We start from the raw sequence: 51,451 nt of genomic DNA, 5'->3' as shown, positions 1-51,451 counted from the left end.
GCTAGAAACAGAGTTTACCCCTCATGTGAAAGAGAAAGTAAAAAGTGAGCTGTTAGAGCTACTATCCATGATGCAAAGACCCATCAGGACATCCAAGATGATGGCAAGTGATCAGCTGCTTATTATATAGGCAACAAGAGAAAAAGAGGAAGAGGTTGATCAGGAGCATCATGGAAGGACAAACCTTTGTAGGAAAAAGCCTTGATATCAGCCACTTGAAGAAGTGGCTGTCCTACCAATGGCTGGACAAAGCTGGACCGAAACACAGAGCAGAGGCACTAATCACGGCTTTAACTGGAAGTTTAGTAGAGGTTGGGGTCTGCCACACCAGGCAGGATGCCATGTGCAGGCTTTGCAAAGATGCCCATGAAATAGCACAGCATCTCTCAGCACCGAGTGAGATGTTAGCAGCCCAACTGGTCCCAGCAGATGGCCGCTCCTCCCTGAGCCTGGTTCTGCTTGCTCATAGGGGTTCATATGATTAGTGGGGGTTTCTCTGTTTACTGTGTATTATTGTAGGGTCTTGACCTTGTAATATAAAAAAAAAACACCTTGAGGCAACTATTGTTGTCATTTGGTGCTATATAAAATTCAATTGAATTGAACTGAAAAAACAGCTCATAAATAGTTTGTCTAATGTGCGGTTTGGTGTGCATCGTAATTTCCCTTTCATGTATCTTTCTCTCGCTGCTAAAGTATTCTCTTCACTCAAATGTGAAACCCACCTCTCATGGTTTGTAGACACCCTTCTCTCCTTCTCTGCCGTCTGTCTGTCTTGGCTTCCTGCCTGTCCTCTTACAAACCCTACTTAGGAAATAGGAAATACCTCCCCAGATCTCAAGCAATGCTTCTAAACTCACAACCCACAATAACTAGTTTCAGCTTCACAGCTCCACATAAACTATGCCTCACCCTTTCCACAGACCCTCCCTTACTATAAGTTTTAAGTTTAGTGCCAGGTCAGATTATACTTCTCTGTTGATATATTTCATAATTGTAAATAAACTGAGTGAACACCAGCTCACTGAAGCCGTAGAGAGCAGGCAGACAAGTAATCATGTGGAGTGTAAGAGTCCTTTTACAGGGAAGGTTTTGAGAAAATTGTTTTGAGACATCAACATGAGGTTCCTGGCACACTTAATGAATGAGGTAAATGAGGTATGTACAATTCAATTTTATGTATACAATGCCATATGTTACCTCAATGTGCTATATATTGTCGAGAGAGAGAGAGAGCTCTAACAATCAAATGACCCACTATGGGCAACCGCTTGGCAGTGGGAAGGAAAAACTCTCCTTTTAACAGGAACAAACCTTTGGCAGAACCAGGGAGGTGCAATGACTGTGGCAATACAGAGTGGTGTATTCATGCATCATGGTAGGCCCCCAGCAGCCTAGGCCTATTGTAGCATAACTAAGGGAGGGTTCAGGGTCACCTGATCCAAACCTAACTATGTACTCTATCAAAAAGAAAAGTTTTAAGCTGATATTAAAAGTAGAGAGGATGTCTGTCTCCCAAATCTAAACTGCGATCCAGGAGACAAGGTTCTCTCCAAAGAAAGGTTTTGCTCCAAAGCTGGAGAGGTTATTTCCAGAAAGAGGAACTGGTCGAGTTCAAGAGCAGTGGCAAAAATGTTATCTTCATTAAAATGAATCTTTATTAAAATCACAAATAGTTTTTAAAAACCAGAAGTGACCCTGAAACATAGAATCAAACATGCAAACGCCATGAACGCCAACATTACCTCAAATTTTTACAGGTGTGCAATTGAGAGCTTGCTGACGAGCAGCATCACAGTTTGGTACGGAAGCTGCTCTGCCAGCAGCCGTAAATCACTACAGAGGGTGGTGAAGGCAGCAGAGCACATCACTGGCACGAGGCTTCCTGCCATTCAGGACATTTACCTCCTGCGATGCCTCCGTAAAGCACACAGCATCATCAAGGACCACAGCCACCCAGCACATCAGCTGTTCTCCTTGTTACCATCTGGCAGACGTTACAGGAGTCTGTCTGCTCGGACTACAAGACTTAAAAACAGTTTTTACCACCAAGCCATACGACACCTCAACCACAACACTTCAACACACAACACAGCACTCAGAAGCTACCCTGCAGCTTCACAAGTACTCTGTTTAATCTGCACTGGTCACTTCACTTTATTGTTATTGATATTTATATTTAAAAGTGCAATACTGTAATTTTCTGCTGCTCATTCCTGTGCAATATCCCATCTGCCCTCCCGTCATATTTCTTTTCAAGATTTTCTTATTTAATCACTAGTGTACATATATTTATATTTATAGATACATATATATTTAGTCATCTTTTCTCTTTTACCATGTCTCTCTAATATTTAGCTCCTTACTATTTTTCTATTTTTTTATTTTATTTTATTATATTTTATTATATTTTCTCCTACTGTATCATGCTGCTGAGTGACTGCTGCTCGTCAAACACATTTCATTGCAATGTTGACCCTGTGCTAACTTGCATATGACAAATAAAACTGAAAACTGAAAACAAACTTGACTCAAAGTCAGAAAGGTAAACAAGACAGAGTTGACACACGAGGACAAAAGACTGAGATGAAACTAGGACGGAAAAGACATGAAAGGTGAGTGAGATCGTCTGAAAAAGAAGTGAGAACTAGAAGCAAAGGAAACAAAACTCAAAAGCAGTGGGAAATAAAATAAACTAAAGACCAAAACCAAACGGGAACTAGAATGTAATAGCACTTGAAGTCCAAAAGAAACAAAAAAGACAGAAAGTTCAAAACTCTGTATTAAAGACCAAGGACCATGACTATATTTAAGGTCTGTAGTTTTACACATTATGAAGCAGAAACTTATCTCCATATTGCATATTATAGTTCAATTAAAAGCATTTCATAAAGTTTAAAGAGTTGGCAACAGAACATAACATCACTGCGAAGGTTTCTTTAAAGTTGGAGAATGGCCTAAGGGCTGAACTCTTACCCTGGATGCAAGCCAGTTTCACTATTTTGACAGAGAAACATGTCTATAGCTCTTTATATGAAAATATAAGAACTGGTGGTTGCCTGCTAGACCCTGAGCAGCTGGCTCCTTAGAGCAATGACCCAGCTCCCTCTGAACTCCTAATCCATCCAAATAAGCTGTATGTGTGAAGTAGAAATAAAATGTGCTCAATGTGACCTCACATTGAGGACTTCAAACTTTATGAACAAGCCATTGTTAATAAGGAACCTGATCTGTTTTGCCCAAAGGCAAACTGTGTACATTGCAGTGTCACACTAATGCCTTCATTTGCATAGTTCCAGTAAAAACACATGGATATCAACATCAGTCCAAATGTCTGTCAATCTGTTCTTCTCCCTTTATTATTTTGTTATAGTTGACTGATTTCCATTTATATGCTTATTTCTGCTGTGTTATTGTTAATAGTCAAATTCCATCCATCCATCTTCTTCCGCTTATCCTTTTAAGTGTGTGTGTGTGTGTGTGTGTGTGTGTGTGTGTGTGTGTGTGTGTGTGTGTGTGTGTGTGTGTGTGTGTGAGAACAGTTGTTACGCTACCTATCTTGACCTCTCAAACTGGTTGAAAGATATGCCACCGAATGTATGTCAGAACGTTCTTGTCTGTACCTGCATGTAAAAATAAGAGTCTTAAACCAGCAGTATGCTGATTTTATCTTTTTGCCTAAGGCAAGGCATTAATGAGAAGGACTAGCATTTTTATTTAACACACTATGCATTGACGATAGCGTCACTGTCATTTGACATGATTTATTTATTTTGCTTTATTTTGGAGAACGCCTTAAAGTGCCCAAAGGCAAACTGTGTGCACTGCATTGTCACGCTAACACCGTCATTTGCATAATTCCAGTAAAACTTTATGGATAGCAACATCAGTCTAAATGTTGATCCATGATTGAAGTGGAGTATTTCACTGTGTGTAGGCACCAGTCATTTGATCAAAATACAAGGTTCCACCAATGATATAAGTTCATATGAATTAATTTTCAGATGACTTGCAGATTTACAGATGACTGTCCAACAACAAACTACCGAGATTACAAGACTACAGTATGAAATGGTGACATCATAGGTGCCATGGTCGATGGACTCCAAACCCGTATACCCCTCATCTGATATTGCAGTTTTCTTTTATGAATGTTCTAGATTGATGATTTGGCCACTCACAAAGTCTAAAGTCTCTGTCTCTGATAGTTTTAGTTTTTCAGCCCAGTTATGATCTCCTTTAAATGGTAACAAGTATTTAGTGGAAGGCCAACATCTGGAATAAAACAAGCCTAGCACCCACTTGTGTTCTCAGGATATCAGGGTTGTAAATTGACGGAATTAATTTTCCATAAACTGCACAAAGACAGTCAGGAAAACTCAAAATTCATTTTGCCAGACTCTCTTCCCAAAATCAAAGAACTTATTTAAATTTTACCATGGAAAACACTGAAAAAAGCTAAACTATTTATTCATTTATCTTTTAGAAAAGTAGCCTCTTCTCACGGAATGCCTTTGAAGTGAGCTTTAGGTGTGGATTACCTTTAAAATGATTGTGCTGATAAGACACGCCTTTAACTCTCAAAAGTACATGCTGTACATGCTTGTGTTAAATAAGGACGCTAAATAGAAAGGGCCTGCACATCACAGAGTGTGTTGGCAGCACATTGTGAGGTAACATCATGTTGCCAAGCCCTATAGAGGGACGGACTTAAACGTGATGTGGGTGTATTTTTACATTATTAGATTATTAGGTGACATACAGCCCATCGGTTTGTTCTTTTTTGAAAACCTGACTCAACACATCCCAACGCGTCTCTGCACTCATGGCGGAGTTGAGACTACTGCTTCTATTTTTACTGGCCTTAGTGAGTATTCAGTCTTATACTACTATCACATTAACATGCTAGGGCATCCTTCTTATTTAAAGCGACGAAACAGCACCATTAAGTGGTGCGGTCAGGTATTATTTATTTTACTGCGTAACACAGATTATTATTTATATGCTACAATCAAAGGTGGCGGTTCGCAGATAACACAGTGTAAGGAAAATAAGAAAGCCTCGCCCAGCGTTTTTTTGTGTACTGAGGGATTTAACTGTACTACTGTCATTACAGATGATGAGTTCTGAGGCCAAAGAGAAGAAGGTAAAGAAACTGAGGAGGAATCGGAGAGAGTGGATTCCTCCTCCTACAAAGCTGACGGAGAACATCGACTACACCCATTTGGAACACATTGCAAAGGTCTTCAGCTCATTGAAATCTTTATAGCATTCCTTTAAAAAAGTCCAGTTGTACACACAGTTGAACACTTGAAAACAACCAGAAGTCATAGGTTTGCTAATTATAGTTTAAAAACACACTTTGACCAGTGAAACAGGTGTCAGTGCAGATTTCCTATTAAAAACTAATTGTTAAAGGATTTGCTAATCCAATATGATCACAGTGATAAATTTCAGGTGCAGACATTTGGAAAGTTCTGCATATACTCTTTCTTTTCAATAGTAAAATTAAAAGTTTAGACATCATTTATGTCTGTGCAGTATCTGTTGTACCTGCAGTGCTTGGGCATAGTTTTTGTATCATTACAAAAACAATTCCAGTAGAGAGTGAAAAACAGTTCTTGAACACATTCTTGCTCTTGCTAAAAAGTATAACAAGGAATATTTAAGAAGCACCCCAACCTGACATCACTGTCTGAGACTTAAGTTCAACTTCAATAGTAGAACAATTTTTTACATGTTTACCATCTATTTTACCAAGTCTAAATATGTAATTTACAGTAAATTTCCCCCCTGTTTTATTTCAGATACGCTCTGATAAAGACCAACTTGAGATGGTTCAATATTTCCTTTCTGGAGAAGGGGCAGATAAAAACCCAATAAACCTCTTTGTGGTGAACCGAGAGACTGGTTTTGTACGTATCACTGGTATACTGGATCGGGAAAACTGCCCATCCTACAATGTAAGTTTGTTTTGATGTTTGTTTGTTCATTTTTTCTTTTCTGTTTTTTACTCTGCACAGTTTTCTTTCACCATTTTCTCTATTATGTAACACCAAACAATATCATGGAATTCCATTCCTGGTCTCAGCTCCACTTCTGTGAGATACAGACCTCAGGGAACGTATCCACAGCAATCGCAGAAAAATAGAGTTAGCATTTTTGTATGGTTGAAGGAATGTACATTAGCTGCTAACATTAGCTACTAGCAGCTAAAATATATATTATGAATGTCAAACAGAAGTACAATCATTGCATTTATTTCTGGCCTTTGTATTTCACCAAAACTACTGGAGTCAATCATTGCCATTAGCTGGTGGCCAGGACTGCTGGTCATGCTGCTGTTGGATGACAGGCAGCTCCAACTGATTTATCATTCTTACAATTGTAAGTCAGTCCCTTCTTCATGGCTTATCTTAAGCTTACACAATTTCTGATTGCTAATAGCTGGTGATGGCTCACTGATGCCAATTTGCAAACTTGCTTTGCAGCTTGTTTTATGAAGTAGGCCACAAAACCAACAGTTTCCAGTCCAGTCTTTTATCACAACAAGTCCACATAAATCCAATCTAAAAGCAATCCTCCTTCTGTTAAAATGTAATTATTTTTAAAAGCAAAACTATTCAGGCCAGGTTAAAAGTATTTTCCTTTAAAATGTCCTTTTCTCTCACCGGAGTGTTTAATTTCAACCATCTTCAACCTGCCACAACTGTGTCCAATAGCCTCCTTCCTTCCTGTTTTTCTCCCTAAACTCATTCTTACTCTCCCCTTTATAGAGAAGGGCCCTATCGCACCAGATTAATATTCAATTCAATTCAATTCAATTTTATTTATATAGCGCCAAATCACAACAAAAGTCGCCTCAAGGCGCTTCATAGATACAGAGAAAAACCCAACAATCATATGACCCCCTATGAGCAAGCACTTTGGCGACAGTGGGAAGGAAAAACTCCCTTTTAACAGGAAGAAACCTCCGGCAGAACCAGGCTCAGGGAGGGGCGGCCATCTGCTGCGACCGGTTGGGGTGAGAGAAGGAAGACAGGATAAAAGACATGCTGTGGAAGAGAGACAGAGGTTAATAACAGATATGATTCAACACAGAGAGGTCTGTTAATACATAGAGAGCGAGAAAGGTGACTGGAAAGGAAAAACTCAATGCATCATGGGAATCCCCGGCAGCCTACGTCTATTGCAGCATAACTAAGGGAGGATTCAGGGTCACCTGGTCCAGCCCTAACTATATGCTTTAGCAAAAAGGAAAGTTTTAAGCCTAATCTTAAAAGTAGAGATAGTGTCTGTCTCCCGAATCCAAACTGGAAGCTGGTTCCACAGAAGAGGGGCCTGAAAACTGAAGGCTCTCCCTCCCATTCTACTTTTAAATACTCTAGGAACAACAAGTAAGCCTGCAGAGTGGGAGCGAAGTGCTCTAATAGGGTGATATGGTACTACAAGGTCATTAAGATAAGATGGGGCCTGATTATTTAAGACCTTGTATGTGAGGAGCAGGATTTTGAATTCAATTCTGGATTTAACAGGAAGCCAATGAAGGGAAGCCAAAACAGGAGAAATATGCTCTCTCTTTCTACCAGATTGCAAATTTTACTGAAGAAAAGAAATGACTTTTCTTCAGTAAAAGTTGAACTTTAAAGTTGAACTTGAAGGATCATTTTTAATCTTAGGCCGTAGAACTCCAGGTACAATCTGAAATTCTGAAGTCATTAATATAGTTTCTATATATAATTGTATTACATATTAAAAGTTACATTTTAAAACTATCTCAGTCTGTCATTCACAATTTACACAGCTAACAGGGATCGCTAGATACAGGAATGGGACCACGGCAGAGGATAACATCCCACTGACTATAGCAGTCCAGGACCAAAATGACAATGCTCCTTCTTTTGAGCTGCATACTGGAAACATTAGTGAGGCAAGAGAAAAAGGTAATGATGGATTTTAAACACAGTTTTCTATATGTGATGGGATACAAATTGCATTTTAGCTTTTATGGAGTTCTTGTGAGAAAATCCCTGAAATCTGTCCTCTTCTGAAGATATTTCTTCAGCCTAGTAAGACTAGGAGTAGTGAGATGATATTGCACGAGCAATAGAGAGAGGGGGAGTCATGACAGACAGGGGAAAAGAAGAACAGAAGAACTCTGGGCTAGAAGCTTAACATTTCACAGATGACCTTCGACTTGCTTAGTCACAGCCGCCCGCATCATATTTACATCTTAAAAACTGTTAAAATATGTCTGCGTTCTATGAGATCCAGTTGACATTCATTTTGAGAATCAGTCTCTAACCTTCTTTTTTGTCGCATATAAACACAGTCTGGATATATTATGTATGTGAAAGTTGTTTGTCAAATGATCATGTTGAGCTGTTGTGCTCCACTGCAGGAACCTTTGTCATGCAGCTTGAGGGTAAAGACAAAGATCAAGCTGGAACAATTAATGCAGAGATCTCCTACAGCATCGTCAGTCAGAAGCCAGAAGGCACAGGTCACATGTTCCATTTAGATGAAAAGACTGGAAAACTGTATGTCAAAGAGCCCACGCTGGACAGAGAGGTGAGGCTAGCAGTCACTGCACGTACAGCAAGACACATTTAGGCTTCTGCATTTTTGCACAAATTTCTTTCTTAACTTTCATAATATATTTCTTAAATATATACATTTTGGTTCAGGCAATCTTTGTCCGGTACAATAAAACAATGTTCCTGGACCGAAAATGTAATTCAAATAAAATATTCTTAAGAGAGACATTGTGCAGAAGTCATAATTGGACCATACCTGCTAAACGCGCAAAGGTGATTTTCTCATCGTCGAAGGAAAACAGGACCGACTGGACCGACTCATCTTAGCTTAGTATGATTACAATTCTTCTGAAGTATTTGGATATAAGTCATGCGTTTTCACCTCCTTTTCACAGACTTATGACTTCTACAGCCTGGTTATAAAACTAACTGATATGGGAGGAGCAGCAAGTGGACTAACAGGAACTGGAACTGTAGAGATCAAGATCCTGGACATCAATGATAACATGCCTACTCTGGAAAAATCTGAGGTAATGAATATGGCCTTGACTTGTTCTTAAGGCATCCAAATTTATTCTTATATTATTAATCACTTTCAAAACAACTGTACATAGCTGTGTCTGTCTCATTATTTATGGTTGGCTTAAGTTATGCACTTTACGTTAGTGGTATCAAGTGTGCTTTGGTGGCCCAAGCTGCAGGGAGTTTAGGAATATCCAGTAGCAGTAAAAGGCTGTTACTTCTGCACGCTACTTGTTCCCAGAGTTTTGAGAAGCAGTCGTAGATATTCATTTGAAAAGTAATACAGGAAGAAAGTTACCCTGCATTCTTTCTAATTGCCATGGGGTAAGTCCCTTGGTAGCAAAAAAACAGTTTCAGTTGTTGATTTATTACTTCAGAAAATATTTCTGTCACAGTCTGTCTGAGGTAGCATACTGCATGTATTGTGAAAACGACTCAAATGCAGACCAAAACAGAACGTGAAAAGTGACGTGGACTAACAAAAACAAGCCGTTTATTAAGGCAAAGGGTCTGGGTGAAACGAAACAAAAACCTAAACTGGGTGAACTAAAACATGAAAAACCTTAAACATGGAAAACTGGCATGGATACCTGGAAACACAATGTGGACTAGCAGACAACCTAACAAGGAATGACTGAAAACAAACGGACTAAGTACACACAGGAGGGTAATGAGGGACGTGGGAACACATGGGGAAAAAAGCTGAAAGAAATGAACATAACGACATCACAAGGGGAGAGTAAAACTAAACACAATGAACACAGGAACACAGGACCGCTTCAAAATAAAACCGGAAACATAATGAAATACAGACATGAGAACATGAACTTGACAACAAAAGACATGAAACACATAAAGGACAAGGAAGACTTAACACAGGGGTTGAAAACACAAGGGAATCTAATAAACACATGAACTTAGATAACCTAATGAACTTAAACATCAAAATAAACTCAAGCTCAAAACGCTGGGTCAAAAGACCCAGGATCGTGACAGTTTCTCTCCTGAGCTCAAGTTCAGTATAGTTTTAATGTTTGCTTTGTTGAGCATGGGCCAATTTTCAAAATGGAAGGAGTGCATGTTTTAAAGCATACCTACATTGTCATGTCATGCGAGTTGTTCATGTTGTTCCAGGTTACTGTTATAAACATTTTTTAAGTCAGCTCTACCTTATTACTTATTATCCCTATTACTTACTCGGTATTATAGTGTACTAAATATGTAACGATGTCTGCTGTTCAGTTTTTATAAAGCATGCATCGTGTTTTAACTTTTAACCAAAACTAGCATCCAAGCCAGGAGAAAAACTTCCAAGCAAGACAGTATTAGTGCCTCCTGCTATGGATGAGCACACCATAAGCTCAGAGATTCCAACAAGCCTCTTACAGCCCCATAAACCCTGCTTCTGAGTACAAACTACACTGTGTTCATTAAGGCTTTTGTCTTTAATTCTTTGCTCTAAAAATGCCCTAAAAAAGTCAGTGATCACTGTTTTATTACCACTATTAATCTGCAGCGTGTTTTAAAGCAGACAAAGAGCGATTCAGATAACCCATTTACTTTGTAATAAATCAAGGGTCCAGTGTACACTGTGCGGGGCAGGATTACCTGGGTCCTACCCTGGTGCCAGGCCTGTCAGGCCTGTAGAGTTGGAGAAATACTTTGAGAATCTCATCAATCTCATCGCATGCCTTCTATAATAGAAGCAGAGTCTGAGGATGAGGGGACGGCTCGATTTCATCTTTGTTTTTTGTAGATGATGCAGTTCTGTTAGCTTCATCAGGTGGAGACCTGCAGCTTCCACTGCAGTGGTTCACAGCATGGCATTCTGAAGGATGGATTGATGGATCGCTTAACACTGGGGTTATGATAATTATTGGTGAAAAAACAGAACTGCCTTTTTTCATCTGGTAAATACAAAACATCCTGTTTCAGAATGACACTGAAAAAACGGTTCATGAATTTTTGGCAGGATTTCATTTAATCTAAAATTAACAAGAATGCTAACGGTGAGAGACCACCTTACATAGAAAGCTATAGAAAATTTAAAAAGGAACTATGTACAGTTTATCATTTCATATAATTTCAGTGTTTTTCTAGTCTTTTGTAAGCACAATGATAAAGAAAAAAAAGTACAAAAGTACAAGATGACAATAGGATAAGTTTGAATTACGAAAATAATGTATTATTGCCAGGCACTTAACATCTTATTATTACAAAAACATTTTCATTACGGGGTGTATCTTTATCATGCTTTTCTAATTTCAGTATTCTGGCTCAGTGGATGAAAATGTTGACAATGTCGTGGTGATGAAAATCAAGGCTTTGGACAAAGACCAAGAATACACAGACAACTGGCTGACTCGCTTCACAATTACCAAAGGAAATGAAGATAATCTCTTTTCCATTGAGACAGACAAGGAAACCAACGAGGGCATCTTAAAGTTGATAAAGGTATTTAATACAGCGGGTAAACAACTACTGAACGTGTCACCAAGTTTCAATATTTTCGATATTTCAGTAGCACCTTTATTAGTTTTAAAGGAGCTATAAAAGCATTTTCACCAGATGTCAGTCGCAACCAGTGTTGGTCAAGTTACTTGAAAACAGTAATTAGCTACTAATTACTGATTACTTCTCCAAGAAAGTAATCCTGTTACTTTACTGATTAAATGTTTTCAAAAGTAATTAGTTACTTTATTACTTACTTACAATTAAAAAAAAAACATAATACACAACCAGAATGTGTAATATTAGAGACACTATAACAAACACAATCACGGTTTAGTAGCGCAGTAACGCAGCATGCTTAAGGGAAAGTAACAGTGCTCTTATTACAATTACATGTTTTTGCAATAGTAATGCCTTCAATCGTTACTTGAAAAAAGTAATCAGATTACAATAATGTGTTACTGCCCAACTCTAACCCTGACCCATGCAATTCATACCTGCAAAGAAAACAAACCACAGATGCAGGGACACCACGAAAAAAGTCTTGAGCACATGAAGAAAGGGAGGTGCAAAAAGGAATGGAAAGTCATGACACCAGCTGAAATCTACCGGTGCTTAGAAGCAATCCTGCCCGCTTATCTGATAGCCTGAATGTTTAAGTGAGCACTGCTAGGGCCATAATCAGGGAGTGGAAAGACCATAGACCGGCCATGACCAGGTGCTCCCCCACAAGATTTCAGACAGAGTAAAAAGAATTATCAGCAGAGTTGTCCACTTGTAGAGAGCTACAGAAAGACCTGGAATCAGCAGGTACAATTGTTTTAAAGAAAACAAGTAATGCACTCGACCACTGTGGCCTGTAAGCATGCTCACTGAAGAAAAAACATCTTGAAGTGCATTTAAAGTTTGCTGACCAACATTTAGGCAAGCTCGTGAGATCCTGGGAGAATATCGTCTGGTCTGCCGATGCCATGTTTGGAGGTCAAAAAGCACTGCATATTACCACATATATATGTTATCACTGTAATATTATGGATTTTTATATATTGAGCGGTTTGTATACACTAGAGCTCTTTCTTAGATTTAGTATAATTTAGTTCAGTCTGTCACTGTTCTTATTGTAACCACATTTCTCATTTTTACACATAACTCAATACTTAAAACTTAAAACCATGAACATCTATAGTTTGATTTCTCTACACGTGTGGATTGGTTGTTGTCAACATCTGGTGAGAATTTCATGACAGTAGCACCTTTAGAAATTTGTGACGTGTTCAATGTTTTACACTATGTATTTGTATAAACTCACTTCATTTATAGCATTTTAATTTGCAGCTAGTTCTGGGTTTGTTTCTTGAATGTATTTCATTTTTTTGTGTGTGTCTGTTTTCTCTCAAGTAACTCATTTTATCTTTTATCATTTATTTTGCAGCCTGTGGATTTTGAAGAAGTCCAGAAGCTTGAGCTTGGCCTTTTGATTGAGAATATTGCTCCGTTTGTGATTGGTAGTGCTGTAGAGATGGATGTGGATGTTCATGTTGGAGAGGGTAAACCTCTAGCTACTGGAGCTGGTGCCGGGGCAGGAGCTGGTGCTGGTGCTGGTGCTGGTGCTGGTGCCGGTGCCGGTGTGGGTGCAGAGACAGAGCTGGGAGTAGATGTGGGATTGGATGTAGGCGTGAATGTAGATGTGGGCCTAGATCTGAAAGGCGAGGGGGATATAGGGTTGGATGCAGGACTTAAACCTGAGGTGGAGGCTGGCCCTGGAGTTGGACCTGAAGTGGGCACTGATGTGAAGCTTAAACCAGGACCAGGAACAAAGCTGAAGCCAGATGCACCAAAAAGCTACCCCGTTAAAATATCAGTTAATAATGTACCAGAGGGTCCAGCATTTATACCTGACACCAAGATTGTTCATGTATCCGAGGACCCAAAGGAAGCACCTGAAGATGGCAAGATCGCTGTGTTTGCTGCCACTGATCCAGATACAGGAAAAACAGCTGAAGATGTCAGGTTTGTCAAGTTACAGTAAAATCTGTGAGACTTATGTTTAAGTGGCCATTGTTGTAAGACATGGTCAGTAACTGGACAGTCATCAACTTTTGACCTAGTCATAATGATCCAGTTTTCAGTAATTTCTATTAATGGCAAAGCTACCAATGATCCTAGTGAAGTCAAGAAATAAATTAATGTTTTAGAAAAATGAATAAAATATAGTTTCTGTTGTTACTTGGTGGTATTTGAACAAAAATGAATTGAAAAAATTGAATAGCTGTATTAATCTTAATGAGGGCTCTTTCCTTACTTTTACTCTGGTAACAGCAAAAGTTGTCAATTGGTGTAATAATACATTAACTAATCGTAGCAGGTAGCAGGGGTAGCTGTAAGCTTTGATGGGTCTGTTTAATCCTATCAAGACACACAATTATGTTAATAATATAAAGTCTTTAATGTAAAGCATTACCAGGTATGATTATTATTTATTATAATTAATAAAATAGTTAAAAGCTACTTTGTGCTAGAGGTGTTGTGTTTGTTTTTGAAGGTTTTATCTTTATCATAAAGTTGAGCAGGTGTTTTATGTAAATGGCAACTTTTACTTCACTGCTGCTCGTTTTTACTTTACTGATTTTTTTTTTTCTTATATATGTTTTGCATTCCAGTTATGCCAAAGCTTATGATCCAGATAACCTGTTTACAGTTGATGCAGAAACAGCTGAAATTAAACTCAAAAGGACACCAGACAGGGAGTCACCTTACTTGAAGAATGGTACCTATATCGCCAAGATTCTAGCTATAACCAAAGGTAATTCTCTTGTCAACACTAAGACTTCATTGCTGCTTCCTCCACTTCTTATATTTAGGTTTGAAGGTTATCTTTTTCCCTACTGAAGGATTTCATTTCAGTTAACTACCAATAAAATATTGGTAGCAACAACTTTTCAGATCTTACTTGAAACTTTTCATTGTGGAGGGCCAAGGAGAATCAGGTATTTAACCTGTCAGGTTAACAAGCCCTTAGAATTACTGGGTTGTGCTTGTAGCCAAGATATTTAAGGCAGTCAGTCAAAACAAATGTGTAACCTGCCTTCATATAAAGCCCTTATGTCATCAAACATTTTGGATTTGATCTTAAAAGCTTTTATTATCTTATTTCATATGATCAACATATAAGTGGAATCTAATTAAAATATTAGTTTCACCAGTCTCAAAAATGTGCTTAACTAATTTAAAATCAATAATTTAATTAACAACACAAACCAAAATGAACATATGAATAATTAGTAATGGATTAAAGGTCATCAGGGAATGGAAAACAGGAGGGAGACACAGCTGGGAGCATAACCAAACAGAGTCCACAGAGACAGTTCAGGAGGCCGAAACTGAAACACTAGAATTCAAATCAACAAGAAAATGTTTTAAACCTCTACAAACCGAATTCAAAAAATGTTTAGGTATAGTGCTGATGCATACTCAATCATCCAGGAAAGGAAGTCCCAAAAAGCTGATTCTGTTGATCTGGACACTGAAAATGCTACGTCCAGATGAAAAGAATCAACTTTTCAGGTGCTTATGTATAAAGCATGTATATGTACCCATGACTGAAAATTAGAAAGTAGAAAGCACTTCCTTCAACTTGAGTGGAAAGGTGCTATGTATACCAGTCCAGCAAATGGCAATCACGGCATTTGCTTCAACTTCTTACTGACATATTTACCGTATCTGCTTTTCAGACATGCCATCAAAGACAGCAACAGGAACAATAGCCATTCAAGTCACTGACGGCAATGACCACTGTCCAACCCTGACTACAAACCATGCCAATCTGTGCTCTGATCAAAAATCTGTTTACATTACGGGCATTGATGAAGATGTCAGTCCCAATGCTGCTCCGTTCACGTTCAGAATAATACCTGATGGGACACAAGGCAGCTGGGTTGTAGAAGTCATCAATGGTAAGAAAATCTGGTTTGGGTCAAAAGTAAAAATGGATACGTTTATTTTTGTCTCTGTCAGTGCGCCCCAGGGCGGCTGTGGCTACAATGTAGCTTGCTATCATCAGTGTGTGAATGTGTGTGTGAATGGGTGGATGACCGCTTTGAGGTCCTTAGGGACCAAGTAAAGCCCTATACAAATACAGGCCATTTACCATTTTAATTTAATTAATTTATTTATTTTTTGCATTAGTAATTGTAGTACTAATTTTATTATTATAGTGACTTACCGTAAAGACTTAAGCCTTATCTATACAGTGGGGGAAATGAGTGTTTGATCCCCTGCTGAGAATATGCAAGTTTGCTCACTTACAAAGAAATGAACAGTTTTTCATTTTAATAGAGAGAGAGATCATAAACCAAACATTTAGATTAAGAAAAATTCTATAAAAGTTGATGGGCACAGTAAACGCACCCCTAAACCTTGTGGAAAGCCTTCCCTGAAGAGTTGACACTGCAAAGCGTGGGCTAACATGATATTAAACTCTGTGGATTAAGAATGTAATGCCACTCAAGTTCATATGTGTGTAAAGTGTGAAAGGTTTGGGCAATATAGTGTACATTTTCAGTTACAATACAATAATTAATTAATAATTATTTCCTCTAATCCTATTACAGTGGCATCAATTCACCCTATTCTGATATCATGCAGTAAAATAAACTAGCTGCTAGTTTACAGAAAAGAAATTTTTATATGTTGTTTTTACTAAATGTAATTCAGATGCAGCTGCTGGTTTTCCCTTTCCAAAGTATTTGCTTTGTTTGAGGAGGCAAAATAAATCCTGAAGTAAAGTTAATTCGAAGCTTGAGTTCTAGTGTAGTGGAGGGAAATTGTCTTTGAAAACTCTTTGTGCTTTGTTATCTCCAGAGACAAGCGCTGCTATTCATTCTCATGTGCCACTATGGCCTGGACAACATAATCTCCAGGTAGAGGTGTTGGATGCCCAGGGTCTGTCTTGTCCAACCAAGGAAGTTTTTACGGTGAATGTTTGTACTTGTTCGGAAACAGAGGACTGCAGCCCGAAAACAGCAAGACTAGGAACTACATCATCTAAGCTTGCTGCACCAGCCATTGGCTTGTTGTTACTGGCATTTTGCTTACTACTATGTGAGTTGATTTTAGAACATCCACTAATGATACGTATAACAGGCCTAGTTGGGAAAAACATATGTTTAAGATTTTCAATACATATTCAGGACTATTTTGTGTCTGTACAGCTATTTATTCTATAGTATTATTCAGTTCTATTTAAATCTAATACTAGTTTGTTGTATTTTTACCTACACTGAAAAAGTACTGTGCATAACAGAAAAAAGGTTTAAATACATGAAAAGCCCAAACTTTTATGCTTTAGTTTGAATCTTTACATTTGAATTTGAATGTTTTTATCTATTTTTTATTTGTGCAGTTATCCCATTTCTTCTGGTGAACTGTCAGTATGCAGGGGAAGACAAAATATTTCCTGACCAATTTAATGAGCTACCATTTCTCCCCAAAGAAAACCTCATATCCTATCATACTGAAGGCAGAGGCGAGGATAAGGTGGGCATTCATGTTTGTCTGGGAACATTTAATGTGGATATGTAGAAAACAAACTGATTTTTAAGGAGGAATGTGAAAGCTTGTCAGTCACCCCTGATTCAACTTTGTTTTAAAAACATGATTCTGAAAACTGAAATCAAAGTCGTTTCATACAGAAGTTGTGTTCAAAGATAATTTTTTCTTCTTTTTTTACTTTTAGGAAATGTCACTCCAATGTTTACCTGTTATGCTCCAAAAGGTTAAGATGGGACAGTCGTCAAATTTCAACATGAAAAATTCAAACATAATGGAAATTGATGAGATACAAATCCAAAGCGAGCAGAAATATCAGTCAGCTGTCCAGACTGTAATGGAGGTTGACAATGCCTACACATTTTCAAGGGAATCAGTGAACCTTGGCAAAGGGCGTGCGTCATTGAACAGAAAAGTGATGGGTATACAACACACAGAAGCCTTGTATGAGGACATAGCCCTTCCTGATGCTTTTCTCAATGATTACTACTCTCAGGTACTATGGTATAATAGCTATACATGCAAATTATTTGTCACAGTATCTTCTCTTTGGACTCCTGTGTAATGACGCTTTTGATGTCACTGACTGTTTTGTTTATTTGCCTCAAACAGAAAGCGGCATGTGCTGTTCCTGTGGAGGATTCCCATTTGGAATATGATTTTGAGGGCCAGGGCTCCTCTGCTGGCTCTGTGGGTTGCTGCAGCCTTCTGGAGGATGACAATGACTTAGATTTCCTCACTGAACTTGGGCCAAAATTCAAGACTCTGGCTGAGATCTGTATGTTTCCTACAGTGTCCCCCAAACCCATATTGGCACAAAATGTTGCAGGTGCTTTCAAAAGCACAACTGATTTTGTCGAGCCAGTTTTTAAGAGCAGACAGGAGCACATTGTTGAAACAAAGCATGCAGACATAAAAACAGAAAGAGTAACGTCCAATACAAATATACTACAGTCATCTGTCGGTACTGTAAGTACTGCCCGATCTATGACACTTCCTACCTCTAAGAGTACTAGTGTCAGACGTTCCTCTCATATTAGTCATTATGATAAACTACCCAGTCCAGTTCAGACTGTTTTACTACAACAGGAACCAATTTACTACACCAGCTCGGTATCACAACCCATACAATATGTAGTTCAACCACATCTACAGAACACACTTTTGTTAGTAGATGGCTCCAACGGAACCAATCGATTTTTTATCCAGGACATTGAGAGGTCAAGAAATCCTGCTAGCCACAGTGTTCCAACCAGCCCCATTGCCTTCCTACCCATCAGCCCACCTATGCCCCTGGGCTCTACGGAGGATAGGAAACTAATGCAGCTAAATGGTCATTGTATGCCGAACAAGGATAAAAGTAGTCAAAGTAGGAATTAGGAAGGGCTGGAACCAATCTCATCTCAGGGCATTTTGACAAGAGGTGTTATTCTGGTTAAAGAACCCTTCAGAGTGTGTTAGATTTGGCAGTCCAATATGCATCATAGCCTACAAGGACATCTTCTTGTAGGCTATGGGGAAAAAAAGAGTTGGTGGTGGTTGTTGTTGTTGCAGTATGTAGACACGTGGAGTACACATGGGCAGATGTGGTTAGGACCATTCAATTGATGATCAAATCAGCATAACACTGCTCCAAGAAAATCTTCCATTGGTGTAAACAATGGCTGTCAGTAGCTGTCAACTGTATTCCAAAAACACATGAAGGAGTGGTAGACTGTGTGAAAGTCAGTTTCAAGCTTAATAATTTGGTCATATGATCAACAACAGTATTTAAGCAAAAGAAATGAATAATACTAGTCACATCAAATATAGTGATATAAAAATGTTGCATCACAATTGCATTCATGTGAAAGTTGACACTGGAAGTTGGCTCATAACATCAACCTAAATCTTTTTTTAAAGGCCAATCATGTTCATTGCAATTGTGCTCATGGGAACGAGTGGCCCCCGAGCAGGAATACCATACCAAAACGAGTTCATCATGAATCTGAAGCTTAGTGAAAATGACAGTGAACCCAGTGGAGTGTTGCTGAGCTAAAATCAATAAGCTTGATTGATTTTCCACTCTGTAATGCATGCGCAGGATGAACTGATCCCAAAAATATAAATGCGGGGGGAAAAGGTGTGGTGATTGTTGCATTTAGCATGCAAAGGATAGATGGATGTTTCTTGAACGCAAAAGTATGTTTTCTCATTATGTGATAGTGCTCTCATTTAACAGGGAGTCAATGAATATAGGACAAATATGATCTCTCTTTCTAGTCTCTGTCAGTACTCTCCAGCTTATGAGCTATCTACTTTAAGGTGCGCATTTGAGAGTCAAACCAGGGAGTCAAGTACGTCTGATTTGAGGCTCCCTTTTTTCATAAGAGCTACAGTATCCAGAGTTATAGGCAATGGAGATGTAAAATTATTAACAAAATAATCAACCTCTGTGGATTAGCGTTCAAGTAGCTGCTCTGCACTCTGTTGGCACAAGGCACTGAAGAAGAGCAGACAAATGATATCTTTAAACTTAGTAAACTGACTGCTTCTTATATAGCGCTTTTCTACTCTATCTGAGCACTTTACACAACTTGACTCATTCACCCACTCACGGCAGCACTTTTTTCCTATGCTCTTTCTCTGTAAGTCCTTTCTTTCTTTTTTCATACTCAGATGGATGCATGAGAGAGCAGACTTTTGAGACGTATTGCTGCAAGTGTACTTATACTTTCTTTTATTAGAATATAAGGGATTAAATGTTTAGTTAAATATCTTTACATTGACCAAAAGAGGAGTTTCACTGCTCTGGTTCACTTAAGAAAGTAATGTAAAATGAGTTTGATATCCCTGTCTTAGGGGGTTGTCTGATTATAGGTTGTCTTACAGTGTAAAGCACATTTAAGTGACTCTTGTTGGGATTTGATGCTATATAAATAAAACTGAATTGAACTGATAGCTGGGACAGACCCTGTCTCATTGTTTGATTTCAAATCTACTTTCATGTTGTACAAAGTCAAACACCGACTCGTTAAAAAAAAACACACACACACATGGATCTGCATATCTAAGTCCAATTAAAGTTCATTCTTCACCAAGGCAGCTTGGAGATAAATGTCACAACAATACATGTAATGTTATGAGGACAAGAAAGCAGATGAGACAGCTCACTTTCCAGAATATGCTGATGTGTTTATTTACTTTTTGATTGACAGAAAAAAAAAAGCTTTCACAAAGTAACAACATAAAACACTTAAATTGTTTTATACTGTCTGGAACTAAAGACCGCGGAAATCTGACAATATGAAGGGCTCTAGCACTTGCTAGTAAGAGGCACAACTCCAGGGAGTAGGTGCTACATTAACATTTTAACAGGTTTGGCTCATTTGTTCTTTTATAGAGCCGTGGGCATGAAAAACGTGACAATTAGACAGTTAGGATCAAAGAGCTACAAAGAACACTGGCTACTTTGTTTAGATGGAACTGGGATGAAATCTAAAATACTCAGACCAACTTGAGCATGGCAGGGAGTACGGAAGAGGATAAGGGCTACTGGAAAAAAAATCTGAGAAAAAAGTCAGAATTCTGACTTTAATCTCAGAATTCTGAAAAAAAATAATTTTGATGAAAAAGTCAGAATTCTGAGATTAAAGTTAGGATTCTGACTTTTTTCTCAGATTTTTTTCCCAGTGGCCCTAATCCTCTTCCGTACAGGGAGTGATTTTGTTTTCTTTTTAAAATTTCAGTTATTACTCTTATTTTCATGACACAATTGGGCCATTATTTAGAAAATGTCTCAACTTTATCAACTCTGAAATAACAACCACTGTAGCTATAAACAACAGCAACTTAACATATTTTGGGTTTTTTCACCATATGAACGAACTTGACGGTTTATCACTAAAATGGTGAACTTACTGGCAAACACCCAAAGAGGTATGAACGTCCCAAACTGTCAAGGTCATAACGTCATCACATCAGGTTCTTAGTAACCGCTTTCTACACAGTGGAAAGTTACCACCTGTGCCAGCCATAAAAGCAAAACCTCGTTTCTGCTTGTCTTCATGCACATGGAAACTAGTTATGACCTACAATATCTTGTGCACAGATGTATTTTAAGACCGAGCCATACAGAATGAAGAAAATAAAATACGTTTTAAGGTGTAGCCATTGTTTTTGATTAGCCTCAAAGCTTGAGAATCTTTGCACAAAATATGTAGTTGCCTTCAAACTATATTCTCTTGGAAGGATGTGAAACACAGATTGTTTATTTATTTATCATTTTTAAAGGCACCTCAGCTACAAAGGACATGGATAAAATGTCCACTGCCCTGACAGCTCAGTCTTAGTGCATCGTTGGCAAGATTTTCTTAAAAATGACCCACAGTTAGTCATGGTAGATCATTAAAGGATGACAGGACATCAAGGCAAGAGAGGACAAAGTATGCAAAACATTCCATCAAAACCTTTTGGATCTGAAACATGAACAACATACTGCATATTCCTTTAGACTTCATATAATTAATATGAAGGGTGAAAATCATTGATAATTCAGTAAAATAGAACATTTTTTAATATCTATGCTAAAAATGTAAAGTCATAAAGTAACATAAAAACTCAAGGCACAAATACTACAAATAGAATAACCATTGCCCAATGGTGAACACATTACCTGAACAACCTTACATACTTTTAGACTACTGATAATCATGTGATGAAAAAGTCAGTTTCACCTGATACTGAGACCCAGTGAGCTGACAATCAAGAAAACTCTCACCCACTTCTGTATATGGATCAGTTTTGGCCAGTCAAGTCACCTCCTAAAGGAGCTATATGTTAGCTGCCCTGTCAGACCATCTCTTAGTTCATAATGGAAAATACTCTTACTACACAGACTGACTTAAAGCAAAAACAAAACAAAATGTACTAGAGACTTGCAATGGATTCAGTCAGCAACCACACCTACCTATAGGTCTTTAGTCTATCTGGCTGTTTGAACTACATACAGTTTCCATTTTCTTCCAGTTAGCATGCTTGTGTTAGGCTTTAGCACCACAAAAAATATCCCAGCAGAGGGGTATAAACTTCAGTTGTACACTGATACTGGACATGGGGCAAGTTAATGTCACATGGTCTAATCCAATTCCATGTGAAACAAGGTTTTTATTCTGAATACTGCTTCCCAAAATTTTAATATTTTACTACAAGTTGGAAATTAAGGCATTAATACTGTCACTGGAGGATCACATTAATACAAAATATAACCAAAAACAAAACATGACAGCAGAGTCACAAGAAAGACAAGCGCATGCCTTTAGATCCTGCAGATCCTACTCTGTGATAAAGCAGAGTGTTTCTGAAACCTGAGCCTGGATGGGATGTAGGTTCTCACTAGTCTTTCCAGCTCAAAAACATGGAACATACAGAAAATATAAAACAAAATTCTCTCCATCAGTGGGATATTTTAATTTCCGTGATCAAGATAACTTTCTATGAACTTAAAAAAATATAAATATGCAAGCAATAATGCATCATCTGTTGCCAGTCGTTTTGATGTATTTTAATTTTTTCTTGTTTAAGAGTTACTTCTTAGCAAAAGTACCTTAAACATCTGTTACGCAGTTTATCTGCAGATTTCAAACGTTTAACATAATATAAGCCATCTCCTTCCACTTCCAATTTTACAAGAGGCAAACCTCACCAGCTGTTGAAAACCACATAGAAAAAATAGAATGCAACGATGTATATGTTTAAATGAATCTGATGCTGATGTGTTCTTGATTTTCCCTAAATAATTGTGTGCTTTTATTGCAATATTGCCTGAGGATCTATAGATTGAAACATTCAACAATTTCCAGCCAACCAAAACACTAAAATTAGTTATGCTATATGGATATGCCGTTGTACAATTTTGCATTAAATCCAAGGTTTAATTTGCAAATCACTGAATTTGGTCTTGTTTCTTACGTGGTACCCATTTACACAAAATCAGGCTGTACAGTTTGTGTTCATATCTTATTCTGACTAACTGGTCTCTAGGTAGGCATGAATCGCAGTTACAGAGGTAAACATATTTGGTCACCAATGCTCTAAATTAGTGGACAATCCAAAGCAGGAACACCATTTAGGCTGACAACCAAAAAACAAATTGACACATGTATAGGAGAGTAAGAGGTTCATTCTGAAGCCGTTTAACAGGATTCAATAATCAGCAAATAAAGTCCAGGACAAACGTGGGCAGAGAACTATTTAACAACATAAAATCTCCAAACATACAAATCATGGTCAAATTTAAATCCTAGCGACACAGAGAATCATAACGGTCAACACGTCACCAAAAATTCTGTGTACACATTTCTATCATTACGCTCTCTAGTGCTTAGGTTTAGAAAAAAACCTGTTTTCACAGCATGAATACCTATGAGAAGCTCACACCAATGTTCTCTCGTTCTGGCTGTTCTCACTGCTTGGCAACTTTGGAAGAAATTTTAAAAAAAGCCCCCAAACATTTAAAGCCACAGTCCAGAAACATCATCCACACATCAAATTGCCATGCTTCATTACATGGTACAGTACAATAAAGAGGTCTATCATCTCATCCAGCACTTGGAAAAAAACAAACAAACAAACAAACAAAAAAAAAAGCATAGAAAATCATAAAAAACATCTGAGACAAAAAATATAGACTTATGTGAAACCATGAACCTGTACTGAGCATATTGTGTGGACACGCTGGCCAGCCATGCTCTTTTTACAAAGTCATGGAGCGCCTTAGTCATGCTTTATCTAACCTTTATTTGTACAGTGCACATTTAAAAAATAGAAATAAAATAATTTAAATTCGCAGATCTCTACCTGATGAAATTAATTTATGTTTGAAAAAAAATGTGTAAAAAAAAAAAAAAAAAATTAAGGCATGCAAAAGATGCTAACAAATAATGAGATGTGGATGCTTTTTGACCCAAACATCTTACATAATTAGAACTTCCAGCTGGAAAGGAATGATTCACTCTTATTAAATACTCAAATCAAGGGTAGCTGCCAAAATAAAATTCATATCCACTGGAATATCACTGTATTTGCTCAAGCATTCAAAGACTATTTACATATCTGTGTTCTGTGATCATTAAGAGGCTGATATTTACATACATGTTCATGCAGATTCAGCAGCAGTGCAGGAGAAAAAACAAGACAAAAGAGAAATACTAAACATCCTGAAACAGAAAATAAATACAATTTATCAAAATAAGGAAAAAAAAATGTACATCATACATATATATGTATATAAATGTTAACAGTGTGTCCCTCTTTTAAAAAGATTACTGTTATAACAAAATGATATGTATCAAACAAATGAAATAAAAGTTGAGAAAAAAAATGTTTATTGGCTTGTAAGGTGATGGTTTTATACATCAGACGTGAAGCAGTGCAGAGCCGAGAGCAGGGAGCTGTGGTTTTGCCACATTAAGGCTTTGCAGTAAACATTAGAGTTGAGATAACTGCTGCTCAAGATTAATGTCGACTTGTAGTTAAGCTGGTACAAACAAAACGACATGCAGCAACAAACCCATCAATTCACACTCAGCACACCCACACATTTTTCAACTGACACACAGAATGAATTGTTCATCTTTAGAAACTAGCCACTGCCTTTGAAACACAAAAAAACTTTTTTATTTGGATTGGATTTTTTCCACAGCAAGATTTCTTGGCAGCATTATATGGCGCTTCTCTTTATCCCTCAGAGCCTGTGCCACCTCCTCTTCTCCACAGCTTTACCTCTGAACTGCTGAAGATAACACCAGGAGGTCAGACTGGAAGAGAACAGGGTGAGCTCAGGGAGTGCAGGAAGATGTGGCTGGGTCAGTTCAGTACTCTGTGATAGGGGAAAGCTCAGGATAAAGGTCCACAGAGATGTTCTTGTAGAGACTACTAAGCGAGATGTGTGGACTGTAACGCAAGTTGTTGAGACCATCCAAGTGTTGCCGCTCTTTAGAATATCTTAGGAGTTTATACCTACAAACAAAAAAGTGACACAGTATCAGTACACTCTACCTGCTCTACTCCTATTTGGGCATTTACAAGATTGAAGCATCTGGTTATTAGACCCAAAGTGTCTAAACTGGTCCAACATTAAGGTAACACTTATCTAAATATAGTCAGGTCCGGAAGTACTTGGTCAGTACTTTTGTAATTCTGCCTCCCTCTCTACACCACCCCAATGGACTGCATATCAAACAGGTGCTGCTAATCAAATATACTTGCGTAACTGATCATCAGCAAATGTGAACACATTTACAAAAGCAGATTTGCTGGTCTGGAGCACTCAGGTGCATCTTGGACTCCACAGGCCCCAGTTACTGTTAAATACCAGAGTTCATAACAGTACAATTACACAAAGACTAAACAGGTATGGCTTGTCTGGAAGGGTTGCCAGGAGACAGCCTCTTCTCTCTAAAAAAACACATGGCTCGGTTTTGCAAAGTTAGATATAAACATACCACAGATAAGACCAAAAGTGAAGATGCTTGGCTTTAATTCACAAGGCCAAATTTTGTGAAAACAGCATATTAACAAAAACACACTATCAAGTACAGACTTGGAGGATTGAGGACTTGGACTTGTGAGTCAACCATGAACTCCTCTGTATAGCAAAGTATTCCAGAGTCAAACATGGGGCTCTCTCCCTCTGACTACTAAATATAGAACAGAATGACTGAAAATGAAAGAAAGGAACCACGATATTGCAACAGCCCAATAAAAGTCCAGATCTAAACTTGACCGAAATGTTCCGAACCTCAACAACGTCAGGTACAGAGGGCCAAATTTCTACAATAATTAGAGAAACGGATCATACTGAAAATGATTACTGGTTGCAGGCCTTTACTGCAAACAGCTTCAGTTGTTGACTATTTGAACTGTGTCGCTTTATTTTCAGTCACTGAAAATCATAAACTCTGTTGGATTGAGATCAGTTGACTTACTTGATCATTAAAGAATATCCCATTCCTTTGTCCTAAGAAACTCTTGGGTTACTTGTAGGAGACTTTTTTGTACTGTGAAGCACCATTTGTTACATTTTGCAGTATTTAGCTTAATCTGAGCAGGGAGTATAGTCCTGTATACTTCAGAATTCATCCTGCTACTTCCATCAGCAATCGCATTATTTTTAAAAAAATTCACATGGTTCCACATTCCCAGGCCATAACATTTCCGCCATGTTACACTGGTGTGTAGTTCAGATGGTGTGCAGATCAGGGTAAAGGCAGATACAGTAGATGCACTCTAAGGTCTCAACACCATTACCAATGGTGTGACTTAAGAAGGTCTGAAGTTAATACAAACACCTCTTGTAGCAACTTTAAATTGTGCATACAGTTTCCTCTCATAAACAGACCCATAGACAAGTGAACACATCAGGGTACAAAGATACAGACCGGTGGAAACCATAATCCAACAAACCTATGTTTCAATTACTGGATGGCCTGCTCTGCTCTTTTTTCTAAATTATGTTTGTGTACAACATATTGGTATGCACTATCTAGAGGACGTTAGATCTGCTGCAGTTAGAATCAAAACAAAATAAACTCAAATTAAAATTAAAGGTTTAATGCTTTTTAAAAAAAGATATTATTCATTAGTTAGGACATTTTGTAAATGTATTTTTTTAATATGAAAAAAGAAACTTTACCTCCCAAGAAACTGCACCTCTCCTCTGTGATGGTGAGGAATTGATTTATACTTGCCAATCTCCCCCTCTGGTCGTGTCACATTCAGATCGGCATACTGAACCCTGCAAGGTAATCAAGCTGCATCACTATTTACAGAATTAAAACCAATATTAGTGTATACATAACATCAAAAATAATTATGGGCTTTTAATTATTCCTATTATTATTATTTTAATTATTGGGTGCACAAGTTTGAATTTATATTGGACTTTTTAAGCACAGGAATCAAACATATGTTTTTCTGTTTTCTATTTCGTGCATGCAAAATGTATAAACATTCAGAACTTATGTCAACGACGTTGCTAAATTGTGTGAACAAATGTTTTTCAGTACATCACTGCTGGAGGGGCTTGTCAGTCGGAAGGTTGGTGGTTCAATTCCTGGTATAGAAACAGCCACTCAAAATTGCCGGTTTCAGCCAGATGTCAGTCGGCTGTCTGTTAACTGACAGCCAACTTTCAGCTAGCAGTCAGCGGTTGGGAGTCCCCTCCTCCGTCCTTTGGGGCGTATCTACTTTCCACTATAAACAAGCCCCTTTAGCTTAATTGCAGAGTGTGACCAAAAGATTTCTTTCAAAAAAAACTTTGACTTGGATAGTTAGCTGCAGATGATTTTCTCAGTATTACTGTAGGGTCTTTGCCTCATAATTAGGTCTGTAAGTGTTAAGGTATCAATGCCATCATCACGATTAATGCGATTAAAAATTTTTAACGCAATCAACCCATCTGGAGCACAGAATGGACAAACTGCGCGAAATGCATTGACAGGGATTTTGAGTCATTCTGCGCTCCAGATGTGTTAACTACGTAAAATAAAAAAAAAAGTAATCGTGTTAATCATGATTAACGCGACAGTAGGGGTGCAACGATACACAAAATTCACGGTTCGGTTCGGTTCAGTTCGATACTTGTCACGGTTCGATATTTTTTCGATACAAAAAAATCTTCATGCCTTTTTAATTTGTCATTTATTAAAATTATAAATATATATTTTAACTCAAAAGTACAGTTTTTAAATTTAATGTTGCTGAAACAACAAAGTAGTAAAGAAAATAAATATATCTGATTGAGAAATCACTCATCTTTGGAAAAGAGAGTTTATTACAGAGAAATGGCTCTTTCCAAAATAAAAGCTATACTATATGCTTCTTCTGGGCTATATTCTCAGCAGCATATTAAACATATCAGGTCCCCATAAGGAGAATCATGTGCTAACGGCTGTCTAAATGACTCGGGTAAAGTTTGTAGCATGCCTGCTTGTTGTTTTTGTCTGCTTCCACTTGTCTTTGCACTAGGATGCTGTCGGAGTAAATGTGCAGTCATATTCGTTGTGTTCCCACTAGTGCTGTCAGCGTTAATCTCGTTGAAATGAGGTTAACGCCACAACATGGCAAATCTCCGTTAACAAGCTACCACGGATCGCCCCGTGTGTGGGGCTGGACGGCCAACACGTTAACGAGCAAACTGCGCTAATGCACTAGTTCCCACACATGTAATTGAGCATTGCGTGGCACATCCAACATACTGTTTTACTTTAGTCCATGACGCGCTTACCTTCAGGGTCATACGTCACATGAAGACCAAAATAGTTCCAAAGGCCAGATCTGAATGAGGGTGGGGGAGGTTCAATTTGCCATGTTGCAAGGAGAGCTAAACTTCTGTCTCGCTAGCTTGCCCTGTGCTCAGTGAATCTGCATTCGACTACTCCGCCTAGGCTGCACTGTGGAGCGCAGATCCACTGAGCGCTCAACACAGACAGCACCGTCAGAAGGAAAGTTGATAAAATAAATTAAAAATTTTGTATTGTTCGATACATATGCGTACTGAACCGAAAGCACTGTATCGAACGGTTCAATATCGATACCAGTATCGTTGCACCCCTAGCTGACAGCCCTACTTATAATAGAAAGCACATTGTGGCCACTGATTTGAGTCCATAAAAATAAAATTGAATTGAATTCACATTCTTTTGACAGCTTTTATTGTAAAAACTTAAAGTTACGTTTTAAAAATGTAAAATAAACTTAACAGCCAGTTTGACCATTCAGACATTTTACACTGCAAATCACCAAAACTATTTCCAGTAAACAGCTTTTCCTTGTGTTCCATTTTAATTTAATCTAATAAACAGATACAATTTAAAAGAAAATTAAATACAGAAAAATAATATTCTTGCACAGAAGCTTCCTCATAGATCCCAAACCAGATGTGGAGGTTATTTTTGAGACTGTTGCCTATTATTTGCTGGGCTGTTACTTCTTCACACTTTCAATTATGTGTTTGTCCTTCTTTCCTTTTTTCTGTTAGGTTGCAATTTAATATTTTATTTTTTAGATTTCTTCAGACTCTTATATTGTGCAAAAGTCTTGAATGACCCCAAATTTCTCTATATTTTGCTACATGGAGGCCAGAACTTCACCTAGTTTCTTTAGGTGCTGTCCAGGCTTTATGAAGGCATTTCAAAGTCATTTTTTGGACAGTGGCTACTTGTCCAAGATTTTTCGTAGATCACACATTGCAAACTCAGCATTTTTAGCAGCTTCCTCGGTAGCTAGTAAAGTAAGAACACAACGTAGTTGGTAACTCACCTGTTCCATAAGTCATCATCCTCTCCACCCCAACCCCAAAATGCATTGGGAAAACCATTAATCTTCCAGAACTGATCCACAGTGAGCCCACTCACACCACCAAAGAACTCACTATATGGAAGACTGAAAACAACAAAAGAACAGATGTTTAATAACAATCAGAAACTTTCTAGTTGGTTAATAATTCCAGGTCAGTTGCAATTAAATTATCCTACCAGTCTGGTAAATTTTCCACACACTCACATGTACATGTATTTGTCCAGCTTGGCAGCAAAGTGGCGGGGCATCTGACCACAACCATAGTAGTTTCTGTCATTTTCAGGGATATGGTCAACATCATGGAAAATCAAGCAGTCCCAGTCCAAGTCCTTCATAGCTTCCATGAATCCCACATTAAATAACATGGCTCTGTTGAATGGCTGGCTTCCACTCTAAAAAGTACACATTTCTGATGAGCATGGTGCAGTTTTTTATTTTTTGCCAATAACAACAATTCAGTACAGTAAACTACATTAGCTCTTATTTAAAGCAAGCACACTGAATTACAAATGAGATCTGAAACAATGCAATTAGCAAATTGCATAGCTCACAGTAAAACAATAATTTTAACATGTGAACTAGGCAAAAAACACCATCAGTCCTAACTACATGTAACTTTTGCACTACATCAGACAAGTTATTGCAGACAGTACATTTGGTTTTATAATAGATATAAACGTAACAACTGATTATTTTCATCTCACTTGTACTTAAACTACTGTGAGGATGGATGCATGGATTTTAGCAGTATTTATAATCTAGTTGGGGTTTTTTTGTTTTTGTTTTGTTTTGTTTTTTTATTTGGGGGGGGGGGGGGGGGGGGGGGGTCTCCCATGGCAAATTGGTCCTGGGTCAGGGACCACACAAAGAGCAGTTCATGAGAAGAAGTAGTAGTATAGCTGGTACTGATGAGGAAAAAAGCAAAGAAGATGTCTGGTGTATCCTCTGGAGCAAAAAGGTGCTCTCCGATGCAACCACGGCAGCACTTAGGTAATGCTTACTTCTTAGATAGAACAGAGAGCAATCTACGGTAAGCCTCCAGACGTTGTATTGAAAAATGCAGATGAACGGTTAGCAGCTTGCCATCCTGTTTCACATGGAAGCAAACAGGGGTAACTCTAAATGGAAGCATGGGTGTACTAGACCATATTTATTTCACAAGCTTTCCAAACATTTTTTTAGATTGAAAGTGATATAATATAAAAATACTGTGTTAATTAAATTGCATTAATATTTAAAACTATGAAAATAAAACTTTCTTCACAGACCAACAAAAATGCACATGGGCCAGTAAAACTTTGAGACACTGCCCAGAGGGTTTTTAGGCTGGACACTAAATTATTATTAATATTAAATAACATCTAGACCATTATAATGTCTTGCATAAAAACTTCAGAATACTGATGCTCACTTTTCTTCACTGCAGCCACAACACACCTTTAAATGCTTACAGACACAAACTGACTCATTCACTAGCACACTTAAACAAATCTACCAGGAGATAAAACACTGTCAGAACACTTTTTGCCTTCTATTGAAGTAAGTCTTCCAAGAAGACAGAGTAAAGGTACATTTCTTTATGCCTTAGTTTATGCCTTACTTTATGCCATATCTAAACGACTTCACCTCTCAGGAGGATTGTAAAGAAGACCTGGACAGTTTGCAGCAATTTATTGACGAGGTAACAAGGCACTGACTCCCTCCAGCAGCAAAGGAACAGCGTCCTCGAATTGAAGCCCCCCTGAAAACTCACCAGAACCAGCTTCTCCACCAAATGGCGACATGGTGGACATTTTGGTGTCCATAGACAAAAAAAACCAAACAAAACAGTCCAACTTTGACGCACGCTTGGCATTCCTGGAAATCCTGCATAAAGATTTTTAGACGCTGCACGTGGAGTTCTGCCAGCAGCAGGTTTATCACTACCAAAACAACACGGCATGGCTGTATTGAGTCAGCTGATCTGTATCTACACATACGTCTCTTTCTACTTTCACATAATAGACATGTCTATAGGACAATTACTAGGGGTGGGCTTTTACCCGAAACACCAGAATCTCAGCTTAAAGCTTACAAAACTATTTCGACAAGCACTAAACAGCAAAAACAGCAAACGATTAAAGAGCAGGTAAACAGATTCTGCAAACAGATGTAAAAACAACTGTCGGGTCACGTACGTGGACATTGCTGTCGGCCAATGTTATTTTTGGACGACAGCACTGTGTGTTCTTTTACACAATTTGTGTTCTTTTACACATTATACAAGACAAAAGCTGTTCCAAATGGGCATCACACCTTCAAAAATCTGCACCTATTGCAAAGATAAATCTGCTGAGAACTATATCCATGCTATATGGTCCTGCACACCTGCCCAGAGGTTCTGGCAGAAGATATGTGAAAACGTATCCAAATGGTTTAGTTGGTGTATCCCAACCTCACACAAACTGTGCATTTAGGTCAGTGTTTCCCAAACACTGTGCTGTGGCACATAGGTGTGCCGTGAGAAATAATCAGGTGTGCCGTGGAAGATTATCTGGTTCCCCCTGATTAGTACTCTAAGCAATCGGCATGAGTAACGGGCAAAACAATTAAATTCTCTTCCACTAGAGGGCAGTACACCTACCTGCTCTAATTAAATGATTCGCCAACTGTCAGTAAAACAAAAGAAGACGAAGAAGAATTTGCTTAATAGTCATGGTGTGAGACGATGCAGCGCAAAATAGCAATAGATAAATATTTGCAAAGAAACAGTAGTCAATTTGAAATGGGTCATGGAGAAAATTCTGGCCCAGATGAAGGCCCTAGCTAGCACAACTAGTGGTCAGAAGAAAGCAAAAATGGTATACTGGGGACAAACCGAGCCAATTCAGCGATACCTGGTGCGCAGGGAAACATTATCAATATGCTTTTTGCCACATTTTGGTTTGGTGGTGTGTCATGTGATTTTTCTAATGTGAAATATGTGCCTTGGCTCCAAAAGGTTGGGAAACACTGATCTATGTGACATGCTCCCTTATTTTCAGTTTTAGCAAAGCAGGCCTATTTCCAAGCTGCCTTTACTTTCCAAGGTTTTAGAGAAGATTGTTTTTAGTCAACTGTAAGATTTCTAGATGATAATGGCATCTTTACAGTTTTTCGGTGAGGTTTTAAAACCCTTCATAGCAAAGAATCTGCATTATTAAGAGTTTTTAATGACATCCTTCTGGCATGTGATTCTGGTAACCATGTTGTCCTTGTCTTGCTTGACCTAACTGCTGCTTTTGACACTGTAGACCACAATATTCTAATTTCTCGATTAAGTGATGTAGTAGGTATTGGTGGCACTGCACTCAATTGGTTTAAGTCTTATTTGTCAGATTGAACTTTCTCTGTCAGCCTTCTTGGTTCTGAATCGTCCTCTGCTCCTCTGTCATGTGGCGTCCCACAGGGCTCAATTTTAGGGCCACTACTGTATTTATTGCCTCTGGGTTCTATCCTTAGAATGCATGGGATCACATTTCATCATTATGCCGATGACTGCCAAATTTATTTGCCACTGGACCCAGTGGTCCCTGTGAGTCCTCCTCTGCAGATTTGGGACCTCTGGAAGTTTATTTTAAAACTGTTGTTACTGATCTTGGTTTTAAGTTGGACAGTGGTTTTAAATTGGACAACCAAATCAGAGCAGTGGTGAAGTCCAGTTTTTATCATTTAAGGTGACTGGCAAGAGCAAAATCTTTTCTTTCGAGGCAATAGTGTTGAAATAGTGATCCATGCTTTTATTTCTTCCCGCCTGGACTACTGTAACGCGCTTTATGTGGGGGTCAGTCAGTCGTTGCTCTCATGTCTGCAGCTGATTCAAAATGCTGCTGCACGACTCCTAACAGGAACTCGTAAAAGAGAGCATATAACCCCTGTCCTGGCCTCACTGCACTGGCTGCCTGTGTCTTTTAGAGTTCATTTTAAAATTCTTATATTTGTTTTTAAAATGCTTTCACAGTCTTGCCCCGCCTTACCTCTCTGAGCTTCTTCATCCCCACACACCCTGTTGGTCTCTCAGGTCAGCTAACCAGCTGCTCCTGGAGGTACCGAGATCCAGGAGGAAGCTCAGAGGGGACAGGGCCTTTTCTATCGTGGCTCCAAAATTATGGAATAATTTGCCCTTGCACGTTAGAGAGGCCCCTTCACTGTCCACTTTTAAATCACGTCTTAAAACCCACTTTTATTCTTTGGCTTTTAACCTCAGTGAGACTTAGTTTTCCGTTGAAATGAAAATAGTTATTTAATTAATTATTTTATTTTTTTTCTTTTTATTTGGCTTTTATTTATATCTTATGTAATTTTATTTTATGGTTCCAATGTACAGCACTTTGTGTCAGCTGTGGTTGTTTTAAAGTGCTTTATAAATAAAGGTGATTGATTGATTGATTGATTTCTTATGCATTGCTAAGAAAACTATCATTATGAACTGGATATATAAAAAGTATTAAGTAAGTATTAATCAATATAGAAATGTACTCATAGATCACATCAGTCTGGAGAGAACATCTGCTTCCTCAAAAAAAAAAGAAAAAAGAAAAAAAAGAATGAATTTGTTCCTCTCTGATCCCCACTGACCAATCCCATTACTTTGTGGGGGTGGCCGGCTGTAGTATTTCCCTGTACGCCTTGCACATGGATGAAGGTGAGTATCGGGCAGTTCTTGTGCGCCTGGAGCCCTGGGACCCTGCTTCCACCAGGGTGGCGGGCCTCTAGTGTAGTCAGCTGCCCGTGACCTCTGGTTGTCTGGGACTCCCACCCTTTGGCTGTGGGCACCCGTCCTACTCCTGCTCAGATGCATGGCCTTAGGATTTAGGTACTCTTGGGGGCTGCGGATTGCCCGGTTGTCCTTGATCTGTATCCATTTACCCCCTGCCACTCTACTTTTTTCCCCTCCCTGTTCTGCCTTAGACAGACAGAACAGGATTTTGAAAAGGAAAGAAAACATCTATTGCATATATTTATTATTATATTTGACTTAGACCTTTGACTGTACTTTATTTATATATTTTTGCATTTAAGAAAATGTTTTCTTTAAAAAAAAAATGATATGGAACAATCAAGGAGTTTACTTTTTCTGGCAGATGTATGCAGTTAAACATTGCAATTTCTAAAATGGAAACTACTTTAGAAAACATTTAACCCAACAAAGTTTAACCCAACCAGGAAAGTTCACTTTGAAAGACTTTTGAATATTTATTGTTGCTATTTCGATTACTACAATCAAAAGTTGCAGTCCTAGTATCAAGAATGTCATGTGGTAATGGTGCATCCCTACAACTGGTTTTCATTGGGAGCTATTCCTTGGAAAATGCTTTTTGCACATGCTGAGCTCAGAAGAATCACATTCAGTTGAATAATAACCGTATACGCTTCAGTGCAATTAACAGACAACTCACTGTACCTGCTCAATGACGTAGAAGCCAAAATGCAGTCGCTGCCTCTGAAGCATAGGGATAAGGTGTTGGAAAAGGATGGGAAGATGTTCATGGCGATTTCTAAATGGAATAAGGATGGCCACCTATAGATGTCAGAGTAAGAATCAGCACAACAATGTGCAGTTATTAACTGAAGTTATTAACTGAACTGACAAATATTCTCAGTAATAGTTTCTCACTACTCATTTCCTCTTTCACCCCACCAAGTTTGTGGCAGATGCCTGCCCACCTTGAGTTTAGATCTTTCAGAGTTTTCCTTCTGTTAATTGGGAGTTTTTATTGCCTGTTATCAACAAATGCTTCCTTGCAGGAAAATCATTAGGATTATATCTATAGTAGAATAAGGTATTAGCATGCATAACATGGATCTTGATACCATCTTTACTTTTATTCTCTGTGAGAGTAAAATATTTCTTTGGTTATGTGACATGAACAACCACAAGAGTATTTACTAATAGTAACATACAAAGCAGGAATAACAATCTCTCGTGCCATGTAAAGAACATGCAGGATTTTGCACAGTTTGAACAAAAATTAATTTTACTGTCACTGATTTGCTGTTCATCGACTGAATGTTTTATTCCTTAATCTAATTCAATTCAATTTAATTCAATTCAATTTAATTTAATAGGAAAACACTTTCAATAGAGTCAAATAAGGCATCATAGACACTTCACATGCTTACTGTTGTATATAGCCCACTTTAAGCAAAGAAAACTATCTGGACAAATTTGGAAATGGAAGAATTGGTGATCATTTTGGCTAAATATACCACCGCAACTGATGCGAATCAAAAAATTATCCAAAGCCAAAAGAAAAGCAGACTTCCAGCTTCCAACAGCCAGTCAAGACACTAAATTTATTTTTGAAAATTACATTTTAATATGCCACATAAGCACAATCAAAAGGTTTGTTTTTTGTGACACATGCTGGATTCACTTATTTGTCATTAATGCCTTTCTTTCCGAATTACTCGATTAATCAATGAAATAGTCGATAGATTATTTGATTACTACAATCATCTATAGCTGCAGTTTCGCCAGAAGCCATACCAGCCAATACAAATGTTTTAGTACGTTTCATCATTAGTCTTTACAATATACAATTACGAGACTTGTAAAACCCACCTTCCAGCGAGGTCTACAGTCCTTTGGTTTCCACTGGCCTCCAAACTCGACGCCAAAAAACTTGGAGAACTTCATTTCTATCACCTCCATAGGGACCTCTGTCATATTTACTTCCATAAGGCCCTCTGAGGAGATTATTTTTAAGCGGGAGGTTATTCCACAAATATACTTGGAATGAAAAACTAAAAAAAAGAAAGAAAACTACAACAAAATATTTTTTTCCCCTTTCCCCCCCAAAATCTTACTGAGCCACTTTAACACTTATCTTCTGATATCAATGTACTCACTCATAGAAGGTAATCGTTCTGGGCAAGGGAGGTTCTGAGCGTAGGTAAAGTTCTCAGGGAGGTAAGTAGTTGGTTGGGCCAGGTATTCACTGGAGTTAGTGCCATCAGGATAATCTGTAGTATAAACAACCAAAATAAGGTACAACTTTATCCCAGCTACATAGTAATATGGCCCCCAACGCAAATGCTAAATGCGTCGGAGTAGTACCCTTTCACTGGCTCACTGATATACTTCATGTTCCAGTGAAGAAGTAAAAGCACTACTATGAACAACAATGACTGAGGCAATCGCAACCGGTTGCTGTTGTACAATTGTTATCCAGTACTACAAGTTTACTACCTCTTCTGTACTAAATGTGATTAGTGTTGCTTGTGTGACTCAATGAAACAGAGCAATACAATAGAATAGTTCGGCATCTTTCCTAGTCTTACTGGGGATTTTGCTACCGAGCTTTACACTACAGGCCGCAGTCACCTTGTTCTACACATAATCTGGTATAACTCTCAAACGCACACAGTAAAGCAGATAACTCATAAGTTGTAGAGAAAATGGCATATCACAATTTTAGAAGATCATCATTTAGCCTGAAGAAATACTTTTGCTCCATTATAAGGAAGCCCTCTTTAAAGCTCGAACCTTATACTATTCATCATTGATAGCCAGGCTGACAAAAAGTCAGAGCGCTGTTGAGCCAACCATCCCTTTAACATTAACTAGTAATGACTTAATTAACTTCTTCACAAATAAACTTCCAGCCATTACAGGAAAAAAAAAAATACTCATAATCATTTCACAGATGTAACATTATCTTACAGCTACTTTCAGTACCATTGATATTTATTTACTCTTTTTCTCCAGTTGATCTTTCTGACCATCAACATGTCTTTTAGACCCCATTCCTACAAGACTGCTCAAATAAGTCCAACCATTAATTAATGCTTCAATCTCTATTAATCGTCTATGTATCACAGGCCTTCAAGCTGGCAGTAGTTAAACCATTACTTAAACTATCTCTTGACCCAGCAGTCTTAGCTAATTATAGGCCAATCTCCAACCTTCCTTTCATTTCAAAAATACTTGAAAGAGTAGTTGTCAAACAGCTAACAGATGATCTGCAGAAGAATGGCGACCAAAATCTATCTCAGCCCCACCCGTCGGGTTATCATATAGCCCGACGGGCGGGGCTGAGATAGATTTTGGTCGCCCGACCGGAGATATCGCTAGCTCCAGGACGTCGGGCTAGCGATTTTGCAAGCCCTGAGCGGTTTGTGTCATATCTATCTAATAGATTCCAATTTGTTCATTTTAAATGGAGAGTCCTACTAACACACTAAGATTAATTATAGAGTTTCACAGGGTTCAGTTCTAGGACAAATTCTGTTTACATTATACATGCTTCCATTAGGCAGTATCATCAGTAGGCATAGCATACATTTTCACTACTTTCACTACTATGCAGATGACACCCAACTTTATCCATCCATTAAGCCAGATAACACACACCAATTAGTTTAACTGCAGGGATGTCTTAAAGACATAAAGACCAGGATGAACTCTAATGTTCTGCTTCTTGATTCAGATAAAACTGAGGTTAGAAAGTCATCATCAAAGATGATAACCCAAGCAAACCAATCACTGCTGCTGCTCTAGACCCACGATTATCTAGACCCACAAATAAAATAAAAACTTTTGCCCTGCATTCAATGGATGCGAATATGAAAAACAAGATTGATGAAGCTACAACCTACAATCTACAATCAGGTGATAGGAGACCTGATGAGCTCTTGAATCACTCTTGAATGGATGTGATTCAACAAAAAGCTAGAACAATTAACAGGATTCACACAATCAGTTGATAATTAATGAAGTATGATTTTTTTAATTGAAGTATTAGTGGTGCATATTAATGAACATTTAAAAATCAAATTTAACATGTCATATTTAGCCATCAGGTTAATTTTCATCTGTTGTACCATGGCAGGTGCTAATCAGATTCAAATTAATGTTTCATGGGTGATTACTTTAGTTTGCTGTGGGAAGAGACAATAAGGTTATTTTAACAGGTGGGCAGACTTGAAAGGTGAGATAAAGTATATACTGGAGCCTAGAATAGGACTAATCAACTGATCAAAAAAAAAAAAAAAAAAAAAAATCAACAAGATTACTTTGGAACCAAAATAATTTTTAGTTGCAGGCGTGGCTGTAGCTCAGGAGAGCAGGCCATCTACAAATCAGAAGCTTGGTTTTGGGCCCCGATGGCTCCAGGCTGACAAAAGCTCTTGTGACCAAGCATTCCTTAAGGTTAACTAGTAATGACTTTGTGAATTTCTTTACAAATAAAATAGTAACCATTAGAAAAAACAAATACTCATAACCATCTCACAGACGTAACATTATCTAGAGCTACTTTCAATATCATTGATATTTATTTAGACTCCTTTTCTCCAATTGGTCTTTCTGAGTTAACTTCAGTAATTACTTCCTCCAAACCATCAACGTGTCTTTTAGACCCCATTCCTACAAGACTGCTCAAAAAAGTCCTACCATTACTTAAATTTTAAATATACCAGGTATTAGGGCTGGGCCATATCATACCGCTGACGGTAATACCAGTATAACGTTAGGCAATGATAAGAAAATGAAATATCGTGACAGAATATGGTTAAAACGCACATAAGAAGTGCCTTTGTTTTTATACGCACATGGCGGAAAAAGCATGGCGGCAACGAAGAATGAGAAGGGTGAAAGCGGATTGTTGAATGAAACAGACGAACCAGAACTGGATTGTAAAAATGGTGCAACTTCAGTGGTGTGGAACTGGTTTGGCTTTCGCCCGTCAGATACACACCAAAGCACCGCTTGATGGATTGTCGGAGCATTACGGCTACTGTAGGCAGGAGCCTCGCGGAGTGATACGTACTGTGCTTCAACATAATATTACCGTATTGTGTGTGTATAACCTCTTTTTAAGTTTTGTGGATATTATAAATGGTTATGAGGATCAGGATATGTCGGCCAATGTTTTAATGTCAATTATATTGTCAGTTATATCATTATCGCAAATTTTCAAATATATATCATGATAAATATTTTTGGCCATATTGCCCTGCCCTACCAGGTATATCTTGGCATCACTTGTCACCTTATAAGTGATGATTATGAGTTCTTTAGCTTTTGCCTCACCACCATGCCAGCTGAACAATGACACACTAGTGGCCCACAGCTACAATCTTAAATATAATCAACCGATCTATATTAATCAGCTATGTACAACAGGCCATCAAGCTGGCAGTAGTTAAACTGTTACTGGAAAAGCCATCACTTGACCCAGATGTCTGCTAATTAAGCCCCTTTTCCACTAGTACCTATTTGGATTGACTCGCCATGGATCGCCACAACTTCACTCGGATCAACTGGTTTTCCGTTATAATCCAGTACTACCTAACGTGCATGGCTTTTGTCATTGCAATGTCCCACGATGTAAATAATATGCGACACGAAGGCTACAAAAAAGGTGGAGGTTGAGGAAAGAATATACCTCTTGATATACCTGCTTGATCTGTTGTTTTTTGTCAAATTTGGGGATCATGGCGTTGTTTTTTGCAGCCTTTTCCCTCGTTGCCGGGTTTTAATGACAGTTTGAATTTTCGTCAACGAGACGCTCTGATGACTCATCAAGTGATGCTAATGACCAGCCAATCGTCTGACGACATCAGATTTTAGTACCTGCTTGGATCGCTTGGAACCCCAGGCAAGCAGGTACTAAAAAGTAAGTGACCTAATGGAAAACCCTGAAAACTGTGGCTAACCATGCCAAGTCGAGCAAAATATGTACTAATGGAAAAAGGGCTTTATAGGCTATTCTCCAGCATTCCTTTTATTGCAAAAACTCTTGAAATGGTAAAACATGGTCGTAAAACAACTAACTGATCATCAGCAAAGCAATGGGTTATTTGAAGAGTCTGTTAGGTTTTAGAGGTCATCACAGTGCAGAAACAGCTTTAGTGAAGGTTACAAAAGGTTTTATGGTCTCTGAGAGCAGACTCATAGTAGCATAGCAGTGCAGAGTTCAATAATGTTGACCGTAATATTTTATTACAGTGATTAGATCATAGTGTTACGTTGCTGCAGTGCTTGACTCAAATCTATCTAACAGACTGTAGTTTGTTCATGTAAATGGAGGGTACTCTTCACACACTATGGTTAATTATGGGTTTCCACAGGGTTCAGTGCCAGGACAAATTCTATTTATTACATGATTCCCTAAGCATACATTTTTCACTGCTATGCAGATGAAACCCAAACTTATCCATCCATGAAGCCAAATTTAAAACACCAAATAATGAACTACAGGAATGTCTTAAAGACATAAAGACCCTGATGATCTCCAATTTAATATTACAAAAATAACACAGGTTAACACAAAATTCAGTTTCAAACTGAAGGCGTTTAGTATTAAGGGAAAAACAGACAAAACCTAAATGGCTCTGTGTGGAAAACGTGATTGCTTTCCCCTGTTCTAACATAAATTATCTGTGGTGTATCACATCTTTGGAAAGCTGAGTTCAATTTCTCTAGCTACACTGAGGCCTGATTACTGCCACACTCGTTGTCAATCAAGAAAGTTTTACAAGGTTATTGAGTTACTTCTAAAACTGTGGAACTCAACATGTAGTTCCAAGAAGTGGATAGAAAAATCCTGCTTATGTACCAGCCATGGATCAGCCAAGAATTGGGCAAGGATCTGTTAAAGTCCTGTCACAGTCACAGACCACCCAGCAATTTTAAGTGGCTATGTCTGTACAGTCAGCATTATGCAGACAATTGCTCTAAACTCTTTAAACTATATACTGATTTTTGACATGTCATTTCTTGGCTAGATACAAAGTCAAAGTAAGCACTTATACAACCCACCTGTCCCATTAAGAGTACTGTTCTTGTTTGTATACAATCTGATCATCTGGCCGATGGTCCTCACATTGTCCCTCAACATGATGCCTTGAGCCTGCACCATGAAGAAGTATGTGTTGGCTGATGGAAAGAGCAGACATATAGAATTTAGTGTTATTGACTTAGTGAATTACATAAATTCAAAAAAAGTACACATTCAAACTTTTAAATACTATTACCATCTAGTAAATCTTTGCTTTCACTTTTCTTGGTATCCTTTCTTGCTATCGCCCACCTCTTACCTCCAGAGCATACTTCCACCTCTCCAGACTCTCATTCTCACTACAGATCATGTTCTCTGCAAACATCATAGTCTATGGAGACTCACACCTGACCTAATCTGTCAGCCTGTCCATTACGAAGTCTAATAAGAAGGAACTTAGATCACTGATGAAATCCCCCCTCCTCCACCATATATGTCTGCATAGGTTCTCAGTCATCCAAGTCATGGTAGTCTAAGGAGCTTTGAAAGAAAGCCACTGGACTTCTTTAAGATGTTTCACTTCTTATCCAAGAAGCTTCTTCAGTTCTAAAACTACATGGTGAAGAGTCCCAGAAATCCCTAATGGAAGTTGTAATAATATAGTAGTAATATAGTCAGTAAACCTTTGGGTAGTTATGGTAGTTCTGGTCAAGTCCTACTGAAAAAGGAAATCACCATCTTAATAAAATTTGTCAGCAGATGGACACATGAAGTCTAAAATCTCCTGATAGCTCTACTTTTCTTCCAGATTCCATTACCTTGATTTCCAAATCAAACACAAAATACACTTTTATCTTAAAAAATGACTTTGGATCACTGAGCAACAGTCCACTTTGTGAGTGAGATACTTCTGATATCATCTGTTTCAGGAGTGGCTTGATATTAACAGTGTGATAACTGAAGCCCCTTTCCTGAAGACGTTTGAATGCAGAGAAATGAGTGAGAAGATCACCTTTCACTCAATCGGAAGTTGGCGTCAAAAGTCTTACCTATGATTTTGCTTTTTTCTATTGAGCAATTATTAGAGTAATACACAGAATTTATAAAATCTAGAAATGTATTCACATTTGAAATAAAATATTCTAATAACAATAATAATAATAATAATAACAATAATAACAATAATAATAATAATAATCTGAGATATTGGATTTCTGATTTGCATGAATAATAACCCAAAATAAAAAAAATTATATAATAAAATTTATATAAAATTATAAAAAAATATTTAAAAAAATGATTTTTTATGCAATAGACAAGGAGTGCCTCCTTGTTCAACAACAACAACAACAAGTTCTATTGTAAGATATCAGCAGAGTCAGAATTAAACATGTAACATTAAAAGTAAACATTTTAGGGTAGTAGCTATCGATTAATAAAGTTCATATTCTATAGATCAGTGGTTCTCTACCTGGCTTTTGGACCCACCATCACCTTCATATGACAAACTACGACCCCAAATTTTCCAACATTAAATTTTTTGAATGACAATGTTATGCAGTTTGAACTGCACAGTATTACCAAACAGATCTGCAAGAGGCGAACTGTTCTACACCAAAAAGACCGCTATTTCCGATCGTAGTTCATAAAAACGGGACAGCACCTTTCCCCACCAAAACCAGCATACCTCTGCATGATACAAGAGCTGCACATGCTCACTGCCAACATCTTGGCACAGTTTTAAAAACATCTTAAGCTCCATTTAATGTAGTGCACTTGGAGGACATCTTTTAATGTCTCTGGAAGCTCGGGAACCATATCCTTTGTTGCCAGGGCCTGCTGATGCAGAAAACAATGGTTCCGAGTTGCATTTGGACCTTCCTCAAGGATTCTCCTTATGACCCCAAGATTTTTTCTGTTATGGAGGCAGCACCATCACTTGTGATACTGGCACACAAATGGGGCTTCTTTAACTTTGCAATGTCGTGTGCCACCAGGTTAGATGCATTGAGAGCCTGTTCATGCTTCAAGCATGAAGATTTGAGTCTGATATAATCAGACATGAAAGACCTTTGTCTTATTGATGAGCATGAACAAATATTCAAAAGAAAAAAAAACAGATCTTTTAAAATAAACAATATTTTATATCCTGGATAAAACTGGTGTGTGTTTATGTGTATGACTGTCAGCAGGTGTCATTGCGGCTGTCGTTGGCCTTCAGCTAATTTAAACATGGTATCAGATGAATCGGTATCAGTTGATCTGCATATTTTAATCCAACTTATGTAGCTTTACTGTAGATCTTCCCTGTGTAAAACTAAACGTGGTGGACAGGAGCAGCTACAAATTCGCTTTTTTAAATTTTACATTTGATGAAGGCCTACCACTAGCTGTCTTCAGTAAACTTTAATGGTGATTACAGTACCACTGTTTTGGACCCTAAAAAATGTTTTATTTCACTCCACTTGAGCTCAAGGTCTCAATACCTGCTTCACCTCTTTACTCTTCATGATGTGTATGTGTGTAGACACAATCTGACATGTTAAACATCATCTTCATTGTGTTGTCAAACACAAACAAAAACACAACAAACAGAGGGATGCATTGGCTTAATGTTGTCATACTTTGCAGCCTCCAAATCACTGAGTGATCTGAAACTGGCATTGGGTATTGAACTTCAGTTCAAGTGACATTTTGACCATCTCATACTGAATGTACGTATTCATAAGAATCAACCTACTAGTAGTTACTTTTAAACCATAAACCACATTTATATTTTAGATAAAATAACCAGTAATATAGTTAATTGTGCACATGTGCTCTAGGTGGCTAGCATAACATACCTGGAGCAATGCCAGATGGACTACAAGGTAGGCAGTCAAAAACGACATTTCTCAGACTGAATATGATGGACATTCACTAAACGTTTCCACAGAATACTTGTGTTTCTGCCTTTACAAACAAATGACCTGTTGCATTTGAGGCAATAAGCACTGTCAGCACTGACTCCAGCTAAGCACAACCAAACTTTTGAACATTTAATTCTCTCCACCATCCTCACAAAGACCAGGGTCTGCGGGTGTGTGTGAGACAGAGCTGTGCCACACCCGCCCCTCACATGCAGGCTCTTTTATGCTGACAACTTGTTGGTTGTTGATACTTTGGGTCTTCAATAATTTAGCCCATTCCCTAGTCAACACAGTAGTTGTATTTAAAGCAAGCTGTAGTAAAAAACAATTAAAGCGGGGGCAAAATAGAATTTCTTATCAGATTACTCAATCAATTGCATAATTGATAGAATACTATATTACTAAAATAGTCAATAGATGTAGCCCTACTACAGAGCAAGTTCAAAATATCCAGGATCTCTTTTCCTTAACTGGCTTAGGCTATGCCAACAGAAGTGGTTATCAACTTGTCCGCAAAGGGGGTTGCCAGCTTAGTAAGTTAAGTAAGGGTTTCTCAATCTAGGTGTGAGCATGCTAGCATGAAAGGGGTGGTGCTGGTACTAGTCAGATACATAAAAGGACTGGAAATATGCTACTAAATTGATTAAGTCTGGAATCTGCCTTCATTCAAAAGTAGATCTAAACAGAATATTGAAATAAGTTTTTTCAGGTAAGGCAGTTTTGGAAAGTCTTAAGCCATAATTGCTCAAATGCTGGGATAAAATATGATCAGTTTAACAAACATTACAACACAGTTCCAGAATTCAGCGCCCATACCTAACAATACTTTTTTCAATTTCACCAAAATAACACTATGTGCAAAATAAATAGATAAAATAATACAAATAAAATCATAATCATTCCATCCCATTCATAAACTAGCAATGTAGTGACAATTAGTGTCAAAACATTACCCTCTTGTGCATATTTTATTATTTCAATGTTTTAATTCAATAGTCAATAGACACATTTGACTGATTAACATAGCAAAATTACTAAGTCCAAATAAACCTAAGAGCCTGGTATCACACTTGAAACAGTGACCCTGTTAGCGACCTTGTTTACCGTTAGTATCAACTACAACAGCAGCAGATGGTTAAGGTGCAGAGGGTATTTCAAACGTAATTGAATTAACTGTTACCGTCTTAGGTAGTTAGCGTAAACTGCTGATTACTAACCTATTCCGGGAGCCACGTAAATGAAGTAGAGACAAGTGGTGGACATGGAGAAGATGAATATGAAGGCCAAAAATGATCGGTTGGACATTCGCAGCAGCCGCCTCCAGTTCACCATTTTAGCTTATGCCCGCTTCTCTCTTCGCCGATAAGAATCCCATAAAAATACTTTTTGAAGTTAAATGTTCCTCCAGTTGGTAGATGTCAATGCACAGGTGTGGCCAGAGGAAAAAACTGCACTATCAAAACCTACAGGTGCAGTGCGGAAAAGGCTAACGCTAGCAGTGCTAGCTGGCCTGCTCTCACCTGGCAAGAAATTTCGAGATGGTAAAAGCAGGCCTGTAACGTTACTATCAGGCTACTGTGAGCTTCCAGCTGTACCAGCAGCCGGGCATTGTGAAAGAGTTCCACGACCGACTTAGTGGCAGCAGTAGTTAAGGGATTTCATGATACTGGCCCATAGTTAGAGTGTCGCCAGCGAGAACTTTTATCGCTAGCAGCTGAAGATGGTCATTGAGGGGGGCAGGACCGCTCTGCCTTCTCCATCAGTCTGCTCTCAGCCGGTGCAACGTTTTCCACACAGTCGGCACCCTGTTTCATCAAATCAAGCTGATAAGCCTATTCATTCCACAAACTGTCGACACTGTGATTTCGCACGGCTGGGGCATTCAACACTACTAAGTGCAGAATGATTTGAAAAATAAACTCACGAAAAAAGAAAAGTAATACTTCCGATTCATTTTCTGCTGGCACTGCACTGTTTCCGGGGGGTGTACTCCTCCACATTTCCATGAAAACCAGTGAGCGTGACGTCTCTGTGTCGGTTCTCAATCATCCAGGCCATAAGAATAAGAAATAATAAGAATAACTATTGATCTCAGAGGAAAAAATCATATATCTGCTAATTGTATGAGAATTGGAAAGCCTGATGGCTGTGGGGCGAATCATTTTCTGTATTTCTCCGTTTGACAACAAAAAGACGGGAGACTTCCAGTATTGATTGGGGGGGGTTTCGTCTATGAAGATGTTATAAATTGGGTTATTGGAGTTGTTCAGGATGGCATCAACTGTCTAGTTTGTTATCTAGGTGTAAACGTAGATATTTATACTTGTTACTGCTCAGAACTTTCATTTCCTTCGTCTTAGAGGTGTTCAATATAATAGCAGTTTTTGTGACTCCAGTCACTGGAAGCTTTTACAAGATCCCTGTATTTAGATTCTGTCTATTCCTGATGCATGCCACTAATGGCAGCATCATCTGAGTATTTCTGGATGTGGCAGGAGTGTGCTGTATAAAATGTGAAGAAGAAATAGACCTGGAACGGTCCCCTGTGGCGCTCCCGTACTGCTTATTAACATTCCAGAAACAAAGTTCCCCACTCTCACAAACTGTGGCTTTTCTGTCAGGTAGTCTGTGACTTAGAAAACAAAGGAAGAATCTGTTCCCATCTCTGTGAGCTCGTCTTTGAGTATATTTGGTTGAATAGTACTGAAAGCGTTTGAAAAATGAACTCTCATAAAAGTGCCAGATTCTTCCAGATGAGCTAGGGCATGATGAAGCATGTAGAGGACAGCATCATTCACTTCAATGTGTTGTTTGTATGCAGATTGCAGAGGAAGTCTGATTTTTACCTCGAGTTTCAGTTGGTGTCATAATCAGCCGCTTTAAGGTTTTTTTGACTACTGGTCTGTAGTCGTTCAGTTCAGCTGGAGACTTTTTGTACCGGCACAATACAGGATGTTCTCCACAGTGCTGGCCAGAGTACAGACATTCTGTACTTAAGTAGAAGTACAGATACTACTGTTAAACAATACTCCAGTAAAAGTAACAAAGTATTTGTTACCGTACTTAAGTAGAATTTTCAGGTATCTTTACTTTACTTGAGTTTTTCTGACAGCTTTTATTTTTACTTTTCTCTCTACATTTCTAAACAAATAGCTGTAATTTCTACTGCTTACATCGGGGGTGTCCAAACTCCGGCCAGCGGGCCAACTGCATCAGCACCATGTTTGGAATAGCAGTGGAGAAGACATAGACTCAGTGCTGCAGAAATGTGAGCAAAGAAAGCTTCTAGAAGAGTAAAGACTAGCTAGAAGAATGAAGATTCACAGAGTAAATGTGAAAATTCATCACAGAGCTCTATGCACTTGATTAACTGACCGTGAGCAAGTTTGCTAGTCTGGAGCATTCAGATCCACCCCAAAGACTGTTCAGTGCTCACAGAAACTGCACAATACCCAAGAGCTGCATCTGAGCCTCTGCAGGCCTTAAACAGCATGTTAAATGTTAACATTCATGACAGTTTAATTAGAAAAAGACAAAACACGTATGGTTGGTTTCGAAGGGCCGCCAGGAGAAAGCTTATTGTCTCTAAGAAGAACACAACAACTCAGTTGAGGTTTGCAAATTTGCCCTTGAAGGCTTCTGGAGCAACATATTTTTAAAAGATGAGACCAAAGTGGAGGTTTGGCCATAATGCACAGCAGTACCTTTAGCAAAAATCAAACACAGCACAAACACCTCAAATCCACTGTCAACTATGTATTAAATCAAGTTCTTTGTATTCTTTAACGGCCAAAATGCTGGTTCAATTGTGGTGATTTGAGCTTGTTCTGCAGACACAAGCAATAAGCACCTTGCAGTCGACGAACTCCTCTGTATGCCAAAGTTTTCTAGAGTCAAATGTGAGGCCGTCTGTCCGACAGCTAAAGCTTCTCCTAAATTAGGCCATGCAACAGGATAATGAGCCCAAACACAGCAGCAAATCTACTGCATGGAAGTCCAGACCTCAACCTGACAGAAATGCTGTGTATAAAGAAATGCTTGCACATGTCGATGAACTGAAGTTATTGCTGCTAACTGCTGGTTCTGTAAACGACTCAATCATAGAATGATTACGGTATTGAAAAAAACAAATGTCTGAATCCTAAATTGTGGAAATCCTATTGTTGTGATCTAAACTGTAACACTAAATGTGATTAAAACACTAAAAATCTGGACTCCTGTGCTCAACGACTGCAAGGATCACCAGCCCGAGGAAAACACAAAATACACATGACCCCGTAACAAAGACAATTAATTCTTGAATGAAGACATTGATCTGACTTTTTAAAATTTTGCCAATTGTGTTTATTATTAAATTATTGAGGAAATAGAAAGGGGGGGGGAGGAGGTTGTAAAGAAGAAGGTAAAGGAAAGGGATAGAAAGGAGGAAAGAGATAGAGGAGAGAAAACCCCAACAATCCCCTCTGAGCAAGCACTAGGTGCGACAGTGGATAGGAAAAACTCCCTTTAAAGGAAGAAACCTATGACAGAACCAGGCTCTAGAGGGGGCAGTCAACTGTCGGGACTGGTTGGGGGGGTGAGGGTGAAAAGAGAGAGAGGGGGGAGGGAGATGGGACAGGTGATAGGAGTTAAAGGGAGACAGGGGAGGGAGAGGTGTCAGGAGGGAAAGGGAGAGAAAGGGAGAGGAGAGGTGAAAGTTAAGATGGAACAGAGGTGGAGGAAGACGAGGTGACATCAGCAGTAGAAAAAGTAGAAAAAGTAGAAAAAGCAGGAGTGTCCCTCCTCCAGAAGACGCGGAAGCGTTTCTTCTTCTTTTCCATGAGCTTTTCCACGAGCACTTTTTTCTCTAGGATGAGGGTTCTCAACTGATCGATTGTTTCTGTATTCTCCTGCTCAAGTCTCTTGCATGTTTTCTCCACTTCTTCTAATTTGGCTTGTTTGCCTTCTTTCTGCTTTATTTCCTGTTGTTCTTGGTCTTGAAGCAGCTCTTGATATTTGTGCAGTGTTTCATCAAGCTTTACCTGCAGCGCTACGTATTGTTCCTGCACACCTTGGAGTTGGCACTGCATGTCTCTCTGGTTAATGTCCAGTTTTTCCTTCTCTTCAAGGATTTCTTCATTCTTTTGCAGAGCTTCATCAAGCATTACTTGCAAGCCTTCGTTGTGTTTCTCGATGTTCTGAAGCTTGCAATCCAGATGTTTCTGTTTCATGTCTTGCTGTTCTTTCTCTTGAAGGAAATCTTTATTTCTTTGCAGTGCTTTATCAAGCTTTATTTTCAGCGCGGTGTATTTTTCCTCCACGTCTTCAAGCTTGCAGTCCGTTTGTTTCTGTTTAATTTCTTGTTGCTTTTGTTCTCGAAGTAACTCCTTATTTTTGTTCAGTGTTTTATCAAGCTTTACCTGAAGCGCTTTGCATTTTTCCTCAATGCCTTGGAGTTTGCACTGCTTCATGTCCTGTTGTTCTTTTTCTTGGAGGAGTTCTTTAATTTTTTTCAGAGCTTCATTAAGCTTGATTTGCAAGCCTTTGTTGTGTTTCTCCATGTCCTGAAGCTTGAAATCCATTTCCTTCTGTTTTATCTCCTGTAGCCTTTTTTCTTGAAGAAACTCTTCCTTTGTGTGCGGTCTTTCATCAAGCTTTACCTGCAGCGCTCTGTTTTTCTCCTCCATGTCTTGGAGTTGGCACTGCATGTCTCTCTGGTTACTGTCCAGTTTTTCTTTCTCTTCAAGGATTTCTTTATTCTTTTGCAGAGCTTCATCAAGCATTACTTGCAAGCCTTCGTTGTGTTTCTCAATGTTCTGAAGCTTGCAATCCAGATGTTTCTGTTTCATGTCTTGCTGTTCTTTCTCTTGAAGGAAATCTTTATTTCTTTGCAGTGCTTTATCAAGCTTTATTTTCAGCGCGGTGTATTTTTCCTCCACGTCTTCAAGCTTGCAGTCCGTTTGTTTCTGTTTAATTTCTTGTTGCTTTTGTTCTCGAAGTAACTCCTTATTTTTGTTCAGTGTTTTATCAAGCTTTACCTGAAGCGCTTTGCATTTTTCCTCAATGCCTTGGAGTTTGCACTGCTTCATGTCCTGTTGTTCTTTTTCTTGGAGGAGTTCTTTAATTTTTTTCAGAGCTTCATTAAGCTTGATTTGCAAGCCTTTGTTGTGTTTCTCCATGTCCTGAAGCTTGAAATCCATTTCCTTCTGTTTTATCTCCTGTAGCCTTTTTTCTTGAAGAAACTCTTCCTTTGTGTGCGGTCTTTCATCAAGCTTTACCTGCAGCGCTCTGTTTTTCTCCTCCATGTCTTGGAGTTGGCACTGCATGTCTCTCTGGTTACTGTCCAGTTTTTCTTTCTCTTCAAGGATTTCTTTATTCTTTTGCAGAGCTTCATCAAGCATTACTTGCAAGCCTTCGTTGTGTTTCTCAATGTTCTGAAGCTTGCAATCCAGATGTTTCTGTTTCATGTCTTGCTGTTCTTTCTCTTGAAGGAAATCTTTATTTCTTTGCAGTGCTTTATCAAGCTTTATTTTCAGCGCTGTGTATTTTTCCTCCACGTCTTCAAGCTTGCAGTCCATTTGTTTCTGTTTAATTTCTTGTTGCTTTTGTTCTTGAAGAAACTCCTTATTTTTGTTCAGTGTTTTATCAAGCTTTACCTGAAGCACTTTGTATTTTTCCTCCATGCCTTGGAGTTTGCATTGCTTCATGTCCTGTTGTTCTTTTTCTTGGAGGAGTTCTTTAATTTTTTTCAGAGCTTCATTAAGCTTGATTTGCAAGCCTTTGTTGTGTTTCTCCATGTCCTGAAGCTTGAAATCCATTTCCTTCTGTTTTATCTCCTGTAGCCTTTTTTCTTGAAGAAACTCTTCCTTTGTGTGCGGTCTTTCATCAAGCTTTGCCTGCAGCGCTCTGTTTTTCTCCTCCATGTCTTGGAGTTGGCACTGCATGTCTCTCTGGTTTATTTTCAGGTGTTCGTTCTCTTCAAGGATTTCTTTATTGTTTTTTCTCTGAGACATGTTTGAATCTGTAAACTGTCACTCTCAAAAGTATTGAAATTTTTAAAAAGATTTGTCTGGCGAACGTTTGAATGCTGCGAACATAAATGCTGCGAATAACGGACTAAAAGTTGTGTCTCACCCCTGTTTGAGGGTTTTTTAAGATCAAAGGATCAAAGGACAAAGTGGTCATAAGATTCTAAACGTGTCATAGTTGCCATGGCGGCAGTGTAGTTTACTTTTTGCATTTGAAAATAAACATTGGGCTGATTTTAACACCATTACAAGAAGTGTTGTTAATCATTCTTTTAAAATAATAATCAGGTTACCACAAATTGTTTTTTAATTTAGTAGAACTCAAAATGTTTGTCAGTGGGTCAACAATTCATAAAGCACCTTCAGGAACATCAAGTTATTCTTAGTACTGCATA

The 51,451-nt window shown here is 38.4% G+C and overlaps 3 protein-coding genes across 4 annotated transcripts; 1 reads left to right on the top strand and 2 right to left on the bottom strand.

The window, feature by feature from the left end:
* Nucleotides 1–4,751: 4,751 nt before the first annotated feature.
* si:ch73-74h11.1 (desmoglein-2.1) lies at nt 4,752–18,437 on the top strand. The gene is made up of 14 exons (XM_006803644.3): nt 4,752–4,867; nt 5,117–5,242; nt 5,808–5,963; nt 7,805–7,943; nt 8,402–8,571; nt 8,933–9,067; nt 11,328–11,513; nt 12,943–13,520; nt 14,171–14,313; nt 15,242–15,463; nt 16,371–16,610; nt 16,912–17,045; nt 17,245–17,553; nt 17,670–18,437. The coding sequence occupies exons 1-14, from the start codon at nt 4,826–4,828 to the stop codon at nt 18,435–18,437; spliced, it is 3,348 nt and encodes a 1,115-aa protein (XP_006803707.2). The 5' UTR covers nt 4,752–4,825.
* Nucleotides 18,438–23,199: 4,762 nt separating this feature from the next.
* b4galt6 (beta-1,4-galactosyltransferase 6) lies at nt 23,200–46,026 on the bottom strand. 2 transcript variants are annotated; one of them, XM_006803608.3, is made up of 9 exons: nt 45,267–46,026; nt 41,182–41,298; nt 36,267–36,380; nt 35,980–36,104; nt 34,819–34,935; nt 29,601–29,788; nt 29,358–29,480; nt 26,731–26,832; nt 23,200–25,055 (listed from the first exon to the last, which is right to left on the bottom strand). In XM_006803608.3, the coding sequence occupies exons 1-9, from the start codon at nt 45,379–45,381 to the stop codon at nt 24,908–24,910; spliced, it is 1,149 nt and encodes a 382-aa protein (XP_006803671.1). In that variant the 5' UTR covers nt 45,382–46,026; the 3' UTR covers nt 23,200–24,907. The 2 variants fall into 2 exon arrangements, with proteins under 2 accessions (XP_006803671.1, XP_087686459.1); XM_087830333.1 differs by lacking the exon at nt 45,267–46,026 and adding an exon at nt 45,154–45,246.
* A 2,371-nt stretch (nt 46,027–48,397) lies between these two features.
* LOC148097943 (uncharacterized) lies at nt 48,398–51,088 on the bottom strand. The gene has a single exon (XM_087830727.1). It carries the CDS (start codon nt 51,039–51,041, stop codon nt 48,747–48,749), a length of 2,295 nt encoding a protein of 764 aa, XP_087686853.1. The 5' UTR covers nt 51,042–51,088; the 3' UTR covers nt 48,398–48,746.
* Nucleotides 51,089–51,451: the final 363 nt, after the last annotated feature.

The sequence above is a fragment of the Neolamprologus brichardi genome, chromosome 17 (assembly GCF_056152115.1).
Source record: "Neolamprologus brichardi isolate AB-2024 chromosome 17, ASM5615211v1, whole genome shotgun sequence".
Lineage (NCBI taxonomy): Eukaryota > Metazoa > Chordata > Actinopteri > Cichliformes > Cichlidae > Neolamprologus > Neolamprologus brichardi.
The sequence above is the reverse complement of the archived record's forward strand: the minus strand, read 5'-3'. Positions and strand labels throughout refer to the sequence as shown.

What these genes read in the sequence shown, in the direction of transcription:
- si:ch73-74h11.1 (XM_006803644.3), top strand. Translation starts at nt 4,826, where the DNA reads ATGGCGGAGTTGAGACTACTGCTTCTATTTTTACTGGCCTTA. An exon ending in GCATCTTAAAGTTGATAAAG is followed by an intron (nt 11,514 to 12,942) that starts GTATTTAATACA and finishes TTTATTTTGCAG; the next exon opens with CCTGTGGATTTTGAAGAAGT. An exon ending in GGTTGTAGAAGTCATCAATG is followed by an intron (nt 15,464 to 16,370) that starts GTAAGAAAATCT and finishes TGTTATCTCCAG; the next exon opens with AGACAAGCGCTGCTATTCAT.
- b4galt6 (XM_006803608.3), bottom strand. Translation starts at nt 45,381, where the DNA reads ATGGTGAACTGGAGGCGGCTGCTGCGAATGTCCAACCGATCATTTTTG. An exon ending in TTACGTGGCTCCCGGAATAG is followed by an intron (nt 41,299 to 45,266) that starts GTTAGTAATCAG and finishes TCTTTCCATCAG; the next exon opens with CCAACACATACTTCTTCATG. An exon ending in GATGATGACTTATGGAACAG is followed by an intron (nt 26,833 to 29,357) that starts GTGAGTTACCAA and finishes ATTACCTTGCAG; the next exon opens with GGTTCAGTATGCCGATCTGA.
- LOC148097943 (XM_087830727.1), bottom strand. Translation starts at nt 51,041, where the DNA reads ATGTCTCAGAGAAAAAACAATAAAGAAATCCTTGAAGAGAACGAACAC.